A 72,089-nucleotide genomic window follows, 5' to 3' on the forward strand; every position below is an offset into this window, starting at 1 on the left:
AGTCATAAGCTTGACTCTGTTAGAGGATTGTAATGTTACCTGAATGTTAGCTGGATATAAATGTTTTTGTGATACTGACTATATCTCATCAGTGCTGTGGCTCCTGTATAGTCCGCAGTCTGTTGATGGCTGGTAACAACTTCCAGCATCTCCTTACTATTGTTAAGTACATACTGGGAATTGTAGGTTCATGCAATACAAATGTATATGGATCTGACCTGTCATTACAAGTGATCACTGTACTAAGTTTGGCGATCCATTCATGTACTGATAGAGGTTCTTTCACTGCATTCATGTACCGACAGTATTTCTGGAACTGTATTCATGTACTGATAGTGTTTATTTTGCTGCATTCATGTATTGATGGTTCTGGCATTGCATTCATGTACTGACAGTGGTTCTGGTGCTGCTTTTATGTACTGATGGTGTTTCTGGCACTACATGTATGTAGTGATGGTGTTTCTGGTGCTGGGTTATGTACTCATGGTGATTCTGACATTGCATTCATGTACTAACTGCGGTTCTGCAGCTGCATTCATGTACATATGGTAGTTCTGGTGCTGCATTCTTGTACTGCTGATGTTTCTGGTGCTGCATTCATGTACTGAAGGTGGTTCTGAGGTTGTATTCATGGACAGATGGTGGTTCTGTCGCTTAATTCATGTTCTGATGGTGGTTCTGGTGCTGCATTAATGTAATGATGGTGGTTTTGATGCTGCATTCATGTAATGATGGTGGTTCTTGTGTTGTACTTATGTGCTTATAATGGTTCCGATCTTGCACACATGTTGCAACTCATAATGTGTTTCACGGCTATGTTAAAACTTAAAAAGTGTCACAACTTAGAGATTTGAGATTATGAGGAGGATTTGGCGAGTTTGTGCTCTACAAAACTCAGTTTAAGCTAGCACACATTCAGACTGATTTTATTGGAGTAGAAACTCTCCAAATCCTTCTCAAATGCTCAAAATTTGGTCTGGTGATGTATTAATGCACTGATGTTGATTCTGGTGATGTATTCATATAAATACCCGTTTTTAAAAAATTTGCAGCCCTTGGGATTGGTTCAGTATGGCAATGTGGCCTATGGACCAAAAAATATTGTGCATTCCAGCTCTAGCGCCATCTTATCCCTCTTTGGCCATTATGTTCAATGATATCTGCATTCTTAGGAATGGCCCACGACAACCAATCCACTTTCCAGGAAACTGTTCAGCTATGCAGTGGGAGAAGAGGGTTGTATTGACAATCCAATACAATGTCCAAAGACATACTGATAGGGAATTTAGATTGTGATCCCCATCGGGGACAGTGATGATAATATGTGCAATATATATCTTAGCGCTATATAAAAATAAAGATTATTATTATATTATTATTATTATTATTATTATTATTATTAATGGGCAGCACTTTGAACACATTTTATAAGTGGTCATAAACTTGTAAATAACTCATGAAAGTATAAAGTTACGTTGAAACCAAGCACATCCTTGTTTTTCTTGTAAAATTCTCAATAAGATTGATGTGTCACATGACCCTCTTCCCATTGAAAAAATAAAGTTGGATCCAAATGGCCAACTTCAAAATGGCCGCCATGGTTACCACCCATCTTGAAAAGTTTCCCCCTCCCATATACTAATGTGCCACAAACAGCAAGTTGATATCACCAACCATTCCCATTTTATTTAGGTGTATCCATATAAATGGCCCACCCTGTATTTAGACCTTCATATAGGGGACTGTGACCCTATAGATATCATACTGGTACTGTAGGTTGTAGAGCTGGCATCCCAGCACTTGGCCACAGGAAGAGGGCACCGAAGCCCCCTCATTTACATAAATAAAATTGTTATTCTATACAACAAATTTTATTACAATTTGCAGTACCACTAGGATTGCTACATCCCTTATAAGAAGGTCTAAAAAGTTAAATTTCCGTTTTGGGGGTGACAGCCTCCCTTTAACATCTGGAAGGTAACAATTTTTTCACTGCCTACAAAACACAACTATGTTATATTGATCCAAAATTAAATACAATTTAGCTCAATTCAATAATATGCTTAGAGTGTAACTAATTTTATTTCATGACTTTTAACAATTAAAGGACTTTTCCGAAACTTTATTTTTTTACTATGAGCCTAAGAACTAACAGGCAGGTAGTTGTTAACTATCTGCCAAATCTACCCTGCACTGGCTCGGAGCGGGGACGAACCACTCCTGCTGGCAATTCTGCTGCTTCACGTCAACAGAGCAGCTCTTACTCTTCCTCTTGCTGGCTGTTCTTTAAATGAGGCGTGACTGCCAACATCATGCTGATTGACAGCTGGCTTTAGGCAGTGGGAAGCTGGCCGTCAATCAGCATGACATTGGCAGTCATGCCCCATCAACAGAGCTGCGCGAAAGCAGCTGCTCTGTCAACGCTATGTCAGCTGAAGCCGCATAATTGGCGGCAGAGATCGGCAGCAGGCAGAACAGACTATCTGTCTGTTAATTCTTAAGCCCATAGTAAGAAAAATAAATTAGTCCTGGATAACCCCTTTCATAGGAAAAAATGATTACAATGTGATATCTAAATACAATAAAGTATTATAATAAATTATATCACAATTTGGAAATCCTCTTTAGATTATTCCTGTTCCACAGTATCATGTTTCCTGACAGATGAATGTCTCCAATATTGCACAAACAAGCTGAACAACAAAGGCAGTGCAGATACAAAAGCTGGTAATCATATAAGAATGCCCTTTGGACAAGCAAACTGCTATAACATCATATTTTATATCCTGGTGTAAATTAGAGATAGGAGGAAATTACACTTTTCTGACAGATATGGTGCACTCTCTTGTGATATACGGCATTATGTTTAATTTCCAAACTAATAAGCCTACCATCTATCGCTGATTGACAGAATAATAAATAAAAGGTACGCTGTTGACACAGGACATGATGTGGCATAGTTTACATAAAGATATCACCATGGTTTTAATCGTGTTCCTCTTCTAAACAATGGCAATATATTAGGATATTTTCACTTTTTAATTTTATTGAAGATAATTCAAAATTACAGATTAACTCATGCATACACCATATGACCTCTTTGCCGGAAGTCACACGGCATAGAAGCTTTCATACAAGTGGGAGGAGGTGGCGCTGGGCAATAGAGCTGGAGAGAAAGAGGCTTCATATCTACAGCCTTATTTTCACATTAGCCCCTTAAGGACCAGGGGTATTTCCGATTTTGCGTTTCCATTTTTTGCTTCCCTTCTTCAAACAGCCATAACTTTTTTGTTTTTCCATCAATATGGCCATGTGAGGGCATGATTTTTGCATGACGAGTTGTACATTTAAATGGTACCATTGATTTTACCATATCGTGTACTGAAAAATGGGAAAAAAATTCCAAGTGCGGTGAAATTGCAAAAAGTGCAATTCCAGAATAGGTTTTTTTTGGATTTTATTTGTACCATGTTCACTAAATGCTAAAACTGACCTGCCACTGTGATTCTCCAGGTCGTTACAAGTTCACTGACACCAAACATGTTTGGGTTCTTTTTTAAGTGGAGAAAAAAATCCAAAGTTTGTAAAAAAAAAAAAAAATGTTGCCATTTTCTGAGACTCGTAGCGTCTCCGGGTCTGGGGTTGGGTGAGGGCTTATTTTTTGCACTCAGAGCTGATGTTTTTATTGATACCATTTTGGTGTAGATGCGATCTTTTGATCTTCTGTTATTGCATTGCAATGTGGCAGTGACCAAAAAAACATAATTCTGGCGTTTTGATTTTTTTATCGCCACGCCACCTACCAATCGGACTAATTATTTTTATATATTAATGGATCCACCGATTCTGAATGCGGCGATATCAAATATTTGTATATTTGATTTTTTTATTGTTTTATTTTGAACAGGGCGAATAGGGGGTGATTTGAACTTTTGATTTGAATATTTTTTTTTTTTTTTTTAACTTTTAAAAACTGTTTTTGTACTTTTTACTTGCTTCAATAGTCTCCATGGGAGTCTAGAAGCTGTAAGATCGCTTGTGCTACATAGAGCAGGGCTGCAGCCCTGCTCTATGTAGCAGAAATGCTCACTTGCTATGAGCGCCGACTGCTTGGCGGTGCTCATAGCTATCCAGCTATGACAACCACTGGAGGTCTCCTGCAGATCCCAGGTTGTCAAGCCAACCCATTAGCGACCCGTGGTAATGTGACACGGGCGCTGATGGGTGGGGTTAATGACATGCTTCCTGCGCGTGCATGTTAAATGCTGCTGTCAGAATTTGACAGCAGCATTTAATATGTTAACAGCTGTGGGTAGATCACGATTCCACCCGTGGCTGTTAGGGGCACATGTCAGCTGATCAGATCAGCTGTCATGTGCCGGAAAAGGTGCGGGCTCATCGCCGGAGCTCGCACTAAATAGGGGAAGGCATCCAATGTTGGATATATCCGTCACTTGACGTTAATAGGTTAATTAAAATTCTGATTTCACAGTAACAGAATAATAGACTAGTCACATAAAGGTATTGCTGGACTTGTTTTTCAAAGATTTTCATGCACATATAATAGTTTAAGATGTGAAATCATGCTGACAGACTCTCTTTATTTTAGACATTTTTGACATAGCACCAGAACTATCATGTTGCTAAAGAATCACTCTCATAAAGTTTTTATTTTCCCTAAGTCTATATATATATGTGTGTATGTAGTAGTGTAATGTGTTTGTTAAACTATTGTTAGCCCCCCCGCGTGAGCACAAAAAGTAATACAGCGGGGGTCTCATGGCCTCATAAACCCTATTTTTTAATATATGGCTTTGTAATGTGAGGTCATATAAAGGTCAGGCCGGTCAGCTGTGGATGAGGGATACTGGTTTTATCCAGTTTTGGCTGGTTGGTTGGCGCCCTTTTTTGGCCGTTTTTTATTGGTTATTTGAATCTTGGGCGCCTGAATTTTGTCTATATAAACCCTGTTCTTTGGGGTTTTCATCATTCTGTTGGAGAAAGAAGAAAAGAAGAAGATCTACCTTGAAGATGGAAAGCCTCCTTCAGCAGATCCTGACAAGAGCCGGAGCCGAGGGTGGAGTGGATTGGCTTCAGCGCTGCCTGGCTATAGAACCTTTGTCGGCGGCAGCTGAGTCTATCCCTCCTCCGGCAGAATCATCCCCCCAGCCGCCGGGTCAAGCTCCTCTCCAGCCGCCGTGTCAAGCTTCTCTTGAGCCGCCGTGTCAAGCTCTTCTCCAGCCGTCGGGTCAAGCTTCCTCGATAGCGCCAGCGTCCCCAGCTTCCGGGCGGCTCAGAAGACAGAGGGTTCCTTATTCCCCCTCAGCGTCGCCGCTTGCATCTAGCCGCTCCAGACAGGAAGTGAGGGGAAAGTCTCGGCGCCGCCCTCCTCGGAAGTCTCGCAGCCCAGCGCGAGACTTCCACAGCCTGCCTGAAGCTAGAGCGTCTTCTTCATCAGCTGTTCCGGCCGGGAAGCCCGCACACCACCGTGGCCGTAAAAGCGCTGCGGTGCCAGCGGCTCCTGCAGCGGTGACAGCTTCGGCATCCGCTGGTCATACCAGCGTTCCAGAAGACCTGGTGTCGTCCCAGTCGGATGAAGAGGAATCGCCGGTCACAGCAGCTTCCAATGTGAGCTTGCCTAACTTGGAGGGCTTGAGCTCCAGCTGCTCCCGAGATCCCAGGACCGGACACCAGCCATCGAGGGGTGAGACTTTTAATATATCTACGTCTGTCCCTCAGTCACATCTTTCTATTTTAATAAGGAAAGTGTTAGCGGATACTTTAAAGGAAATTATTCCTTCTACTACACGCTCAGCAGATTTGCCTAGCGCTGCGGTTTCTAGCGCAGTAACCGCTAACACTATTCCTATTAATACATTTAAAGAAGCTCTGACATGCGAGTTATCACCTTTGGGATTCCACTTGAGCTCTGCTGTAAAAGAGCTCATTTGGAATAATCAGTATGTAGATATTTTTTCTTTATTACCTAAAAAAGATCAGCATGTCAGAACAGATAAAAAAGATGACAAAATTGAGTCTGAGGAATTTAAACGCACGAATGTTAAATCATTTAACAATTGGGTTCAAGCATTTTCCATTTTTGCTGCAGTTTTGGGGGAGAAATCTCCCCATCTCTGCAGTAAATTATTTCAGCACGTAGATATTATACTGGAAGCTTATCGTAACTTTGGCGGGTTCGCCTGGCTGAGTTATGATGAGGCTTTCAGGCACAAACTATCAGTTCACCCTGAGCTCCATTGGGGAGTGAAGGATATTGGTTTGTGGATCAATTTAATGCTTCCACAAAGACACGTTACTTCTAGGCAGACTTCTGCTACCACTGTAAAGCGTGGCGTTTGTTTCGCCTTCAATGATTCCTTTTGCAAATGGAATAGTAATTGCAGATTCCGCCACGAATGTTCGTTTTGTGGCAACTCACACCCCGTGGCCAAATGTTTCAAGAAACAAGCATCTCAGCAGCCCTCTGCCAGGGAACACACTACAAAAAGCACAGACACCAGTGATACTAGCAAACATGTCCCCTTGGTTAAGCATGTTCCCAGATCAGGAGACCAGTAAGTTGTTGTTTTTTGGTTTTTCTGAAGGATTTTTTGTACCACAGTTTAAAGGGGAGGGCTGCCTGTTGGTGTCTAATTTACCTTCTTTAAAGGCCAACCCGGGAGTAGCTAGGGAAAAAATTTTGAGTGAAATTCAATTAGGCAGGGTCGCAGGCCCTTTTAACACACCTCCGTTTTCTAATTTTCGTACATCTCCTTTGGGTATAGTTCCGAAAAAAGAGGAGGGTTCATTTAGACTAATCCACCACTTATCTTACCCTTTGGGTTCATCTTTGAACGATGAGGTTGATAAGTCGTTAATTTCAGTTTCTTATTCTTCGTTTGATTCTGCATTGGAGATCCTCCGTAAATTTGGATGCAACGCTTTAATGGCTAAATCAGACATTAAATCAGCGTTCAGGCTTCTTCCCGTCCATCCCTCAGGTTTTAATTCTTTAGGTTTTTATTTTGATGATTGTTTCTTTTATGATAAGTGTTTACCTATGGGTTTTTCTTTGTCCTGTTTTTATTTTGAGAGTTTTTCCTCTTTTCTTCATTGGGTCGTTCAAACGTCTTGTAAAGAAGCGGGTGTCCTCCATTATTTGGACGACTTTTTGTTCGTTGGTCCCTTTGGCTCCTCTATCTGTGAGGATGCCCTTTCCAAATTTATTCATATGTGTGATTACTTCGGCATCCCTATCGCCCACGAAAAGACTGTTGGTCCTTCTCGATCCATCGAGTTTTTGGGAATTACTCTGGATTCCAAAAAAATGGAATCTCATCTTCCGGCGGATAAAATTTTGAAACTTTGCACTGCTTTAACTAATTTTTTATCTAAAGAGAAGGTTACTCTCAAAGAAATTCAATCCTTACTAGGATTGTTGAATTTTGCAGTTCGGGTGATTCCTATTGGTCGGGCGTTTTGTAGGAGCTTATATGATGCCACCAAGGGTGTATCTTCACCCCATTCTCATATTAGGATTCGTTCTGCTCTGAAGGAAGATGCAAGAATATGGCTTTCCTTTTTATCGGAGCATAATGGTCGATCCTTGTGGCAGTCATCGTTTGTAGCTGCGGACTCTTTCCCGTTTCTTTTTTCTGTTGACAAACATCTCGGTGGTTGCATCCTTTTTTCCTCCCATTGGTCTTGTTTTTGTTGGCCAGAGATTTGGGTGTCGGATCGGTTTGTTTCTAATGTTACAATCTTAGAAATTTTTTCTATTTTTTCCGGAATTTTTACATGGGGGTCTCTAATGCAGAATTCTAGAATTTTGTTGCTTTCCTCCAACCAGGCGGTGGTGTTTGCCATTAATACGTTATCTTCCAAAAACACTCTAGTAGCCAAAATTTTGAGACAATTAGTTTTTCTATGCCTTAAAAATAATATTTGGTTGAAGGCTAAGCTTGGACAGAGTAAGCTTATAGCTTTAACGGACTCTTTGCTTAATCGTCAGTGGTTGAATTTTTTTCTACAGGTTCCGTATGCGGATTCAGAAGCAACCCTCTTATCCCCTTCAATCTGGGAAGTGATCACCCTTTAATACCGCAATTTATTAAGAATTCTTTGTCCGAAAGATCTTGGGCTGATTATTCAGCCGCATGGCGTAATTAGAGTAATTTTTGTGAGCTAAATTATTTTGACCCTTTAGTTTCAAACCCTACGGCAGCACTCAATTTTGCTTCTGAAATGGCCCAGAGGGGTCTGTCGTACTCCGCAATTGCAAAAAGCCTTGCGGGAGTTTCCTTTTTCTTGAAACTTTCAGGTAAAATTCCTTTAACCAACTTTTTTCCGGTGAAGCAGTTTTTAAAGGGCCTCAAAAAATCTAATTTTATGCCCGATACTAGAAGACCTATATCTCTGTCACTACTCAGAGATTTATGCTCTAGTCTATGTCATGTTTGTTTGAATTCTGAGGAGGCGCTTTTATTTAGCGCCATTTTTTCTTTATCATTTTTTGGGGCACTGAGGATTGGTGAAGTAGTCTCCGCCAAAAAATCTAATCCTTCTGGTCTCTTGTTATCAGATATCCAAATTCATGAAGCCTTTTTAATCCTTTTTATTAGGAAATCTAAGACAGATCAGTTAGGAAGAGGCTCTAAGTTGAGAATTAATGCTATCTCCGATCCTTCCATTTGCCCTGTGAACAAGATGACTATTTGGTTTCGAACTAGACCTTTTAAACAGGGCCCACTGTTTATTCATAAGGATTTATCACCGGTCACGGTATTCCAATTTAATTTTATTTTGAAGAAATGTTTGTCCTTTTTGAACTTGAAACACTTGAACATTACTTCCCACTCCTTTAGGATAGGAGCAGCTACTGAGGCCTCTAGGGCCGGGCTTTCTGAGGCCGGGATAAAAGAATTGGGGAGATGGAACTCTAAAAGATTCAAACTGTATATCAGACATGATCTTTATGATTATTAATTATCAATTTTCTTTTAGGTCCGTTAGTTATCTGGATAGTCGGACACTCTTTTGTCTTCTGGGCCCAGAAGAGGGCTAGTCAGCGAGTTTACACAGAGAACTTATCTTTTGATATGTCAGTTATTCAGGTTTGGTGGCTCGCTGTTCGAGGTCTGAGTTGGTTTTCCCTGGTTATTCAAGTTAAAAAATGGCTAGAAGAATACCCTTCTCCTGATCTAATTGTTTTTCATGCTTCTGGGAATGATCTCGGAAAAATTAGGACCATGGACTTGCTAGCTACTATGAGATCTGATATGATTGGTTTTCGGTCTATTCTACCTAATTCATCTTTTGTTTTTTCCGAGATCGTTCCCAGACTATTATGGCATAATAACCGTTTTTCTTTCTTGGAGAAAATACGCAAAAGAGTGAACAAAGCGATGGAGAAATTTTTTCCTTTGGTTTCAGGTTTTTCTTTCAGGCATTCCGACCTTGAAGGTTTCTTACCCGGTCTTTATAGAAGAGATCTAATTCATCTTTCTGATATTGGATTGGACATTTTCAACCTTGACCTGCAGTCGATTATTGAGAGATGGCTGTGTGGTGTTGGGGGGACCAGGTCTCTTTGAGACCTGGCCTGTTGGGAAAATCACCCATGTATGGGTGGATTGGTTTTATGGAGAAGTATGGTAATTTGGTTTTAAGAGATGAGTATATTTATTGGTATTTATTTAACTTATGTAACCCTAATAAACTACACGGCCATTTTTTATCCACATTAAAAGTGTTTGGTGTCTTTTTGTGTGAATGGGTTTTATGATGCCATGTTAGCCCCCCCGCGTGAGCACAAAAAGTAATACAGCGGGGGTCTCATGGCCTCATAAACCCTATTTTTTAATATATGGCTTTGTAATGTGAGGTCATATAAAGGTCAGGCCGGTCAGCTGTGGATGAGGGATACTGGTTTTATCCAGTTTTGGCTGGTTGGTTGGCGCCCTTTTTTGGCCGTTTTTTATTGGTTATTTGAATCTTGGGCGCCTGAATTTTGTCTATATAAACCCTGTTCTTTGGGGTTTTCATCATTCTGTTGGAGAAAGAAGAAAAGAAGAAGCCCACCCCCCCTTCCCTTTTATTAATGGAGCGCCCCCACACCGCCGCAGGGCCGAGGGGTACCCGGAGCCGGGCCTCTAGGTCTCAGTCCTGGGGTTGTCACGGTGGCTAGACCCGGTCCGTGGCCCTGTCTGTCAGTGGGGGACGTCCGGTGCAATAAGTGGTGTTGTAACGGTGCAGGTCGCGGTAAATAATGAGGACACCAGTTTGCAGTCTCTTTACCTCTTTACTGAAGATGTTGGAGACCTCAGTCCAGAGCGCTGTTAACTGGGTTTTCAGAGACCGGCCGGTCCAACGACACATCAGGAGTTCTCCTCACAGGTGGGAATCAGTATCTACCTTCTAGCGCTGGGTGTTGTAGTTCTTCCCTGCTGAGCTCCCGGGATAGTCCTCACAACTGTTTCTTTCTGTCTCTACTGTTCTTTCTCCGTCCTCCAGGTGATATGGTAGGACGCACCCGTATGACGGGGTAGGCCTGGAGTTCTTCCGGGACTCTAGAGTCGCCCCTCTCCCACAGCTGCCTCCGTTGTCTGCTTAGGTGTTAAGTGAGACAGCCAACCTGTAATCAGCTGTCCTGCCGTGGTTTGCAATGTACTTAAAGTCTCTTACTTGCTCGGCGTTCCGGCCACCGATTGTTTGCGCCTCAGAAGGATGTTGCCTCGGTCTAACAGCAAGACCCCTTCTGGTATTTCTCCTTCTTCTGTATTCCCGTTGTTTACTGGTTAGTTCTGCTCTGAGGAGTCTGCCAGGATCCCCATCCCTGACAGGTCCTCTCACTAGCTCTTCCCAGCTACTTCTCCCTGTCTTCCTGTCCAACCCCCAGTTTTACCAGAGTTGTGAGGAGTGGCCTACTAGATAGGACCACCCCCCCTGGTGGCCGGAGTGTGAAGTGTGGTGTGAGTGTACCTGATCAGAGAAACTCCTTAGTGCAATCAGACGTACCATAGCTCCCCATAGTGGCGGAGTCACAGTACTGCAACAACCAGGACTCTGGGGTGCTGCACTCCCCCCCGGTTAAATCCAGTACTCCGGGACTGGGAAAACAAGAACAATAATACATGTTAAACAGGAAACACACAAATTTTTGAAATAACATAACAATTGAACAAAACAATGCTTCCCTTTACGGGAGGTGAGGATTCTTGAACGTTGCGAAAATTAGGTCATGCACAGTTTATGACTCTCAGTTCAGTGGTTGAAACAGCGGGGACCCCGGGTAAACAAAGGGGCCCCCCTTTTGAAAGTTTTTGAGCAATTCACCGTCCATTACTCTATTGTCCATTTAAAAACCTGTAACAAAAAGATATATATACAACATTTTCAATTAAATAGCAGCCCTTATTAATACCTCCAAAGTTTGTAGCGGAGGGGAGTTTGATTTTGAGTGCTGCGTGTGGACCTTCGCAGCGCAGGGGTTGCTATTGGCCTAACAGGGCCCGCTATGCTTGCTACCGCTGGTGTAGTGCGCTGTCTTCTAACTACACTTCTAGTGAGTCTGGGTAGCACTGGCAGGTTAGGGCTCTCAGAGCTGCAATTATCAACAGTGGGTACAGCAGATTCACTGATAGTAGAGGGAGGATTTGCCGGTTCAATGGTTGGCATGGCATCTTCAGGCAAGGCTTGTTGAGGTAGTGGAGCCAGATGATCTGGTACCACCATTGTTTCTGGCGGGTCCGGCTGTTCAAACATTACAACAGGTACCGCAACGGCTTGGTTTATCAGCGTCCAGGACTGGGGAAAGTCACCAAGGACAGTATGGAACATTTTCTCCTTTTCCACCGGCGGGGAGATCTCTGGGGCCGTGCCCCTCTCTTTCAATTTATCGGGGCAGACCTTAAGGTGATCCCTGGATACCGCTGTCGAGGTCTCCCCTTTGTCCTTGCTGATGAGACAGACCTTAGTGTTGTCGAAGTCGGATGGCAAGATGGTATACGGTTCCGCTTCCCATTGGTCATCGAGCTTGTGTAACCTCCTCTTCCGTTTAAGCACTTGCTCACCAGGTGACAGGGGAATCGCAGGAGCGCGTTGGTTGTAGTCCCTTTCTTGCTTCTGCCTAGCCTGGGCGAGACTTCTCTCCACACACTCTTGCACTTCGCGGTACCTTCGCTGCCTCTCTTCATCCCAATCCGCATCCGGCGAGGTATCTTCAGGTACTAGGACCCCCATGTCCAGATCAACGGGTAACCGACTAGACCTTCCTCGCATCAGGTACGCTGGAGTACAGTTGGTGGAACTTACTGGGATGTGGTTGTACATATCCACCAAGTCAGGCAACTTTGTCGGCCACAGATTCCGTTCTTCCACAGGCAAGGTCTTCAATAAATCGATTACTACCTGGTTCATCTTCTCGCACATCCCGTTGGTTTGAGGGTGGTACGGTGTAGTTCTGATCTTCTTACACCCGTACAACTGGCAGAATTCTTGGAATACTTCTGCTTCAAAGGCAGGCCCCTGGTCGGTCAGTACCTTCTCTGGGTAGCCATGGGGTCTACAAAAGTGCTGCTGGAAGGCCCTGGCAGCAGTCCTGGCCGTTAGATCTTTAACAGGTACAACCACCAGAAACCTGGAGTAGTGGTCCACGATGGTAAGGGCGTAGATATAGCCCGACCGGCTAGGTGTCAGCTTCACATGATCCAGCGCGACCAGTTCAAGCGGCCGTTTGGTGATGATAGGCCGCAGGGGGGCCCGTTGGCTGTCACGGTCCTTTCTGCGCAGACTACATGGACCACACTCCCGACACCACTTCTCAATGGTTCTCTTCATGCCAATCCAATAGAACCTCCCTCGGAGTAGCTTCTCTAGCTTCTTCCATCCGAAGTGTCCGGCTCCATCATGGTAGGCTCCCAGAACCATGGGCGCATCTCGCCTTGGCACCACTATCTGCCACACCAATTCATGAGTACGTGGGTCGATGCTCCTCCTGCACAGCTTGCCATCATGGATAAACAGCTTGCTTCTCCCCTTCCACAGCTGTTGGGTTTCTTGTGGATCATCTGGGCCAGGGTGCAATCCAGCCTGCGTCAAGAGCTCCTTCACCTGACGGACCGCGGGGTCACTATCCTGGGTTTCTGCCCATCCGTGGTGGGGCAGGGGATTCAGCGTGGCATCCGGTTGGTTCTTGTGCCTGTTCTTCACATGGTGAGAGCTCTGAGTGGCTTTGGGGCGATGGAAGGCAGGCAGCTCTACCTCTTCAAGTGCCTCCGGGTCTTCTCCCACTTCTGGTAAATTGGGCATTCGGGACAGAGCATCGGCATTGGCATTCTGGTGCCCTGCCCGATATTTGATGGTGAAATCATAGTTGGACAGCCGGGCCATCCACCGCTGTTCCAAGGCCCCGAGTTTGGCAGTATCCAGATGCGTTAGCGGATTGTTGTCCGTGAAGACGGTGAATTTCGCGGAGGCCAGGTAGTGCTTAAACCTCTCCGTCACTGCCCAGACAAGGGCAAGGAATTCCAGTTTGAAGGAACTGTAGTTGTCAGGGTTCCTTTCCGTGGGACGGAGTTTCCTGCTGGCGTAAGCGATCACTCTTTCCTTGCCGTTCTGGACTTGAGACAGCACGGCTCCTAGTCCCACATTACTGGCATCTGTGTACAGCACAAACGGTTGGTCGTATTCGGGGTAAGCCAGTACCTCTTCTCCCGTCAGCGCCGACTTCAAGCAGGTGAAGGATTCCTCCAGCTCCTCGTTCCAATCGAAGGGGGTTTTCCTCCCCTTGGTCTTCTTTGGTTGGCCCACCAGCAGATTTTGCAAGGGTGCGGCCTTCTTAGTGAAATCCTTAATGAATCTCCGGTAGTAACCTACCAACCCGAGGAACTGCCGGACTTCGTGGAGGTCACTAGGCTTTGGCCAGTCCTGGATCACTGTGACCTTGTCGGGGTCTGGGGCCACTCCTTCAGCGCTCACCACATGGCCCAGGTACTGCACTTTAGGTTTCAGCAGATGACACTTGGACGGTTTCACTTTTAGGCCGAATTTGGACAAGGCTTCAAACACCTCGGCCAGGTGCTTCAGATGGTCTTCGTAGGTTTTAGAGAAGACTATGACGTCATCCAGATATAGCAGCACGGTTTCAAAGTTCAGGTGTCCCAGGCAGCTCTCCATCATCCTCTGGAACGTTCCGGGAGCATTGCACAATCCGAAGGGCATGTAGTTGAACTCACAGAGGCCCATTGGCGTCGTGAAGGCCGTCTTTTCCTTGTCCGCCTCCGCCACAGGAACCTGCCAGTACCCACTGGTGAGATCTAAGGTAGAGAAATAGTTAGCAGATTTTAAAGCAGCCAGAGACTCCTCTATCCTGGGCAGTGGGTATGCGTCCTTATGTGTAATGCGATTCAACTGTCTGTAATCAACACACATCCTCATTGTACCATCTTTCTTTTTAACAAGGACTAACGGAGCCGCCCAGGGGCTACAGCTGTCTCTCACCACCCCAGCCTCCTTCATTTCCCGCAACATGTCCTTGGCACACTGGTAATGAGCTGGGGGTACAGGGCGATATCTCTCTTTTATGGGTCGATGATCTCCCGTGGGGATGTGATGTTGGATCCCTTTCACCTGCCCAAAATCTGAGGGGTGTTTGCTGAATACCTGCTCGTACTCGTGCACCACCCTGTAAGCCCCCTGTATTTGATGAGATGGGGTAGAGTCAGTGCCCACATGCAATTCCCGACACCAATCTTTCGAGTGCTCAGCAGAACCTTTGTTCTCCGCCGCGTTTGACGGGACCAAGGGTTCAGGTGTCTGTATTACACTATTATTGACAGTGAACAGTTTGGCGAGCGTAGTATACTTGGTTAGGTGGACCTCTTCCTCCCCACAATTGAGGACACGTACAGGCACTCTCCCCTGTCGGACGTCTACCACCCCCCGGGCTGTCAGAACAGTAGGCCTATTGTCTGAATATACAGGTTCTACCAAGGCCTGGTAGTCCTTACCCCTGAGGCCTATGGCTGCTCGACACCATATTAACATTTCACTCTTGGGAGGTATCGCGATGGGGTTTGAATCACTTACAGTGACACGACCAATCTCACCACCAGTCAGCTCTACCTGCTGTCTCTGCATCAGAGCTCTGATTTCCTTCTGCAGGGCACGTTGCTCACTGTGGCCAGCGTTTTCTGCCACCTGTTGCAACAAAACAATCACTTCTGCAAGACAATTTTCTATAACATTAGTACCAAGAGTCATCATGGGATTACATTCTCGACGATCAATATCTACAATCACAATCCCTTGGGCTTTCAATTCCACCCGCCCCACTTTGATGGTGACCTCCTTATACCCCACTTGTGGCAATGGCTGACCATTACTGGCGATTATGGTGAAATCATCATCAGGGCCACGAGTAATATCAGCGTCCTCCCAATACCGTTTGTAGAGCACGTAAGGTATAGTCGTCACCTGAGAACCGGTGTCCAGCAAAGCATTCAAGGGGATTCCATCAATCACTACAGGGAGAACTGGTCGTCCTCCAATATACTTGGTTCTCCAATGCTGCGGGCCTGACCGTCCTACTCCTGGGGGTTGGCCCTTTGCCCCAGGGGTTGCTCGTTTAAAGGACAGTACCTTGCAAGATGGCCCACCTGGTGACAGCGGCGGCAGATGGGTCGTCCATCCTGGTGGAAGCGATCGTCGGGCCGGCTCCTGGTCGGCGGAGTCCTCCTCTGTCGCATCCAAGGGACATCCTCCGGGCTGGAAGCCAACTGGATCTTCTCTTTGGGGGCCTCCTGTAGGGACTGCACCGTCCGGGCCAGGGCAGCAACGCTCTTGGTTAGTTCTTGCATCTGGAGACGAAGTCCTGCAGGGGAGTCGTCCTCGAAGCTCTGGGCGTCGGCCTCCGCGGCAACTGGGGTATCCGATGCCACCTCCTGGTGGTAGGTGAGAGCGGGGCGCCTGGGTGGTACTGCGCGGCTGGGCTGTCGCTCCTGCAATGCCTGGATAGCTTTATCTTTAAACTGCGCAAAAGTCAAGTCTGGATTTTGCATGGCCAGGAAGTGCAATTGGCCCCGCTGGTGACTGCACAGGAGCCCCTCAATGAACCGCTCCTTCAGGATTTTATCTTCATCCTGCATGCTGCCGGGGTCACTCTGCTTAATGGCCCGCATCGCTTCCTGGAGATTAAGGGCATAGTCCCGCAAGCTATCCTGTGACTTTTGTTTGCATCCATAGAAAGTCAGTTTAATCTCTGTAGCAGTGCGAGTATCAAAGGTGGCTTTAAGCTTGGCAAAAATCTGTTGTGCAGTTCCTTTATCCTCAGCGGGCCAGGATTTCAATTCTCTCAGAGCCGCCCCAAAGAGTTGGCCGGTTATCATATGGACCTTCTATGGCTCGGTTAGGGGATAGAACTCGAGCAGGCTGCAGAGCCCTTCTTTAAAGTCAGTGAACGTATGCGCCTCCCCAGAGTATCGTGGGAGCCAGGCCGCTCCGGGCAGGTAGGGCATGGAGAAGGGCATTATGGCTTTTGCATTAGCGGCAGTGTCCGACTGGCTGATGGGGGCAGCGGGTTCTGCGGCAGTCAGTGGTGGTATTAGGGCCGCGGCTTCGCCCGCTGCGGGGACCGGAGCTGCCCCTGCGTCCGCGGCTGCGACCGCCACCTCCTCTCCTCCCGACTCGGACATGGCCGTCCCTTCCTCCCACTAACCTGCTGGAGGTTGGAGTTCCTCTTCCGGGATTGGCGCCTCACCGCGCTTTCCGTTCCGCGCTTCTTTTGGCTGATCCCGCCCACGTAGTTAAGGCTCCTCCCTCCGCGCGCGGCAATGGCGAATTTTGGCGGCAAATGGCACAGCACAGTCTTTTCAATAAAGTACAGTCCAAGCACAATAACTCACAGTTCCAAGGCACACATGACCTGATTCTTCAGGCTTAAGTAAATCCTGTTCGTGACGCCAAATTTGGAGCGCCCCCACACCGCCACAGGGCCGAGGGGTACCCGGAGCCGGGCCTCTAGGTCTCAGTCCTGGGGTTGTCACGGTGGCTAGACCCGGTCCGTGGCCCTGTCTGTCAGTGGGGGACGTCCGGTGCAATAAGTGGTGTTGTAACGGTGCAGGTCGCGGTAAATAATGAGGACACCAGTTTGCAGTCTCTTTACCTCTTTACTGAAGATGTTGGAGACCTCAGTCCAGAGCGCTGTTAACTGGGTTTTCAGAGACCGGCCGGTCCAACGACACATCAGGAGTTCTCCTCACAGGTGGGAATCAGTATCTACCTTCTAGCGCTGGGTGTTGTAGTTCTTCCCTGCTGAGCTCCCGGGATAGTCCTCACAACTGTTTCTTTCTGTCTCTACTGTTCTTTCTCCGTCCTCCAGGTGATATGGTAGGACGCACCCGTATGACGGGGTAGGCCTGGAGTTCTTCCGGGACTCTAGAGTCGCCCCTCTCCCACAGCTGCCTCCGTTGTCTGCTTAGGTGTTAAGTGAGACAGCCAACCTGTAATCAGCTGTCCTGCCGTGGTTTGCAATGTACTTAAAGTCTCTTACTTGCTCGGCGTTCCGGCCACCGATTGTTTGCGCCTCAGAAGGATGTTGCCTCGGTCTAACAGCAAGACCCCTTCTGGTATTTCTCCTTCTTCTGTATTCCCGTTGTTTACTGGTTAGTTCTGCTCTGAGGAGTCTGCCAGGATCCCCATCTGTTGTGAATTTGGATTCTGGGCTCCCCCGGTGGCTACTGGTGGAATTGAACTTGTGACATCTTCCCTGTTCACCTGTTCTGATTAGATCTGGGTGTCGCTATATAACCTGGCTTCTCTGTTAGATGCTTGCCGGTCAACAATGTTATCAGAAGCCTCTCTGTGCTTGTTCCTGCTCCCAGACATCTACTAGATAAGTTGGACATTCGTCCATGTTTTGTTTTTGTATTTTGGTTCCAGTTCACAGCTGCAGTTTCGTTACTGTGTCTGGAAAGCTCTTGTTGATCAGGAATTGCCACTCTGGTATTATGAGTTAATGCCAGAGTCCTAAAGTAATTTCTGGATGTGTTTTGTTAGGGTTTTCTACTGACCATGAAAGTATGCTTTCTGTCTTCTGCTATCTAGAAAGCGGACCTCAAATTTGCTAAAACTATTTTCCTGCTGCGTTTGTTGTTTCATCTCATATCACCGCCAATATATGTGGGGGGCTTCTGTCTCCTTTTGGGCATTTCTCTAGAGGTGAGTCAGGTCTTATATTTCCCTCTGCTAGCATTATTTAGTTCTCCGGCCGGCGCTGGGCATATAGGGATAAAAAGTAGGACATGCTACCTGGCTACTTCTAGATGATGCGGTAGGTTTAGTTCATGGTCAGTACAGTTACATCTTCCAAGAGCTTGTTCCTATAGAGGCTTATGCTAGTTCTCTGGCCATGGAGATCATGACAGTTTGACCGGCCCACTAAAGGGTTAAAATCCTTGGCTGAGAAAGGAGAGAAATAAGAAGTCTGCTGAGAGTTTTTTTTTTTTTTTTTTTTTTTTCCTCTGTGCTCTTAATTGGATCACTTGCCAGTCTGTCTATGCTGCAGTCTTTCTTTTTTTTCTCTCTCCTTATAATCTTTGAATGGCTTTGTGTTCACCTGTTAATAATGGATCTTCAGAGTGTAACTGCAGGTTTGAATAATCTCACCACGAAAGTACAAAATTTGCAAGATTTTATTATTCATGCTCCGGTATCTGAGCCGAGAATTCCTTTGCCGGAATTCTTCTCAGGGAATAGATCTAGCTTTCAGAATTTTAGAAATAATTGTAAGCTATTTTTGTCCCTGAAATCTCGTTCTGCTGGAGACTCTGCACAGCAGGTTGGGATTGTGATTTCCTTGCTCCGCGGCGACCCTCAAGACTGGGCTTTTGCATTGGCACCAGGGGATCCTGCGTTGCGCAATGTGGATGCGTTTTTTTTGGCCTTGGGCTTGCTGTATGAGGAACCTCATTTGGAACTTCAGGCAGAAAAAACTTTGATGTCCCTATCGCAGGGGCAAGATGAAGCTGAAATTTACTGCCAAAGATTCCGTAAATGGTCTGTGCTTACTCAGTGGAATGAGTGTGCCTTGGCGGCTACTTTCAGAGAGGGTCTCTCTGATGCCATTAAGGATGTTATGGTGGGGTTCCCTGTGCCTGCGGGTCTGAATGAGTCCATGACAATGGCCATTCAGATCGATAGGCGTCTGCGGGAGCGCAAACCTGTGCACCATCTGGCGGTGTCCACTGAGAAGACGCCAGAAAGCATGCAGTGTGATAGAATTCTGTCCAGAAGCGAGCGGCAGAATTTTAGACGGAAAAATGGGTTGTGTTTCTATTGTGGGGATTCTACTCATGTTATATCAGCGTGCTCTAAGCGTACTAAAAAGCTTGATAAATCCGTTTCCATTGGCACTTTACAGTCTAAATTTATTTTGTCTGTGACCCTGATTTGCTCTTTGTCATCTATTACTACTGACGCCTATATCGACTCTGGCGCCGCTTTGAGTCTTATGGATTGGTCCTTTGCCAATCGTTGTGGGTATGATTTAGAGCCTTTGGAAACTCTTATTCCTCTGAAGGGGATTGACTCCACCCCATTGGCTAATAATAAACCACAATACTGGACACAAGTAACTATGCGTATTAATCCGGATCACCAGGAGATTATTCGTTTTCTGGTGCTGTATAATCTACATGATGATTTGGTGCTAGGATTGCCATGGCTGCAGTCTCACAACCCAGTCCTTGACTGGAGAGCTATGTCTGTGTTGAGCTGGGGATGTAAGGGGACTCATGGGGACGTACCTTTGGTGTCCATTTCATCATCTATTCCCTCTGAAATCCCTGAGTTCCTGTCTGATTATCGTGACGTCTTTGAAGAACCCAAGCTGGGTTCACTACCTCCGCACCGTGAGTGCGATTGTGCTATAGATTTAATTCCGGGTAGTAAATACCCAAAGGGTCGTTTATTTAATCTGTCTGTGCCTGAACATACTGCTATGCGAGAATATATAAAGGAGTCCTTGGAAAAGGGACATATTCGTCCATCGTCATCTCCCTTAGGAGCCGGTTTTTTCTTTGTGTCAAAAAAAGACGGCTCTTTGAGACCATGTATTGATTATCGGCTTTTGAATAAAATCACGGTTAAATATCAATACCCATTGCCGTTGCTGACTGATTTGTTTGCTCGCATAAAGGGGGCCAAGTGGTTCTCTAAGATTGATCTCCGTGGGGCGTATAATTTGGTGCGGATCAGGCAGGGGGATGAGTGGAAAACCGCATTTAATACGCCCGAGGGCCACTTTGAGTATTTGGTGATGCCTTTTGGTCTTTCTAATGCCCCTTCAGTCTTCCAGTCCTTTATGCATGATATTTTCCGCGATTTTTTGGATAAATTTATGATAGTGTATCTGGATGATATTCTGATTTTTTCGGATGACTGGGACTCTCATGTCCGGCAAGTTAAGAGGGTTTTTCAGGTTTTGCGGTCTAATTCTCTGTGTGTCAAGGGTTCTAAGTGCGTTTTTGGGGTTCAGAGAATTTCCTTTTTGGGATATATTTTTTCTCCCTCTTCCATTGAGATGGATCCTGTCAAGGTTCAAGCTATTTGTGATTGGACGCAGCCCTCTTCTCTTAAAAGTCTTCAGAAATTTTTGGGCTTTGCCAACTTTTATCGTCGATTTATTTCTGGTTTTTCGGATGTCGTTAAGCCATTGACTGATTTGACTAGACAGGGTGCTGATGTTGCTAATTGGTCCCCTGATGCTGTGGAGGCCTTTCAGGAGCTTAAGCGCCGTTTTTCTTCTGCCCCTGTGTTGCGTCAGCCTGATGTGACTCTTCCTTTTCAGGTTGAGGTCGACGCTTCTGAGATCGGAGCTGGGGCAGTGTTGTCGCAGAAAAGTTCTGACTGCGCCGTGATGAGGCCTTGTGCCTTCTTTTCCCGTAAATTTTCGCCCGCTGAGCGGAATTTTGATGTTGGGAATCGGGAGCTTTTGGCCATGAAGTGGGCGTTTGAGGAGTGGCGCCATTGGCTCGAGGGGGCCAGACATCAGGTGGTGGTATTGACTGACCACAAAAATTTGATTTATCTTGAGACCGCCAGGCGCCTGAATCCTAGACAGGCGCGCTGGTCATTATTTTTTTCTCGGTTTAATTTTGTGGTATCGTACCTACCAGGTTCTAAGAATGTTAAGGCGGATGCCCTTTCTAGGAGTTTTGAGCCTGATTCACCTGGCAACTCTGACCCCACAGGTATTCTTAAGGAGGGAGTTATCTTGTCAGCTGTTTCTCCAGACCTGCGGCGGGCCTTGCAGGAGTTTCAGGCGGATAGACCGGATCGTTGTCCGCCTGATAGGCTGTTTGTTCCTGATGATTGGACCAGTAAAGTCATCTCTGAGGTGCATTCTTCTGCGTTGGCAGGTCATCCTGGAATTTTTGGTACCAGGGATTTGGTGGCAAGATCCTTCTGGTGGCCTTCCCTGTCACGAGATGTGCGAGGCTTTGTGCAGTCTTGTGACGTTTGTGCTCGGGCCAAGCCTTGTTGTTCTCGGGCTAGTGGATTATTGTTGCCCTTGCCTATTCCTAAGAGGCCTTGGACACACATCTCGATGGATTTTATTTCAGATCTGCCTGTTTCTCAGAAGATGTCTGTCATCTGGGTGGTGTGTGACCGTTTTTCTAAGATGGTTCATTTGGTTCCCCTGCCCAAATTGCCTTCTTCTTCCGAGTTGGTGCCCCTGTTTTTTCAAAATGTTGTTCGTTTGCATGGTATTCCTGAGAATATCGTTTCTGACAGAGGAACCCAATTTGTGTCTAGATTTTGGCGGGCATTTTGTGCTAGGATGGGCATAGATTTGTCTTTTTCGTCTGCTTTTCACCCTCAGACTAATGGCCAGACCGAGCGGACTAATCAGACCCTGGAGACATATCTGAGGTGTTTTGTGTCTGCTGACCAGGATGATTGGGTTGCTTTTTTGCCATTGGCGGAGTTCGCCCTCAATAATCGGGCCAGCTCTGCCACCTTGGTTTCCCCGTTTTTCTGTAATTCGGGGTTCCATCCTCGATTTTCCTCCGGTCAGATGGAATCCTCGGATTGTCCTGGAGTGGATGCGGTGGTGGAGAGATTGCATCATATCTGGGGGCAGGTGATGGACAATTTAAAGTTGTCCCAGGAGAAGACTCAGCTTTTTGCCAACCGTCACCGTCGTGTTGGTCCTCGGCTTTGTGTTGGAGATTTGGTGTGGTTGTCTTCTCGTTTTGTCCCTATGAGGGTCTCATCTCCTAAGTTTAAGCCTCGGTTCATCGGTCCGTATAAAATATTGGAGATTCTTAACCCTGTTTCCTTCCGTTTGGACCTCCCTGCATCCTTTTCTATTCATAACGTTTTTCATCGGTCGTTATTGCGCAGGTATGAGGCACCGGTTGTGCCTTCCGTTGAGCCTCCTGCTCCGGTGTTGGTTGAGGGTGAGTTGGAGTACGTTGTGGAAAAAATCCTAGACTCCCGTGTTTCCAGACGGAGACTCCAGTATCTGGTCAAGTGGAAGGGATACGGCCAGGAGGATAATTCTTGGGTCACTGCATCTGATGTTCATGCCTCTGATCTGGTTCGTGCCTTTCATAGGGCCCATCCTGATCGCCCTGGTGGTTCTGGTGAGGGTTCGGTGCCCCCTCCTTGAGGGGGGGGTACTGTTGTGAATTTGGATTCTGGGCTCCCCCGGTGGCTACTGGTGGAATTGAACTTGTGACATCTTCCCTGTTCACCTGTTCTGATTAGATCTGGGTGTCGCTATATAACCTGGCTTCTCTGTTAGATGCTTGCCGGTCAACAATGTTATCAGAAGCCTCTCTGTGCTTGTTCCTGCTCCCAGACATCTACTAGATAAGTTGGACATTCGTCCATGTTTTGTTTTTGTATTTTGGTTCCAGTTCACAGCTGCAGTTTCGTTACTGTGTCTGGAAAGCTCTTGTTGATCAGGAATTGCCACTCTGGTATTATGAGTTAATGCCAGAGTCCTAAAGTAATTTCTGGATGTGTTTTGTTAGGGTTTTCTACTGACCATGAAAGTATGCTTTCTGTCTTCTGCTATCTAGAAAGCGGACCTCAAATTTGCTAAAACTATTTTCCTGCTGCGTTTGTTGTTTCATCTCATATCACCGCCAATATATGTGGGGGGCTTCTGTCTCCTTTTGGGCATTTCTCTAGAGGTGAGTCAGGTCTTATATTTCCCTCTGCTAGCATTATTTAGTTCTCCGGCCGGCGCTGGGCATATAGGGATAAAAAGTAGGACATGCTACCTGGCTACTTCTAGATGATGCGGTAGGTTTAGTTCATGGTCAGTACAGTTACATCTTCCAAGAGCTTGTTCCTATAGAGGCTTATGCTAGTTCTCTGGCCATGGAGATCATGACACCCATCCCTGACAGGTCCTCTCACTAGCTCTTCCCAGCTACTTCTCCCTGTCTTCCTGTCCAACCCCCAGTTTTACCAGAGTTGTGAGGAGTGGCCTACTAGATAGGACCACCCCCCCTGGTGGCCGGAGTGTGAAGTGTGGTGTGAGTGTACCTGATCAGAGAAACTCCTTAGTGCAATCAGACGTACCATAGCTCCCCATAGTGGCGGAGTCACAGTACTGCAACAACCAGGACTCTGGGGTGCTGCACTCCCCCCCGGTTAAATCCAGTACTCCGGGACTGGGAAAACAAGAACAATAATACATGTTAAACAGGAAACACACAAATTTTTGAAATAACATAACAATTGAACAAAACAATGCTTCCCTTTACGGGAGGTGAGGATTCTTGAACGTTGCGAAAATTAGGTCATGCACAGTTTATGACTCTCAGTTCAGTGGTTGAAACAGCGGGGACCCCGGGTAAACAAAGGGGCCCCCCTTTTGAAAGTTTTTGAGCAATTCACCGTCCATTACTCTATTGTCCATTTAAAAACCTGTAACAAAAAGATATATATACAACATTTTCAATTAAATAGCAGCCCTTATTAATACCTCCAAAGTTTGTAGCGGAGGGGAGTTTGATTTTGAGTGCTGCGTGTGGACCTTCGCAGCGCAGGGGTTGCTATTGGCCTAACAGGGCCCGCTATGCTTGCTACCGCTGGTGTAGTGCGCTGTCTTCTAACTACACTTCTAGTGAGTCTGGGTAGCACTGGCAGGTTAGGGCTCTCAGAGCTGCAATTATCAACAGTGGGTACAGCAGATTCACTGATAGTAGAGGGAGGATTTGCCGGTTCAATGGTTGGCATGGCATCTTCAGGCAAGGCTTGTTGAGGTAGTCAAGCCAGATGATCTGGTACCACCATTGTTTCTGGCGGGTCCGGCTGTTCAAACATTACAACAGGTACCGCAACGGCTTGGTTTATCAGCGTCCAGGACTGGGGAAAGTCACCAAGGACAGTATGGAACATTTTCTCCTTTTCCACCGGCGGGGAGATCTCTGGGGCCGTGCCCCTCTCTTTCAATTTATCGGGGCAGACCTTAAGGTGATCCCTGGATACCGCTGTCGAGGTCTCCCCTTTGTCCTTGCTGATGAGACAGACCTTAGTGTTGTCGAAGTCGGATGGCAAGATGGTATACGGTTCCGCTTCCCATTGGTCATCGAGCTTGTGTAACCTCCTCTTCCGTTTAAGCACTTGCTCACCAGGTGACAGGGGAATCGCAGGAGCGCGTTGGTTGTAGTCCCTTTCTTGCTTCTGCCTAGCCTGGGCGAGACTTCTCTCCACACACTCTTGCACTTCGCGGTACCTTCGCTGCCTCTCTTCATCCCAATCCGCATCCGGCGAGGTATCTTCAGGTACTAGGACCCCCATGTCCAGATCAACGGGTAACCGACTAGACCTTCCTCGCATCAGGTACGCTGGAGTACAGTTGGTGGAACTTACTGGGATGTGGTTGTACATATCCACCAAGTCAGGCAACTTTGTCGGCCACAGATTCCGTTCTTCCACAGGCAAGGTCTTCAATAAATCGATTACTACCTGGTTCATCTTCTCGCACATCCCGTTGGTTTGAGGGTGGTACGGTGTAGTTCTGATCTTCTTACACCCGTACAACTGGCAGAATTCTTGGAATACTTCTGCTTCAAAGGCAGGCCCCTGGTCGGTCAGTACCTTCTCTGGGTAGCCATGGGGTCTACAAAAGTGCTGCTGGAAGGCCCTGGCGGCAGTCCTGGCCGTTAGATCTTTAACAGGTACAACCACCAGAAACCTGGAGTAGTGGTCCACGATGGTAAGGGCGTAGATATAGCCCGACCGGCTAGGTGTCAGCTTCACATGATCCAGCGCGACCAGTTCAAGCGGCCGTTTGGTGATGATAGGCCGCAGGGGGGCCCGTTGGCTGTCACGGTCCTTTCTGCGCAGACTACATGGACCACACTCCCGACACCACTTCTCAATGGTTCTCTTCATGCCAATCCAATAGAACCTCCCTCGGAGTAGCTTCTCTAGCTTCTTCCATCCGAAGTGTCCGGCTCCATCATGGTAGGCTCCCAGAACCATGGGCGCATCTCGCCTTGGCACCACTATCTGCCACACCAATTCATGAGTACGTGGGTCGATGCTCCTCCTGCACAGCTTGCCATCATGGATAAACAGCTTGCTTCTCCCCTTCCACAGCTGTTGGGTTTCTTGTGGATCATCTGGGCCAGGGTGCAATCCAGCCTGCGTCAAGAGCTCCTTCACCTGACGGACCGCGGGGTCACTATCCTGGGTTTCTGCCCATCCGTGGTGGGGCAGGGGATTCAGCGTGGCATCCGGTTGGTTCTTGTGCCTGTTCTTCACATGGTGAGAGCTCTGAGTGGCTTTGGGGCGATGGAAGGCAGGCAGCTCTACCTCTTCAAGTGCCTCCGGGTCTTCTCCCACTTCTGGTAAATTGGGCATTCGGGACAGAGCATCGGCATTGGCATTCTGGTGCCCTGCCCGATATTTGATGGTGAAATCATAGTTGGACAGCCGGGCCATCCACCGCTGTTCCAAGGCCCCGAGTTTGGCAGTATCCAGATGCGTTAGCGGATTGTTGTCCGTGAAGACGGTGAATTTCGCGGAGGCCAGGTAGTGCTTAAACCTCTCCGTCACTGCCCAGACAAGGGCAAGGAATTCCAGTTTGAAGGAACTGTAGTTGTCAGGGTTCCTTTCCGTGGGACGGAGTTTCCTGCTGGCGTAAGCGATCACTCTTTCCTTGCCGTTCTGGACTTGAGACAGCACGGCTCCTAGTCCCACATTACTGGCATCTGTGTACAGCACAAACGGTTGGTCGTATTCGGGGTAAGCCAGTACCTCTTCTCCCGTCAGCGCCGACTTCAAGCAGGTGAAGGATTCCTCCAGCTCCTCGTTCCAATCGAAGGGGGTTTTCCTCCCCTTGGTCTTCTTTGGTTGGCCCACCAGCAGATTTTGCAAGGGTGCGGCCTTCTTAGTGAAATCCTTAATGAATCTCCGGTAGTAACCTACCAACCCGAGGAACTGCCGGACTTCGTGGAGGTCACTAGGCTTTGGCCAGTCCTGGATCACTGTGACCTTGTCGGGGTCTGGGGCCACTCCTTCAGCGCTCACCACATGGCCCAGGTACTGCACTTTAGGTTTCAGCAGATGACACTTGGACGGTTTCACTTTTAGGCCGAATTTGGACAAGGCTTCAAACACCTCGGCCAGGTGCTTCAGATGGTCTTCGTAGGTTTTAGAGAAAACTATGACGTCATCCAGATATAGCAGCACGGTTTCAAAGTTCAGGTGTCCCAGGCAGCTCTCCATCATCCTCTGGAACGTTCCGGGAGCATTGCACAATCCGAAGGGCATGTAGTTGAACTCACAGAGGCCCATTGGCGTCGTGAAGGCCGTCTTTTCCTTGTCCGCCTCCGCCACAGGAACCTGCCAGTACCCACTGGTGAGATCTAAGGTAGAGAAATAGTTAGCAGATTTTAAAGCAGCCAGAGACTCCTCTATCCTGGGCAGTGGGTATGCGTCCTTATGTGTAATGCGATTCAACTGTCTGTAATCAACACACATCCTCATTGTACCATCTTTCTTTTTAACAAGGACTAACGGAGCCGCCCAGGGGCTACAGCTGTCTCTCACCACCCCAGCCTCCTTCATTTCCCGCAACATGTCCTTGGCACACTGGTAATGAGCTGGGGGTACAGGGCGATATCTCTCTTTTATGGGTCGATGATCTCCCGTGGGGATGTGATGTTGGATCCCTTTCACCTGCCCAAAATCTGAGGGGTGTTTGCTGAATACCTGCTCGTACTCGTGCACCACCCTGTAAGCCCCCTGTATTTGATGAGATGGGGTAGAGTCAGTGCCCACATGCAATTCCCGACACCAATCTTTCGAGTGCTCAGCAGAACCTTTGTTCTCCGCCGCGTTTGACGGGACCAAGGGTTCAGGTGTCTGTATTACACTATTATTGACAGTGAACAGTTTGGCGAGCGTAGTATACTTGGTTAGGTGGACCTCTTCCTCCCCACAATTGAGGACACGTACAGGCACTCTCCCCTGTCGGACGTCTACCACCCCCCGGGCTGTCAGAACAGTAGGCCTATTGTCTGAATATACAGGTTCTACCAAGGCCTGGTAGTCCTTACCCCTGAGGCCTATGGCTGCTCGACACCATATTAACATTTCACTCTTGGGAGGTATCGCGATGGGGTTTGAATCACTTACAGTGACACGACCAATCTCACCACCAGTCAGCTCTACCTGCTGTCTCTGCATCAGAGCTCTGATTTCCTTCTGCAGGGCACGTTGCTCACTGTGGCCAGCGTTTTCTGCCACCTGTTGCAACAAAACAATCACTTCTGCAAGACAATTTTCTATAACATTAGTACCAAGAGTCATCATGGGATTACATTCTCGACGATCAATATCTACAATCACAATCCCTTGGGCTTTCAATTCCACCCGCCCCACTTTGATGGTGACCTCCTTATACCCCACTTGTGGCAATGGCTGACCATTACTGGCGATTATGGTGAAATCATCATCAGGGCCACGAGTAATATCAGCGTCCTCCCAATACCGTTTGTAGAGCACGTAAGGTATAGTCGTCACCTGAGAACCGGTGTCCAGCAAAGCATTCAAGGGGATTCCATCAATCACTACAGGGAGAACTGGTCGTCCTCCAATATACTTGGTTCTCCAATGCTGCGGGCCTGACCGTCCTACTCCTGGGGGTTGGCCCTTTGCCCCAGGGGTTGCTCGTTTAAAGGACAGTACCTTGCAAGATGGCCCACCTGGTGACAGCGGCGGCAGATGGGTCGTCCATCCTGGTGGAAGCGATCGTCGGGCCGGCTCCTGGTCGGCGGAGTCCTCCTCTGTCGCATCCAAGGGACATCCTCCGGGCTGGAAGCCAACTGGATCTTCTCTTTGGGGGCCTCCTGTAGGGACTGCACCGTCCGGGCCAGGGCAGCAACGCTCTTGGTTAGTTCTTGCATCTGGAGACGAAGTCCTGCAGGGGAGTCGTCCTCGAAGCTCTGGGCGTCGGCCTCCGCGGCAACTGGGGTATCCGATGCCACCTCCTGGTGGTAGGTGAGAGCGGGGCGCCTGGGTGGTACTGCGCGGCTGGGCTGTCGCTCCTGCAATGCCTGGATAGCTTTATCTTTAAACTGCGCAAAAGTCAAGTCTGGATTTTGCATGGCCAGGAAGTGCAATTGGCCCCGCTGGTGACTGCACAGGAGCCCCTCAATGAACCGCTCCTTCAGGATTTTATCTTCATCCTGCATGCTGCCGGGGTCACTCTGCTTAATGGCCCGCATCGCTTCCTGGAGATTAAGGGCATAGTCCCGCAAGCTATCCTGTGACTTTTGTTTGCATCCATAGAAAGTCAGTTTAATCTCTGTAGCAGTGCGAGTATCAAAGGTGGCTTTAAGCTTGGCAAAAATCTGTTGTGCAGTTCCTTTATCCTCAGCGGGCCAGGATTTAAATTCTCTCAGAGCCGCCCCAAAGAGTTGGCCGGTTATCATATGGACCTTCTGGGGCTCGGTTAGGGGATAGAACTCGAGCAGGCTGCAGAGCCCTTCTTTAAAGTCAGTGAACGTATGCGCCTCCCCAGAGTATCGTGGGAGCCAGGCCGCTCCGGGCAGGTAGGGCATGGAGAAGGGCATTATGGCTTTTGCATTAGCGGCAGTGTCCGACTGGCTGATGGGGGCAGCGGGTTCTGCGGCAGTCAGTGGTGGTATTAGGGCCGCGGCTTCGCCCGCTGCGGGGACCGGAGCTGCCCCTGCGTCCGCGGCTGCGACCGCCACCTCCTCTCCTCCCGACTCGGACATGGCCGTCCCTTCCTCCCACTAACCTGCTGGAGGTTGGAGTTCCTCTTCCGGGATTGGCGCCTCACCGCGCTTTCCGTTCCGCGCTTCTTTTGGCTGATCCCGCCCACGTAGTTAAGGCTCCTCCCTCCGCGCGCGGCAATGGCGAATTTTGGCGGCAAATGGCACAGCACAGTCTTTTCAATAAAGTACAGTCCAAGCACAATAACTCACAGTTCCAAGGCACACATGACCTGATTCTTCAGGCTTAAGTAAATCCTGTTCGTGACGCCAAATTTGGAGCGCCCCCACACCGCCGCAGGGCCGAGGGGTACCCGGAGCCGGGCCTCTAGGTCTCAGTCCTGGGGTTGTCACGGTGGCTAGACCCGGTCCGTGGCCCTGTCTGTCAGTGGGGGACGTCCGGTGCAATAAGTGGTGTTGTAACGGTGCAGGTCGCGGTAAATAATGAGGACACCAGTTTGCAGTCTCTTTACCTCTTTACTGAAGATGTTGGAGACCTCAGTCCAGAGCGCTGTTAACTGGGTTTTCAGAGACCGGCCGGTCCAACGACACATCAGGAGTTCTCCTCACAGGTGGGAATCAGTATCTACCTTCTAGCGCTGGGTGTTGTAGTTCTTCCCTGCTGAGCTCCCGGGATAGTCCTCACAACTGTTTCTTTCTGTCTCTACTGTTCTTTCTCCGTCCTCCAGGTGATATGGTAGGACGCACCCGTATGACGGGGTAGGCCTGGAGTTCTTCCGGGACTCTAGAGTCGCCCCTCTCCCACAGCTGCCTCCGTTGTCTGCTTAGGTGTTAAGTGAGACAGCCAACCTGTAATCAGCTGTCCTGCCGTGGTTTGCAATGTACTTAAAGTCTCTTACTTGCTCGGCGTTCCGGCCACCGATTGTTTGCGCCTCAGAAGGATGTTGCCTCGGTCTAACAGCAAGACCCCTTCTGGTATTTCTCCTTCTTCTGTATTCCCGTTGTTTACTGGTTAGTTCTGCTCTGAGGAGTCTGCCAGGATCCCCATCCCTGACAGGTCCTCTCACTAGCTCTTCCCAGCTACTTCTCCCTGTCTTCCTGTCCAACCCCCAGTTTTACCAGAGTTGTGAGGAGTGGCCTACTAGATAGGACCACCCCCCCTGGTGGCCGGAGTGTGAAGTGTGGTGTGAGTGTACCTGATCAGAGAAACTCCTTAGTGCAATCAGACGTACCATAGCTCCCCATAGTGGCGGAGTCACAGTACTGCAACAACCAGGACTCTGGGGTGCTGCACTAAATGCTTGTATTTATTGTCGTGTAGTTTTATTGTGGGAAAATCACCCATGTATGGGTGGATTGGTTTTTATGGAGAAGTATGGTAATTTGGTTTTAAGAGATGAGTATATTTATTGGTATTTATTTAACTTATGTAACCCTAATAAACTACACGGCCATTTTTTATCCACATTAAAAGTGTTTGGTGTCTTTTTGTGTGAATGGGTTTTATGATGCCATGCAGTATTCTCCACTATCCAGCACTAATGGAAATTCTTCTTTAAGGCTGGGGTCAGACTAGTGTATGGCATCGGATGCCATATGCTAATAACCCTCGCCTCCTGCTCTGCTGCGAAAAGTGAAACTCATATTTTAGCCACTTCACTGTTTTTGAAGCTTGAAGTGGCAAAAAGAAACTCAAAAGAAGCAAACACGTGCACGGCAAGTCGTTTTGACATTGCGGTGCTTATGTTCATACTTTTTAGCTTTTTTTTAAGCCTTTTTCCAGGTGGAATCCGTCTGACAAAGATGTGTGCACATATCTGAATCACTGAGGTGGCCATAGACTACACAGACACAGGCTGGTTTAAGCAGGCACACAAAAGTGGTCTGCTGTGTTTCTGTGCTCATCTAAATAAACGGACATGTTCAGAGAACAAACACAAATGAAGATCATTTAATCTCTATTACTGCAGTTTAAGACCCTGTTGGCAATTCTTCTTAATCCTGTTTCAGATGGAACCTGGGACACACTGCATAAAGGCAAGGTGAACAAGAAATGGGGAGGTCATATAACTTGGATCAAAAGGAGAGACACTATGTCATTCAGCTAAAGCCAGGTTTACACCTGCATTTGCAGAATCTGCTTCTCTGTTCCGTTTTATGAACTCTTCCGAAAAAAGAAAACATCAGCAAGACTTTGCAAGTCATCCATATTGGAGATCTGAACAATGGTATTTAGTGATGAGCGAAAGTGCTCAGATAAGATGTTATCTGAGCATGCTCGGGTGCTAACCGAGTGTCTCGGTGTGCTCGAAAACTATGTTCGAGTCCCCGCAGCTGCATGTCTCGCAGCTGTTCAATAGACGCAACACATGGGGGATTGCCTGTTTGATAGGAAATCACTTCAGTTAACAGAAGTGATGGCAGTTTGTGCTGGATAAAGAAGAAAAGCGAAGATGAATTACTTCAACTACAGATGTCACTGGTGAGTCAGTGTGTTACCTGTACACTGACACTATATACAGAGCACTTGCGTATAATGTCACTGGTGATCACTGTAATACCTGTACACTGACACTATGTACAGAACTCCTGTGCGTAATGTCACTGGTGATCACTGTAATATCTTTACACTATACACTATATACAGAGCTCCTGTGTATAATGTCACTGGTGATCACTGTTTTACCTGTGCACTGACATTATATACATAGCACCTGTGTATAATGTCATTGGTGATTTCTGCATTATCTGTACAATGACACTATATACAGAGCACTTATGTATAATGTCACTGGTGATCACTGTAATACCTGTACGCTATATACAGAGCTCTTGTGTATAATGTCACTGGTGATCACTGTAATACCTTTACACTATACACTATTGTGAGGCAGCGACAGGTGTTATATGCAAGGGTCGCTGTGTGTCTCCCAGGATGACAGCACAAAGCACCATGGCGTACAAGAAACCACCAAGAAAATAAAACCAAAGAATTATTTATTAAATAAAAATTGCATACAGGTAATACAAGCCAAATAATTTGGCACCGAAAGAGGGGAATGAGTACAGAGACATGCTGGCACAGCAGACAGACCAAAACTAGGACCAATACAATCGCCAGAGGGGAGTAAAACCTCAATTATATGAATGCATGTGAAACCATCACAACAATAGTGGGTACAAGGAAAGGGCTAATGATAAATAACATGTAATGTGTCCCATACAAGAGGCCCCCAAAATTACAAGTACCTCGAAGGTTTGTTATTGCTCACCCATAATAGCTGGCATTGACCATGGGTCCTCCTGCCGAACCCCTTGACGCGCGTTTTGCGTAGATGCTTCTTCAAGAAGGGGAATGTCCTGTGCCATACCCCAAGGGTTTAAATAGGGCAGCCCCTAAATGCCGGTACATGTGGTGCACGCGTCCCGGAAGTTACGCACCGGAAATATTCTCCTTTCCCTGTGACCGTCAGGGCAATGTGCGCATGCGGGTGAAAAGCTCGCCCAGTGACGTCAGTGGGCATGCGCTCATGGCCTAATATGATAGCCGCAAGCAAAGATGAGCGGTGCACAAATCAAGGTGCGCGTGCGCACTACGGTGGCCATCTTTGCGAAGACCAAAGCCGCGGCCATGTAATAATGGGCAAAGAGGGAACGATACTGTGTGCAACTCAAGCTATCAAGGTAAAAAGTATTAGTATAGATATATGTGCAAATGGGGAAATCCCAATGTGTTGACAGGATTGAAATAACGATGGAAGGACATGTGAAGCCGGTACGGATAAAATTGGTAATAAATGCTAAACAAAAAGTGCACAGAGTGCCTAAAGTGCAGCAATATAAAGTGACAGTGCAGAAAAAGGAAATATATTGAGCCTTAACAGTATACTAATACATCATAGTGTGTGGTACCATCTACACATTAATAGAAGCAAAAATGTGAAATCCATCTTGATCATCCCAGCATCGTCAGATTGCAGTCTTCATTAGTCATGTCATGTAACAAAAAAAGGGAAGCAACATCTCCAAGAGGCATGCGCAAATCCATAAAGCATGTACCAACATGTAAAAACTTAAAACTGAGAAACAACACAAAAATTAAAAAATAAAAATAGGATGAAGAGACTCAAACAGATCTATAATAACTGGGAGAAACAGAGAGCCTCCCGTACAGCAGACAAGGACAGGGGGGGAACCGGTCAGAGAATAATGCCACCCCTGACACCACCGTGAATCCTATCAATACCCCTCACCTTCAAGCTGCTGGGGTCAGAACCGTGGAAAAGCCTGAAATGTCTTGGAAATGTTTTTAGGGATGATATATCCTCAACATCCTCAACGTCTCTGGCGGCCAATATGTCCCGCACATGCTCCCGCATCCTAACTTTCAACTCCCTTGATGTGAGGCCCGCATAAATAAGGGAACATGGGCAGATGGCGTAGTAGATTATATTAGTGAAATTACACAAAATGTAATCTCGAGTCTTATACTCCCTGCTTCCATCTGAAGATTAAAAGGTATGACATCTCAGGACGTTGGGGCATGCGACACAAGAACCACAGGGGAAGCAGCCAACCCTAGGACCCCCAGAGTTGAAAATGGTCTGAGGTTTCATGGCATAGTGGTTTTTAACAAGATAGTCACTCAAATTTTTCCCCCTGAGTTGTGTCATGTAAGGACGTGGGGGCAAGAGTGCTGCCAGGGTGCCATCAGTGTGTAGAACGGACCAGTGGTTGGACAGGATCCCATGGATCTGTTCCCAACGGCAGTTGGAAGTGGAGATAAACCTGATCTCATTTGATCCCTCTCGACGCTGACTCTTGGACAAGAGAAGATCTTCTCTTCTCGTGAGTCTGGCTTGTCTATATCCCCTCTTAATGCACCGACGGATATATCCCCTTTCCCTGAAACAGTCCGCAAGGATAGCTGACTGTTGCTCGAAGCAGGCCACCGTCGAGCATACCCGCCTATTCCTCAACAATTGACCAACTGGGAAGGCTTGGATAATAGAATTATGTGCTGAAGAGGCATGCAAATAAGGAGTTAACCGCCGTGTCCTTGCGGTATAAGTCTGTTTCAATGTGTCCATCCTCCGCAACACATAAAGTTATATCAAGAAAGTAAATTTGGTATGAATGGTGTTTAAACGTAAATTGGTTACCATTGACATCGAGTCTTTATATACTTCCATCAGACATAATGATGGCCTTCAGGCTGTCCGCTTCTTCCTTGAGACTGCCAACTGGGATGGCCACTTTTCAGATTTTACTTTGACTTACTGGAATTTGTTCTAACACATAATTTTTTTGTGTTTAGGAATAGGTTTTATTTACAGACCCAGAGTACTGTCATGGGTGCAGCGTGTGCTCCGTCATATGCAAACCTGTTCCTCAGTTTTTGGGAGCGGCAGGTTTTCCAGGGTGACGGATCACATGCCGTCGACCCAGTGATGGGCTGGTTACGCTACATCGATGATGTTTTGATGATCTGGCGGGGTGACAAAGCCAGCCTATCCCAATTTATGCAATCATTGAATACCAATTCGTTTTATTTGAAATTTACGTTTAAATGCCTTTCACGCCAAATTGACTTTCTCGATGTAACTTTGTGTGTTGCGCAGGATGGAAACATTGAAACAGACTTATACCGCAAGGACACAGCGGTTAACTCCTTATTGCATGCCTCTTCAGCACATAATTATTCTACTATTCAAGCCATCCCAGTTTGTCAATTCTTGAGGAATAGGCGGGTATGCTTGACGGCGGCCCACTTCTAGCGACAGTCAGCTATCCTTGCGGACCGTTTCAGGGAAAGGTGATATAGCCGTCGGTGCATATATAGACAGGCCAGACTCATGAGAATAGAAGATCTTCTTGTGCCCAAGAGTCAGCGTCGAGAGGGATCAAATGAGATCAGGTTTATCTCCACTTCCAACTGCCATTGGGAACAGATCCATGGGATCCTGTCCAACCACTGGTTCATTCTACACACCGATAGCGCCCTGGCGGCACACTTGCCCCCACTTCCTTACATGACACAACTCAATTTTTGTGTTGTTTCTCAGTTTTTAGTTTTCACATGTTGGTACATGCTTTATGGATTGGCGCATGCCTCTCGGAGATGTCGCTTCCCTTTTCTTGTTATATGACATGACTAATGAAGACTGCAATCTGACGATGCTGAGATGATCAAGATGGATTTCCCATTTTTGTTTCTATTAATGTATAGATGGTACCACACACTATGATGTATTTGTATACTGTTACGGTGCAATATATTTCCTTTTTCTGCACTATGTCACTTTATATTGCTGCACTTTAGGCACTATGTTCACTTTTTGTTTAGCATTTATTACCAATTTTATCCGTACCGGCTTCACATGTCCATCCATCGTTATTTCAATCCTGTCCATACATTGGGATTTCCCCATTTGCACACACATATATATGAATATAAACTTTTTACCTTGATAGCTAGAGTTGCATACAGTATCATTCCCTCTTCTTGGCCCATTAATACATGGCAGCTGCCTTGGTATTCGCAAAGATGCCAGCTATTATGGGTGAGCAATAACAAACCTTCGGGGTACTTGTGATTTTGGGGGCCTCTTGTATGGGACACATTACATGTTATTTATCATTAGCTCTTTCCTTGTACCCACTATTGTTGTGATGGTTTCAGCGACAGGTGTTATATGCGAGGGTCACTTTGTCCCCCAGGATGCGCACAAAAGCATATTGAGGCCGCTGGAGTGCATTGCAGTCACATGCATAGCTGTGATTGCAGTGCAAAATAAAAGAAGTTTGGTCTTGGGCAAGCTATTTGCCCAAGGCAGATTTAAGAAAGCCTGGCATGGGCTTTTATTTTTGAAGCAGACTACAGGATGGTAGTGGTGCGGTCCGCTTCCTCCAGGACGGGTCTTACAAGTGGCCCATGGCCACAGATTTAATTTTAAAAACCATGTAGCAAAGGCTTGGGTGTGCCAGTCTTGGTTTGCAATTTTGCTGAGCAGGTGGCTCTGAAAAGCTCAGCCTGTGTGAGGTAACACAGAGCCAAAAGGCCTGGCACCCCTCAGCATAGCACAGTAGTGCAGTTGTGAGTCGCCCACCAGGGCAGGGTACTCGGTACCGGGTTCGGTCGGCTATTAAAGGGGATGTCACGGTGGCTACTACCCGGTCCGTGGCCCTGGGACTCACTGTAAAAGGGAACTGTCTTTAAAAGGGAAATGTGAATAAGTCTGTCTTGACGCCACCTGTAGTGTTCGGTCAATAGGGGGACTGATGCTGCTTTAAAGGGGTCTTTGTCATGATCTCCATGGCCAGAGAACTAGCATAAGCCTCTATAGGAACAAGCTCTTGGAAGATGTAACTATACTGACCATGAACTAAACCTACCGCATCATCTAGAAGTAGCCAGGTAGCATGTCCTACTTTTTATCCCTATATGCCCAGCGCCGGCCGGAGAACTAAATAATGCTAGCAGAGGGAAATATAAGACCTGACTCACCTCTAGAGAAATGCCCAAAAAAAGGAGACAGAAGCCCCCCACATATATTGGCGGTGATATGAGATGAAACAACAAACGCAGCAGGAAAATAGTTTTAGCAAATTTGAGGTCCGCTTTCTAGATAGCAGAAGACAGAAAGCATACTTTCATGGTCAGTAGAAAACCCTAACAAAACACATCCAGAAATTACTTTAGGACTCTGGCATTAACTCATAATACCAGAGTGGCAATTCCTGATCAACAAGAGCTTTCCAGACACAGTAACGAAACTGCAGCTGTGAACTGGAACCAAAATACAAAAACAAAACATGGACGAATGTCCAACTTATCTAGTAGATGTCTGGGAGCAGGAACAAGCACAGAGAGGCTTCTGATAACATTGTTGACCGGCAAGCATCTAACAGAGAAGCCAGGTTATATAGCGACACCCAGATCTAATCAGAACAGGTGAACAGGGAAGATGATGTCACAAGTTCAATTCCACCAGTAGCCACCGGGGGAGCCCAGAATCCAAATTCACAACAGTACCCCCCCCTCAAGGAGGGGGCACCGAACCCTCACCAGAACCACCAGGGCGATCAGGATGGGCCCTATGAAAGGCACGAACCAGATCAGAGGCATGAACATCAGATGCAGTGACCCAAGAATTATCCTCCTGGCCATATCCCTTCCACTTGACCAGATACTGGAGTCTCCGTCTGGAAACACGGGAGTCTAGGATTTTTTCCACAACATACTCCAACTCACCCTCAACCAACACCGGAGCAGGAGGCTCAACGGAAGGCACAACCGGTGCCTCATACCTGCGCAATAACGACCGATGAAAAACGTTATGAATAGAAAAGGATGCAGGGAGGTCCAAACGGAAGGAAACAGGGTTAAGAATCTCCAATATTTTATACGGACCGATGAACCGAGGCTTAAACTTAGGAGATGAGACCCTCATAGGGACAAAACGAGAAGACAACCACACCAAATCTCCAACACAAAGCCGAGGACCAACACGACGGTGACGGTTGGCAAAAAGCTGAGTCTTCTCCTGGGACAACTTTAAATTGTCCATCACCTGCCCCCAGATATGATGCAATCTCTCCACCACCGCATCCACTCCAGGACAATCCGAGGATTCCATCTGACCGGAGGAAAATCGAGGATGGAACCCCGAATTACAGAAAAACGGGGAAACCAAGGTGGCAGAGCTGGCCCGATTATTGAGGGCGAACTCCGCCAATGGCAAAAAAGCAACCCAATCATCCTGGTCAGCAGACACAAAACACCTCAGATATGTCTCCAGGGTCTGATTGGTCCGCTCGGTCTGGCCATTAGTCTGAGGGTGAAAAGCAGACGAAAAAGACAAATCTATGCCCATCCTAGCACAAAATGCCCGCCAAAATCTAGACACAAATTGGGTTCCTCTGTCAGAAACGATATTCTCAGGAATACCATGCAAACGAACAACATTTTGAAAAAACAGGGGCACCAACTCGGAAGAAGAAGGCAATTTGGGCAGGGGAACCAAATGAACCATCTTAGAAAAACGGTCACACACCACCCAGATGACAGACATCTTCTGAGAAACAGGCAGATCTGAAATAAAATCCATCGAGATGTGTGTCCAAGGCCTCTTAGGAATAGGCAAGGGCAACAATAATCCACTAGCCCGAGAACAACAAGGCTTGGCCCGAGCACAAACGTCACAAGACTGCACAAAGCCTCGCACATCTCGTGACAGGGAAGGCCACCAGAAGGATCTTGCCACCAAATCCCTGGTACCAAAAATTCCAGGATGACCTGCCAACGCAGAAGAATGCACCTCAGAGATGACTTTACTGGTCCAATCATCAGGAACAAACAGCCTATCAGGCGGACAACGATCCGGTCTATCCACCTGAAACTCCTGCAAGGCCCGCCGCAGGTCTGGAGAAACGGCTGACAAGATAACTCCCTCCTTAAGAATACCTGTGGGGTCAGAGTTGCCAGGTGAATCAGGCTCAAAACTCCTAGAAAGGGCATCCGCCTTAACATTCTTAGAACCTGGTAGGTACGATACCACAAAATTAAACCGAGAAAAAAATAATGACCAGCGCGCCTGTCTAGGATTCAGGCGCCTGGCGGTCTCAAGATAAATCAAATTTTTGTGGTCAGTCAATACCACCACCTGATGTCTGGCCCCCTCGAGCCAATGGCGCCACTCCTCAAACGCCCACTTCATGGCCAAAAGCTCCCGATTCCCAACATCATAATTCCGCTCAGCGGGCGAAAATTTACGGGAAAAGAAGGCACAAGGCCTCATCACGGCGCAGTCAGAACTTTTCTGCGACAACACTGCCCCAGCTCCGATCTCAGAAGCGTCGACCTCAACCTGAAAAGGAAGAGTCACATCAGGCTGACGCAACACAGGGGCAGAAGAAAAACAGCGCTTAAGCTCCTGAAAGGCCTCCACAGCATCAGGGGACCAATTAGCAACATCAGCACCCTGTCTAGTCAAATCGGTCAATGGCTTAACGACATCCGAAAAACCAGAAATAAATCGACGATAAAAGTTGGCAAAGCCCAAAAATTTCTGAAGACTTTTAAGAGAAGAGGGCTGCGTCCAATCACAAATAGCTTGAACCTTGACAGGATCCATCTCAATGGAAGAGGGAGAAAAAATATATCCCAAAAAGGAAATTCTCTGAACCCCAAAAACGCACTTAGAACCCTTGACACACAGAGAATTAGACCGCAAAACCTGAAAAACCCTCTTAACTTGCCGGACATGAGAGTCCCAGTCATCCGAAAAAATCAGAATATCATCCAGATACACTATCATAAATTTATCCAAAAAATCGCGGAAAATATCATGCATAAAGGACTGGAAGACTGAAGGGGCATTAGAAAGACCAAAAGGCATCACCAAATACTCAAAGTGGCCCTCGGGCGTATTAAATGCGGTTTTCCACTCATCCCCCTGCCTGATCCGCACCAAATTATACGCCCCACGGAGATCAATCTTAGAGAACCACTTGGCCCCCTTTATGCGAGCAAACAAATCAGTCAGCAACGGCAATGGGTATTGATATTTAACCGTGATTTTATTCAAAAGCCGATAATCAATACATGGTCTCAAAGAGCCGTCTTTTTTTGACACAAAGAAAAAACCGGCTCCTAAGGGAGATGACGATGGACGAATATGTCCCTTTTCCAAGGACTCCTTTATATATTCTCGCATAGCAGTATGTTCAGGCACAGACAGATTAAATAAACGACCCTTTGGGTATTTACTACCCGGAATTAAATCTATAGCACAATCGCACTCACGGTGCGGAGGTAGTGAACCAAGCTTGGGTTCTTCAAAGACGTCACGATAGTCAGACAGGAACTCAGGGATTTCAGAGGGGATAGATGATGAAATGGACACCAAAGGTACGTCCCCATGAGTCCCCTTACATCCCCAGCTCAACACAGACATAGCTCTCCAGTCAAGGACTGGGTTGTGAGACTGCAGCCATGGCAATCCCAGCACCAAATCCTCATGTAGATTATACAGCACTAGAAAACGAATAGTCTCCTGGTGATCCGGATTAATACACATAGTCACTTGTGTCCAGTATTGTGGTTTATTATTAGCCAATGGGGTGGAGTCAATCCCCTTCAGAGGAATAAGAGTTTCCAAAGGCTCTAAATCATACCCACAACGATTGGCAAAGGACCAATCCATAAGACTCAAAGCGGCGCCAGAGTCGATATAGGCGTCAGTAGTAATAGATGACAAAGAGCAAATCAGGGTCACAGACAAAATAAATTTAGACTGTAAAGTGCCAATGGAAACAGATTTATCAAGCTTTTTAGTACGTTTAGAGCATGCTGATATAACATGAGTAGAATCCCCACAATAGAAACACAACCCATTTTTCCGTCTAAAATTCTGCCGCTCGCTTCTGGACAGAATTCTATCACACTGCATGCTTTCTGGCGTCTTCTCAGTGGACACCGCCAGATGGTGCACTGGTTTACGCTCCCGCAGACGCCTATCGATCTGAATGGCCATTGTCATGGACTCATTCAGACCCGCAGGCACAGGGAACCCCACCATAACATCCTTAATGGCATCAGAGAGACCCTCTCTGAAAGTAGCCGCCAAGGCACACTCATTCCACTGAGTAAGCACAGACCATTTACGGAATCTTTGGCAGTAAATTTCAGCTTCATCTTGCCCCTGCGATAGGGACATCAAAGTTTTTTCTGCCTGAAGTTCCAAATGAGGTTCCTCATACAGCAAGCCCAAGGCCAAAAAAAACGCATCCACATTGCGCAACGCAGGATCCCCTGGTGCCAATGCAAAAGCCCAGTCTTGAGGGTCGCCGCGGAGCAAGGAAATCACAATCCCAACCTGCTGTGCAGGGTCTCCAGCAGAACGAGATTTCAGGGACAAAAATAGCTTACAATTATTTCTAAAATTCTGAAAGCTAGATCTATTCCCTGAGAAGAATTCCGGCAAAGGAATTCTCGGCTCAGATACCGGAGCATGAATAATAAAATCTTGCAAATTTTGTACTTTCGTGGTGAGATTATTCAAACCTGCAGTTACACTCTGAAGATCCATTATTAACAGGTGAACACAAAGCCATTCAAAGATTATAAGGAGAGAGAAAAAAAAGAAAGACTGCAGCATAGACAGACTGGCAAGTGATCCAATTAAGAGCACAGAAAAAAAAAAAAAAACTCTCAGCAGACTTCTTATTTCTCTCCTTTCTCAGCCAAGGATTTTAACCCTTTAGTGGGCCGGTCAAACTGTCATGATCTCCATGGCCAGAGAACTAGCATAAGCCTCTATAGGAACAAGCTCTTGGAAGATGTAACTATACTGACCATGAACTAAACCTACCGCATCATCTAGAAGTAGCCAGGTAGCATGTCCTACTTTTTATCCCTATATGCCCAGCGCCGGCCGGAGAACTAAATAATGCTAGCAGAGGGAAATATAAGACCTGACTCACCTCTAGAGAAATGCCCAAAAAAAGGAGACAGAAGCCCCCCACATATATTGGCGGTGATATGAGATGAAACAACAAACGCAGCAGGAAAATAGTTTTAGCAAATTTGAGGTCCGCTTTCTAGATAGCAGAAGACAGAAAGCATACTTTCATGGTCAGTAGAAAACCCTAACAAAACACATCCAGAAATTACTTTAGGACTCTGGCATTAACTCATAATACCAGAGTGGCAATTCCTGATCAACAAGAGCTTTCCAGACACAGTAACGAAACTGCAGCTGTGAACTGGAACCAAAATACAAAAACAAAACATGGACGAATGTCCAACTTATCTAGTAGATGTCTGGGAGCAGGAACAAGCACAGAGAGGCTTCTGATAACATTGTTGACCGGCAAGCATCTAACAGAGAAGCCAGGTTATATAGCGACACCCAGATCTAATCAGAACAGGTGAACAGGGAAGATGATGTCACAAGTTCAATTCCACCAGTAGCCACCGGGGGAGCCCAGAATCCAAATTCACAACAGGTCTTCTGGAGGATGTTATTGCAGCAATGATGGTGACCCTTCCCACAGGTGAAGCGGGGTCCCCAGGGGTCCCGGAGTGTATGGTGAAGATGGTGTTTCCCGGTCAATGAGTAAAGGACACAAGTTGTAGAGTCTTTACCTGGTTTACTGTAGTTGGCAGGCCACAGTCCAGGGTGCCGGCAACAGGTACATTAGGAGTCCAGGCAGCCCGGAAACAAGTGGAATCCCCTTGGCAAGTCAGGTTGGGAGCTTTCCACTGCACGCTTGCTATAGTCCTTCGCTGTCTGTAATGCCCTAACAAGGTCCTGGTTCCTTCCCCTGTCCTGGGACAGGTACCTGTATGGTAGGCAGCTTGAGCCGTTCCTTCTGGGGTCTCTGCACGGTGACTCCAGGCTCCAGGGTGCTGCTGTACCACAGGCTTAATTTAGGCAATACACGTGTAGCTCTGTGCCCTCCGATTCTGCTAGGTGTCCTACAGTTCCACTCTAGCCTCGGGCTCCCGGTACCCAGTTTCTGCTCTTTGGCTCCTCTGAGGTGCACTTGTAGCTTCCTTGAACCCTGAAATCTCTCCTCTGTTCCTTTCCTGTCTGCTCTCCAGACTGTCTGATCCAGACTAAACTTGTCTCTCTTAACGTCTGTTCTCTCTGGTCTCCTGGGACCAACCGACTCAGTCCACTGTCTCTCTCAGACTGGCTGACTCCTCCTCCAAACCAGGATCTTTATCCAGGGAAGCTGCCCTAAAACAGGATTTTGAGCTCCCCCTCCTGGCCTGGATTCAGAAGGTGTTTTGTGTGTGATTTACCTGCCAAAGAGATCCCTCTTGTTTCCAGGAATAGCACTACCTTCGCCGAGAGGAACGCAGCACTACTGTGGTACCAGAACTCTTGGGGTGCCACAGTTGCCCACGGCAACCGGTCTCAAATACGAACTGTCTTGATTCCCGGCTGCGCTCTGGAGGATACCATTTGTTTTCTGTTTGTGAGTATGTTGGACATTAAAGAGACTTTGATTTCGAACTCTCCTGTGGTCACTACCTGTCTGTCACACTGCAACAACCCTGCTGCACTACACTATATACAGAGCTCCTGTGTATAATGTCACTGGCGATCCCTGTATTACCTGTACACTGAAACTATATATAGAGCTCCTGTGTATAATGTCACTGGTGATCACTGTATTACCTGTACACTATATACAGAGCTCCTGTGTATTGTAACAACTCTGCTGGCATCACGGCATGGCCTCCCATCTCTCACACTATCTTACCCAATGCTCCAGGCCATGATGTGGTTTCTGTTTCATGCCAGCTGCATATTCTGTGTCTCTGCTCTCTGCATGCTTCCTGGCTGTGTGCATAGGGGGCCGGCGCCTAAACTCTCTGGATCTTATAGGAATCAGGTGCATCTGTCTAATCTGTTCCTGACCAATTGCCAGGAGGCCTCCAGTATTTAGTGCAGTTCCACCCAGTGGACTGGGCCTGTGCATTGTGTTAGCTCAGTTTGTGTTTAGCTGCTGAGTTTGCCAGGCCTTGCTCTGAGTTACTCCCTCTCTGGAGGCTTTTCTCTGTGCTATTGCCTTGATCTTGTTGTCCGCCCTCCAGGAGGCAGAATATCCTGGTCCCTGTGTCTTTGTCCTTGTTTCTTGTCTTGTTCCATTTCCTTGTCTGAACTTAGTCTTATCTCGGTCTCCTTGTCTGTGGCTTCTTTCCCTGCTGTGTCTTTCCTCGTGTTCTCAGTCTGCTTACACTCCGCACTCTTGCGGCTCTGCCTGCTCTGTACCTTTGTGGCTTTACCTCTGCTCCGCACCCCTGCGGTTCTCCTCCTTTCTACTCTGCTTATCTTCTGCTGCTGCAGTTATCCCTTGCTGCAGCTCTTCTCCACATTCCTTGTGGCTCCATTCTGCTTTGCTGCAGAAATCTCTCGCTGCAGCTCCTCTCCGTATTCCTTGCGGTTCTGCTCTGCTTAGCTTTTGTTGCTACACTATCTCTTGCTGCTCTACCATTCCTGTCTGCAGCCTTGCGGTTCTCTTCCTGTGTGAACAGGTCCCAACCTGTTCCTCCACATTACATATCCGTACCTGCACCTCCAGTGTGAACAGGTTCCTACCTGTTCCTTCATAAACCACATCAACCAGTCCTGTGTTCCCTGCCGTGCCTTCCAATCCAGTGTTCCTGCCAGTCCTGCCGTTCCTGCCGCGCCTTCCAGTCCTGTGTTCCTGCCGTCCTAGCCAGTCCTGTGTTTCCTGCCATCCCTGCTAGTTCTGTGTTCCTGCCAGCCCTGTGTTCTCTGCCATGTCTCTGCCAGCCCTGTGTCTCAGCCGAGCCAGCCTACTCGTCTGAGTTTCAGCCGTGCTCTTCTGCCAGTCCTGCCTGATGCCCGCACCAATCCCAAGTGGGATCAGCAGCCACAGCCAGACACCACCCTGGAGTAGCACCTGGCAGCTGCCTGCTGCACAAGCCTGACCTCACCATCACAGGCTTCAGTGAAAACCCAGGCAGCTGTCATAGTCACGCCCCTTCCAGGGTAGTCTGGTTTGTGGCACAGTGGGGCCACAACCCCCCCGAGCTCACGCCTACCAGTCAGGGCGTGAGCGTGACATGTATAATGTTACTGGTGATCACTGTATTACCTGTACACTGACACTATATACAGAGCTCCTGTGTATAATGTCACTGGTGATCGCTGTATTACCTGTACACTGATACTATATACAGATCTTCTATGTACAATGTCACTGTACTACCTGTACCCTGACAATACACTGTATACTATGTACAGAGCTCCTGTGTATAGTGGCACTTATGATAATATTAGTATTGTGGTTTTATTAATTGCTTAGTGTCAGAGCCAATTTTGTACTTAATGACCAAGCCAGTTTTTACAATTTTGACCACTGTCACTTTATGAGGTTAGTGCTCTGGAAAACTTTAATGTATTCCACTGATTCTGAGAATGTTTTTTTGTGACATATTGTACTTCATGTTATTGGTAAAATTTCATTGATATGACTTGCGTTTATTTATGAAACAAATGTAAATTTGGCAAAAATTTTGAAAATTTTGAAAATGTTAAATTTAAATTTTTGTGCCCTTAAATCAGAGAGTCATGTCACACAAAATAGTTAATAAATAACATTCGCCATATGTCAACTTTACATCAGCACAATTTTGTAAACATAATTTTTTTGGTTAGGAAGTTATAAGGGTTAAAAGTTCACCAGCGATTTGTAATTTTTTCCAACAAAAATAACAAAACCATTTTTTTAGGGATCACATCACATTTGAAGTGAGTTTGGGGGGTCAATATGACAGAAAATACCTAAACGTGACACCATTCTAAAACTGCACCCCTCAAGGTGCTCAAAACCACACTCAAGAAGTTTGTTTACCCTTCAGGTGCTTCACGAGAACTAAAGGCCCCGTCTCACATAGCGAGATCGCTAGCGAGATCGCTGCTGAGTCACAAGTTTTGTGACGCAACAGCGACCTCCATAGCGATCTCGCTATGTGTGACACGTACCAGCGATCAGGCCCCTGCTGCGAGATCGCTGGTCGTGTCGGAATGGCCTGGACCTTTTTTTGGTCGTTGAGGCCCCGCTGACATCGCTGAATCGGTGTGTGTGACACCGATCCAGCGATGTCTTCACTGGTAACCAGGGTAAACATCGGGTTACTAAGCGCAGGGCCGCGCTTAGTAACCCGATGTTTACCCTGGTTACCAGCGTAAATGTAAAAAAAAACAAACAATACATACTCGCCTTCTGATGTCCGTCAGGTCCCTTGCCGTCTGCTTCCTGCTCTCACTGACTGCCGGCCGTACAGTGAGAAGTGAGAGCACAGCAGTGACGTCACCGCTGCGCTCTGCTCTCACTGTACGGCCGGATCTCAGTCAGAGCAGGAAGCAGACGGCAAGGGACCTGGACACCGAAAGGCGAGTATGTACTGTTTGTTTTTTTTGGTAACCAGGGTAAACATCGGGTTACTAAGCGCGGCCCTGCGCTTAGTAACCCGATGTTTACCCTGGTTACCCGGGTGCTGCAGGGGGACTTCGGCATCGTTGAAGACAGTTTCAACGATGCCGAAGTCGTTCCCCTGATCATTGGTCGCTGGAGAGAGCTGTCTGTGTGACAGCTCCCCAGCGACCACACAGCGACTTACCAACGATCACGGCCAGGTCGTATCGCTGGTCGTGATCGTTGGTAAATCGCTTAGTGAGACGGGGCCTTAAAGCAATGTGGAAGGAAAAAATGGACATTTTACTTTTTTAACAAAAAATTTACTTTATACCCAAACTTTCTGATTTTCACAAGAGTAACAGGAGAAAGTGGACCAGAAACTTTGTCGTGCAATTTCTCCTGAGTACATCAATACCCTGTATGTGGGGGAAATCCACTGTTTTGGCGCATGGCAGGGCTCAGAAAGGAGGGAGCACCGTTTGACTTTTTGAACGGAAAATTGGCTGGCGTTGATGGTAGACGCCATGTCACCAGGGCCGCCATCAGGGCAATACTGCACTGACTGGGGTATGGGGTCCGATGAACAGAGGGGGCCCGCATCGGGCACCAGCGGCAGGCTTCTGCCGAGACACATGTTCAGTTAAACTCTTTTGCCGTGCGGACCCGCACAGCAATAGTTAAATGCTGCTAGCCAATCGGAGGCTGGCAGCTGACATCAGCATGCACATCGCCGGCGTATGACGTCATTTCAAATGCCTGGCTTGGACGTCGGCGCTGGAACGCAGCCAGTTAAGGAGAAAGGTTTTTTTAAAAATTTTTTATTGAAAGCAGCCCGGGGCAGAATGGGAGACACAGGGGACAGGATGGAGACACAGGGGGCCGAATGGAGACACAGGGGGCAGAATGGAAACATAGAGGGCAGGATGGAGATACATGGCGCAGGATCATGGGGCAGGATAGAGACATGGGGCAGGATGGAGACACATGGTGCAGGATGGATATGATGGAGACAGATGGGGCAGAATCATGGGGCAGGATCATGGGACAGATGGGGTAGGAAGGGACATAACATGGGGGCAGAATGGATACTCATGAGAGCAGGATGGGAGAACATATGGCTGGAGCCAGGAATGAGACACATGGGAGCTGTTCTGCCTTCCTCCACGTATGATGCTATGTGGATTCCAGCATACAGATAAACCCTCATCCACTTCCCAGTAAACAGACTGTATGGATTCTTAAACCACAAAAGGAGGAAAAAGAAGAAAAAACCTTCACTATTCTAGAAAAAACACCAGAAAAACAGGCAAAGGTGCCCACCTGTCCAGGCCCTGAATCAAATGCACTATCATGGTGCAGCAGGCCCAAGTTAAAGATAGCAACTACACGGTGGTGCAGTAATACCAATGAGACAGCCAGCCTGCAATCAGGGATTGGCCATTTGGTACACCAGTGCAAACAAATAATCTGCAGCAGTGTTCACACAGAAAATGCAAAGCATCTGGATCACCGCCTACTAGTAATGCCCTTTGGCAGTCTGCCCAGTGCTAACTGTAATGCGTCCTGTGTGAACAGAGGCCACAGTCTACAAAGCCATTTGGGCCCAACTGCACCCATAAAAAATAAAAATAAATAAAGTACACAAAAACATCAAAATATGTAAGGTATTAGTTAATATTATGGCCACAATACGTAAGCTGGCAACCCACTTCAAGGGTCCTCACAATTGCCAGTCCTACTTTAAAGCAAAATCCACAAAAGGAGGAAAAACCTCCACTATTCTAGAAAAAAACACCAGAAAAACAGGCAAAAGTGCCCACCTGTCCAGGCCCTGAATCAAATTCACTATCAAGGTGCAGTGGGCCCAACTAGCCAGCTGACTAGAGGGGGATACCGCATTGCTGCAGGACACACGCGCGCACTGTCTCTGATCACAGGCCCAGCAGTGTTTAATCTTGGACACTCACAGTCCTCTGTACCACAGCGCTAATTTAAAGCAATTCTTTTGACCACTTTCCAATTCACTATATTGGACAAGACTACGCATACTCAGTGCAGTCTGTAACTGATGAAGGCCAAACTAGGCCGAAACAAATTTTTTTGATTTCTGACTGCATTAAAATACAAAAAGTCATCCAAAGTTGAGTGCCAAGTATTTTTCTTATTATGGCTGGGAGAGAGACGGACATCCATTTTCTAGTGTGCTGGTAAGCATACTGTTGACTGAGGCTGGCTTGTGTGCTCCTCCTAGACAGGCATCTCCAATAATGACCCACCCAAGGTCGAGTCTCTGTGCATATGGAGTGTTCTGGAAGCCGTTGGTATATTCTCTAGCCTTATGGACTCGCAGTATTTCTCTTCCCAGGAGAAAGGCTATTGGGGCTTCTGCATCCAACTCAGGTATCAAGTGGGCTATACGCTTCAGATGGGGGTGATGTGTCGCCACCTCTGGTGAAGGTATCTCAGACCTGTTGTCGGGAATCTGGTTACACTCCAGGATGGTCGGTAGCGATAGGCAGGTCAGGCCATCTATGGACTCCACCTTGTGTCCGGTTGCAATCCTCCCCGCCATCTCGACGGTACCTGAACAAGTCTTCAAGGGGTAGGGAGAACTGGGGCCTACAATACTGAAGTTGTCAAAGAAGATGGACTTGGCTAGAGACCTGTTACTTTGGTCATCCAGGATTGCATATACTTTATCTTGAGTCCCTGCAGCCTTCTGGGTAGACACGGACAAGGCAGATTTTTAAACAGGATCTTCCTCCTGTGAGTCCCTTACAGATCTCCGTACATTGAGAGGTGACCACAGGGGTGTCTTCGTCAGTGTTCTTCTGCTTCTCATCGTTCTCTTCTGCCTGCGACAACACTAGTGGAGGTGGTCCAGGGTGCAAGGCTGTATTGTGATCCGTGCTGCTGCATTCTGCACATTTCACGCTAGCTTCACAGTTCCTGGCGAGGTGAGACATGGCACAGCATTTGAAGCAGATGTTGTTTTCCTTGAGGAAACCTTTGCGATCTTCCAAAGACTTCTCCCTGAAAGCTCTGCATTTTAGTAGTGGATGTGGTTTCCTGTGTAGACACTGCTTACTGACATCTTGAGGTTTCTTCTCTTCTGAAGGGGGCTTACTTGTATTGTGAGGAGGGCTTGTGGAAACAATATTAGTTTTGTGGACTGCACGGGTGTCCTACTGGATTCGACACCGGGGGCAGTGAAACATGACAGAGTGAAGTCAAAACTAGGGTAATTTGTGATCCTAGCTTGTTGGGTGACAAATTCTATAAATACAGTGAAAGGAGGTAACGGTACGTTATGAGTTTGCTTATACCGTGCACCATATGTAATCCACTTTTCTTGTAGGTTGTAAGGAAGTTTTTGTACTATCGGATTGACACCCCTAGCAGTGTCTAAGAATGCCAGTCCGGGCAAGTGTCCTTCCTTCTGGGCAACCTGTAACTCTATCAATAAATCACTCAATTCTCTAAGCCAGGGGTCCTCAAACTACGGCCCACGGGCCACATGCGGCCCGCCGAGGACGTTTATCCGGCCCCTGGGCCCAGCCGACATTGAACTTCACTAAAGTTCAATGCCGGCGGGCCATGTAATCGCGGGCAGAACGACGAGGCGGCGAAGAAAGGCGATGCGCGGCCCTCCGTATGCAGCACAGACCACGTGATTGTCATCATGCCGCATGTGCCAGAAGATAGAGTCGAGAAGGGGGCCTCTTCAGAGCAGCGGGGGACATAGGTGAGTACTGCTATTTTTTTTATTTTTTTTTTAAAGCCGGGTACGGGCTATGCTGCCTATTGGGGACTATGCTGCCTATTGGGGACTGTGCTGCCTATTGGGGACCTGTGCTGCCTATTGGGGACTATGCTGCCTATTGGGACTATGTTGCCTATTGGGGACTATGCTGCCTATTGGGGACCTGTGCTGCCTATTGGGGACTATGCTGCCTATTGGGGACTATGCTGCCTATTGGAGACCTGTGCTGCCTATTGGAAACCTGTGCTGCCTATTGGGGACATGTGCTGCCTATTGGGGATTATGCTGCCTATTGGGGATTATGCTGCCTATTGGGAACTATGCTGCCTTTTGGGGACATTTACCTGCCTATTGGGGACTATGTTGCCTTTGGGGACCTATGCTGCCTATTGGGGACTTTTACCTGCATATTGGGGAATCTCACACCACACCACACCAGTCTGAGCCTGAGGTAAAAGAAGAGTTCCACCAGTATGGACACTGGTGAGGCTGAAAGGATATTGACTGGCAAGACTGCATTGATGGGAACTGATCAAACTTCAATGATTGGCTGTGCAGTCTGTATGTCTCTGTGTGGGCAAATTTATTGCTGGTATATTGTTTTTGTAGCGCTGTATATATATATATATATATATTGGTATTTTACTAATAGCAATTTGGAATCCCTAGGAAACCATGATATCAAGAAAGAGAACAATTGCTTCACTTGTTATGACTAGCAGTGACAAATATGGAAGCGGACATTGACCATCTCATTAGCCAAAAGCAGGCCCATAGTTCCCATTGAAATACCGGTAAGGCTGGTTTCACATTTCGGTTGTGTCCGCAGTGTTTATGTCGCATTTTTCCGCATGCTTCGTGTATTCCTATCTTTAACATTAGGGATGCAGGTGCCTGCGATTGGATGCATTTAGCCACATTTGACGACGCATGCGTCGTTTCGTTGTATGCGGCTTGGCGCGGTAAATGCTACATGTTGTAATTTCAGAGGCGTGAATTTGCCGCCTAGAAACATATGCGGTTGTTAGCGGAAGGAATGCGGCGAAAAAAACGCATTTCAGTCTATGAGAACGCATGCGTTCGCTAGCACATGCGTTTGTTTGCCTTTGTGAATGCATGCGTTTTACTACAGGAAAACCTGTCTAGACACTGATTAGCCACCCCCCTCATACAAACTGATAAAAGGAAGGAGTGGGCATTTGCAGGTCACTACTCAGCAGACTGGGAACAAGAGAAGAAGCTCTGAAGCGCCGTGGCAAATTTTAGGCCACGCCTCTGACCACACCCATTCATAACTAGCCACACCCATATCCACATCCCAACCACACCCATTTAGCACTGCTGATCACACTGTTTCATAAAGAATAATTATAAACAAAAAAATTTGGCCACACAGTGCTCCATACTGTATAATGGCCACACATGATGCTCAATACTGTATAATGGCCACACATGATGCTCCATACTGTATAATGGCCACACATGATGCTCCATACTGTATAATGGCCGCACATGATGCTCCATACTGTATAATGGCCGCACATGATGCTCCATACTGCATAATGACCACACATGATGCTCCATACTGTATAATGGCCGCACATGATGCTCCATACTGTATAATGACCACACATGATGCTCCATACTGTATAATGACCGCACATGATGCTCTATACTGTATAATGACCGCACATGATGCTCCATACTGTATAATGACCGCACATGATGCTCCATACTGTATAATGACCGCACATGATGCTCCATACTGTATAATGACCACACATGATGCTCCATACTGTATAATGGCCCCACATGATGCTCCATACTGTATAATGACTGCACATGATGCTCTATACTGTATATTGGCTGCACATGATGCTCCATACTGTATACTGGCTGCAAGGAAAAAAAAGAACTTGTTCCAGCTCTATATCTGTAAATTCAGGCTTGAAACTTTATTTTGCCAATTTAAAAGCAGTGGAAATATGCTCTCCAGAAGCACAGCGGGACAAAAGCAACGCGTTTCGATCACTAAAAAGATCTTTAGAGATCGAAACGCGTTGCTCTTGTCCCGCTGTGCTTCTGGAGAGCATATTTCCACTGCTTTTAAATTGGCAAAATAAAGTTTCAAGCCTGAATTTTACAGATATGGAGCTGGAACAAGTTCTTTTTTTTCCTTTCTCCTGTGACTACGTTGATCAGCGTGGAGTTCCTTGCACCTGTGGTGGTTACGCGGTGAGCTGGCTTTACTTACTATAGTTGTATACTGGCTGCACATGATGCTCCATACTGTATAATAGCCCCACATGATGCTCCATACTGTATAATGACCGCACATGATGCTCCATACTGTATATTGGATGAACATGATGCTCCATACTGTATATTGGCTGCACATGATGCCCCATACTGTATAATGACCGCACATGCTGCTCCATACTGTATATTGGCCACACATGATACTTCGTACCGTATAATGGCCACACATAGCTACTCCTACATACGCAGCTGCGCTCCATACACTTTGCACACACGGCTCCGCTCCGTACACATGGCTCCGCTCCATACACCTCATACACAGACGGCTCCGCTCCGTACACCTCGTACACACACAGCTCTGCTCAGTACACCTCGTACACACGCGGCTCCGCTCCGTACACCTCATACACATTTAGCTCTGCTCCATACACCTCGTACACATTTCGCTCCGCTCCATACACCTCGTACACATTCAGCTCCGCTCCATACACCTCATACACACACACTGCTCCGCTCCATACACCTCGTACACATTCAGCTCCGCTCCATACACCTCATACACACACGGCTCAGCTCCATACACCTCATACACAGACATGGCTCTGCTACATCCACACTGTACACCTCCTGACCCCACACAAGGCAGCTTACTTACCTCATCCAGCAGCACCATGTGGCAAGTTGGCAACCAGCACAGCTGAGTCCTGCAATCCACGGAGGTCCCGATCATGTAACCCCTGACTCCTCCCCTCCTGTGACCTCATCACAGGTCCTGTGCGCACAGAGCAGCCAATATGTGGTGTAAGGCTCTGCAGGTGCAGGGATGACTGGCTGATACATCGCATACGGAAGGGTAAGGGGCATGGCTTAACACAAGGGGGCATGTCGGCTGCTTCTCCTGCTGTCTGCGGGAAGCAGAGCATCCCGTGCAGGAGTTTGGGGCAAAGGCTCAAAACCGGGACAGTCCCGCAGAATGAGGGACAATTGGGAGCTATGATATATACAGGAGGGGTGGTACTGTGCAGTGTATATATACAGGAGGAGCGGTACTGTGCAGTGTATATATACAGGAAAGGAGGAGCGGTACTGTGCAGTGTATTTATACAGGAGGAGCGGTACTGTGCAGTGTATATATACAGGACAGGAGGAGTGGTACTGTGCAGTGTATATATAATAATAATAATAATAATAATAATTTTTATTTATATAGCACCAACATATTCCGCAGCGCTTTACAACTTATAGAGGGGACTTGTACAGACAATAGACATTACAGCATAACAGAAATCACAGTTCAAAATAGATACCAGGAGGAATGAGGGCCCTGCTTGCAAGCTTACAAACTATGAGGAAAAGGGGAGACACGAGAGGTGGATGGTAACAATTGCTTTAGTTATTTGGACCAGCCATAGTGTAAGGCTCGGGTGTTCATGTAAAGCTGCATGAACCAGTTAACTGCCTAAGTATGTAGCAGTACAGACACAGAGGGCTATTAACTGCATAAAGTGTATGAGAACACGATGCAAGGAACCTGATTATGTGTTTTGTTTTTTTTTTCTATTTTTAATAGGCCACACAGGGATAGTTAGGTTAATGCGTTGAGGCGGTAGGCCAGTCTGAACAAATGCGTTTTTAGGGCACGCTTAAAACTGTGGGGATTGGGGATTAATCGTATTAACCTAGGTAGTGCATTCCAAAGAATCGGCGCAGCACGTGTAAAGTCTATACAGGAGAGGAGGAGCGGTACTGTGCAGTGTATATACAGGAGGAGCGGTACTGTGCAGTGTATATATACAGGAGGAGCGGTGCTGTGCAGTGTATATATACAGGAGGAGTGGTACTGTGCAGTGTATATATACATCTAACCAAAAAGAACTCATAAGGAAGTCAAACGCCCAATATAAAATTTAAACAATTTAAACTAAATAATTAATCTAGATGAGTATAGTGTCATGTCGGACGCTGTTCAGACCAGGTCGTTCGACAGACAGCGGTAATTCCGCTTTTGACCACTATTTGCTCATTGGCGTCGGCTAGATTTTATCTAGCTGTTCCGGGGTTAATTTACCTGATCCTCGGATTGGAAGCTGGGCCATGCCCATTGCCTTTAAATAGTTCTCCTGATCATTGGGCGTCGCCGATTATAGCTTCTGTCTTGTGCGTTGTTATCTCGGTCTGGAGTGGAGAGCTGGTTGTTGGAGATTTGTTGCTGGTGGTGTATTTTCCATAGTCTTATTTCCTCCTTCCTATATTTGTATTTATTTTGCCCTGCACATTTATAGTGTATTCCTGAGTGACTGCGGCGTGGTGTATATTTTCCTTTATCCTTGTCTGTGCCAACTGTGGGTATTGGTGTATTACCTCTTCATTGGGTGGTGGGCGGAGGTTTCAGCCTAGGGTTGAAACAGGTGACAGGGTGAGGTTCGAGGCCTGGACATGCACACCATCAGTGTAAACTCCAGGTAGAGGGTCAGTCAGGATTTCCCTAGTCTGAGGGAAATTGCAGGGGCCCGGGTTATTAGCTCTCGCTCACCTAGTCTCCCCGTGACATTATAATCGGCCTAACAACAAGAAAGAAAAAATAAATAAAAGGGGGGGTTTCTTTATTTTCTTTTGTCATGGATCCCATGACTTCCATAACCCGCCAGTTGGAGGCGCTGTCCCTACAGGTCACAGAGTTGAGGGGGGCAGTTTAGCAACAGGGACTAGCAGTATCTAATGTGCAAGCTGGAGCGACAGGAAGAGTTGCTGAGCCTAAATTCCCTTTACCCGAAAAATTTGCTGGGGAACGCAGTAAATTTGTTTCTTTTCGTGAAGCTTGCAAACTATATTTCCGTATGCGCCCGATCTCCTCGGGTAATGAGGCTCAGCGTGTGGGCCTGGTGTTGTCATTGTTAAGCGGGGATCCCCAAGCATGGGCGTTTTCTTTGCCGTCTGATTCTGCTGCATTTGACTCTGTGGAGAGTTTTTTTTCCTCTCTTGGAAAAATCTACGATGAACCTGACAGAATGGCTCTAGCAGAATCTAAGATATGCACTATTCGCCAGGGGGAGCGAGTTGCACAGGATTACTGTTCTGAATTTCGTCGCTGGGCGATCGATACACAATGGAATGATCCAGCATTGCGGAGTCAGTTTATTCATGGGGTTTCTGGAAGGGTTAAAAAAGCCCTTCTGATGTACGAGATTCCTGCTTCTCTAAATTCCGCTATGAGTCTGGTTGTCCGCATTGATCGCCGTTTGCGTCAGGGGGAGCATGAGACACCACCTATGGGAGAGGGTTTAGGTTCACATGAGGTTGCTGCAGGTGAGCCCACGGAGCCTATGCAAATCGCAGGGGTGTCACATGTGATGCGTCGAGCCCCTGAGCTCAGGAAGCAGGGAGCCTGTTTTTACTGTGGTAAAACTGGTCATTTTATTAACATCTGTCCTCTGCTGTCTAAGAAAAACACAACGGCGGAAAACTTCTAAGCTCAGAGGGTGTGGAGGAGACCAATCTGAGCTTATGTATATCCTCCATGGTGGTTTCTCAATGCATGCTCCCTGCTAAGGTTTTTATCGCTGGCAGTGAGCTGCCAATTACTGTTTTTGTGGATAGTGGTTCTGCCACAAATCTCATTGATGAGGAGTTTGCGCGCACAGCAGGTTTTAGGATTGAAAAACTGTCTCATCCTATCCGAGTGGTCACGATCAATGCTGCTCCTCTCTCTCAGGGGGAGATTACTGAATTTGTGGCTGAGGTGAAACTCCACATTGGGGTTCTACATTCCGAGCGGGTTACATATAAGGTACTCAGGAATCTTCCTGCTCAGGTGGTTTTGGGTTTTCCTTGGTTGTCCATGCACAACCCGGTAATTGACTGGAAAACTCAGGACATAATTCAGTGGAGCGAGTACTGCCAGGAGAATTGCCTGGCCACATGTGTGGCTGCGGTGACTTCAAGCGTTCCGGAGTCACTTCTGGATTTTGTGGATGTGTTCTCTGAAAAGGGTTGTTCAGAGTTGCCGCCACATCGTCCCTATGACAGTTCTATCAGGTTTAAACCAGGGGCCAAGTTGCCTAAAGCAAGGATGTTTAACATCTCCGGTCCGGAGATACAAGCATTAAAAGATTATATTGCTGAAAGCTTGAGCAAAGGGCACATCAGGCCGTCATCCTCGCCGGTGGCAGCAGGGTTCTTCTTCGTGAAGAAGAAAGATGGCGGATTACGCCCGTGTTTGGATTTCAGGGAGTTGAACCAGATTACGGTTCGTGATCCATACCCGATGCCACTGATACCAGATTTGTTCAACCAGGTGGCGGGTTCTAAGTGGTTTACCAAGCTTGACCTCAGGGGGGCGTACAACCTCATAAAAGTCCGTCAAGGTGATGAGTGGAAGACGGCTTTTAATACCCCTGAGGGTCATTTTGAAAATGTGGTGATGCCTTTTGGGTTGACTAACGCACCTGCAGTGTTCCAACATTTCATCAATGATGTGTTATCGCATGTTTTGGGGAAATTCGTTATCGTGTACCTAGATGACATCCTCATATATTCTTGCGACCGTGATTTGGAGCGCCCCCACACCGCCGCAGGGCCGAGGGGTACCCGGAGCCGGGCCTCTAGGTCTCAGTCCTGGGGTTGTCACGGTGGCTAGACCCGGTCCGTGGCCCTGTCTGTCAGTGGGGGACGTCCGGTGCAATAAGTGATGTTGTAGCGGTGCAGTTGTGGGGTGCAGGTCGCGGTAAATAACGAGGACACCAGGTTGCAGTCTCTTTACCTCTTTACTGAAGCTCTCTGGGTCCTCAGTCCGGAATACGGCTCACCAGGCTGCGCAAGTCCGGCCGGTCCAATGGCACTTCCAGAGCTCTCCTTGCAGGTGGAAATCGGTGCCTTCCTTCTAGCGCTATGTGTTGCAGTCCTTCCCTGCTGTGCTTACGGAAAGTACCCCACAACTGTTGTGTCTGTTTCTCGTGTTCCCTCACAACAACTTAATTCGCAATGATCTTTCTCGTCCCTCCAGATACTATGGTAGGAACGCACCCGTATGACGGGGAGGCTCGGAGATCTTCCGGGACTCTATCTGCGCCCCTCTCCTGTTGGTACCCCCCTTTGCCTTCCTGGGTGATGCGTGAGACAGTCCGCCTCAAGCTAACTGCCCTGCCGTAGGTCTGAGGTATGGCTTGAAACTCTTTACCTCCTCGGCGTTCCGGCCACCGGTAGTGCGCCTCAGTAAGGTGCTGCCTCTTTCAGCACAACCCTCACTGGTATCTCCTTTCGCTTGATTTCGTTTCTCACTCAGCACAATCTATCTCGCTTCTTAGTCCTTCCTTGGGCACCGCCGCTATGCTGAGCAGGCACGGTCCCTTTACGTTCTTTCCATGCCAAGCCTCTGCCAGGATCCCACCCCTGGCAGAGACCCTACAGTCTCTCCCTTCACAACACCCTCTGCCACCAGGTGTTGCTCCGTTCAATCCCGTCAGCGTTCTCTCTAACTTCCTGCCTGACCCCCAGTTTACCCACTATGGTGGGGAGTGGCCTAATGAATAGCACCCTTAGCTCCCCCCGGAGGCCCAGCTGTGAAATGTCTTGGTGACTGTGATACCTGCTCAGAGAACTCCTTCCGTGCCATCGAACGCAGCATGGCCCCCCTTAGTGGCTGAACCATGCTACTGCAACGACCAGGACTCTGGGGCGCTGCACTCCCCCCTGGTTAAACACAGTACTCCGGGACTGGGAAGAAAAACAACAATACAGGTTAGCAAAAAGACATACAATTTTGTTGAGTGCAAATAACAATAAGTATACTTAAGTAGGCTTCCCTTTATGGGAGGTGAGGACACTTGTAACGTTACAAACATAATTAACCTTATAATTTACAGAGTATAAATAACTTCTGTTACCCAACCGGGTATTCTATTTAGTGCAATTTTTGAAATAATAACTTAACATTGCCTTTAAGAAACTCACACTCTTAGTCTATCAAAGGCCTTCCTATAATCACATTATAAGGCATTTCAACTTTACATTCTCCTTCTTGTGAACCTGCAGGACCGCCTGTCCCTACGGCACCAGACCTACTGCCTCTCCTTTCTTCTACAGGACCGCCCTGTTCAGCCAGGGCCTACTGCCTTTCGCTACTATACACAGTATAGACATAACATTCCTTTCGGTTGAAGAACTCTGAGCCAGCTCTACTCGGCCCCTTTAAGGACTCACTCTCTAACCCCTACGGGTTCACTCTCTGTCCTTAGCAACAAAGTAACTTTTCAATGGGGACGCAGGGTTTACCTTCTATCCTCACCCTCATTATTACTTCTCTTACTTTCAACTATGCAGACCTCCACTTCTACCCCTACGGGCTCTCTGCATCCTTCCTGTCTTCAAAACATTATTCAAATTTCACATTTTAACAAATTCAACACATATAACTCGGCATGTAAAACAGTTACATTTTCTTTTCAAGGCATCATTACCACATTACTATTCTGTAACAGTATCGCTTTCAAGTACAATTCTTCACATCCCCTTTAAGAGGGGACCAGGTCTCTCTGAGGTAGCTCGTCTTCTCAGCCTACCAGTCTCATGCAAAGTTCCGGTCCGGTATCTTCACAAAGTGTCTTTAACTAGGACCAGTAGGAACGGTTTCTTCGCAAAGTGTCTTTTGACTAAAACCAGTAGGGAGCACCTTTAAGAAAGTGCAAACTATTTACAAGGGAAAGTTTGAATCATGCGCAGTTCATGATTTCTGCAGTTCTCTTTTTTTTTTAAAACTGTATAAACTTCAGGAAAACAACAGTGACCCCGGGTCAACAAAGGGGTCACCTTTAACCCTAGACGGGTTTAGCAGCAAACAGGAACAGTTAAAGGAATGAACAGTTAACTATTTACATTTTCATGGTATCGAGGTTTATTCTCCTTCCGGTGGCTTTGGTTCCTGGACCCCGGTCACTGTGAAGGAAGGGTTACTGTTGCGGGGGAAATCGGTCGCGGGAGCGGGATCGAGTGCGGGGGCAGGGGCGCCTTTCGTACCTGCGCCTAGTGTGGTCCCACCGTGGTCGATCCGGTCCGCCGACAAGGGCGCTGGAGTCGGCTGCAGCCCGGACCGTGGCTCCTCCAATGGGATTCTCGGATTCGGTTCCGCTTGCTGTGGTTCCTCCTCTTCCAACTCCGAGGTCGGGATTGGTGGAGGTAATTCCGCTATCAGCTTCACAGGCTCCCGGTCCGTCGCTGGTGAAGGATGGTAGGCCGGGATTGCTTCTTCCTTGCTCAGGCACTTGCTGCTCGTCATCGCCGCCTGATAGTCGCCGGCAGTGCATGCACCTAACTCCGCCATTTCTCCGAGGTCGGGCTTCTCCGTCGCCAGCTTCCCGCCGTTGCATCTCAGGGGGTTGTCTTCTGTTTTGGGGCAGGTCATCTCTTTGCAGCCAGAAGTGCAGGGGGCGGTAGCCATTTCTCGCGCCACACTGGGAGTCTCCGCCCATAACACACCCTCCTTCTCCTGGGGTGTAGCAATGGCGGCGCCTTTTGGCGGGAACTTCTGGCGGCCAATGGCGCAGCACAATCTTGCAATAAAGTACAGTAAATCACAGTCTCTAGGCACACATGACCTGATTCTTCAGGCTTAAGTAGATCCTGTTCGTGACGCCAAGTTGGAGCGCCCCCACACCGCCGCAGGGCCGAGGGGTACCCGGAGCCGGGCCTCTAGGTCTCAGTCCTGGGGTTGTCACGGTGGCTAGACCCGGTCCGTGGCCCTGTCTGTCAGTGGGGGACGTCCGGTGCAATAAGTGATGTTGTAGCGGTGCAGTTGTGGGGTGCAGGTCGCGGTAAATAACGAGGACACCAGGTTGCAGTCTCTTTACCTCTTTACTGAAGCTCTCTGGGTCCTCAGTCCGGAATACGGCTCACCAGGCTGCGCAAGTCCGGCCGGTCCAATGGCACTTCCAGAGCTCTCCTTGCAGGTGGAAATCGGTGCCTTCCTTCTAGCGCTATGTGTTGCAGTCCTTCCCTGCTGTGCTTACGGAAAGTACCCCACAACTGTTGTGTCTGTTTCTCGTGTTCCCTCACAACAACTTAATTCGCAATGATCTTTCTCGTCCCTCCAGATACTATGGTAGGAACGCACCCGTATGACGGGGAGGCTCGGAGATCTTCCGGGACTCTATCTGCGCCCCTCTCCTGTTGGTACCCCCCTTTGCCTTCCTGGGTGATGCGTGAGACAGTCCGCCTCAAGCTAACTGCCCTGCCGTAGGTCTGAGGTATGGCTTGAAACTCTTTACCTCCTCGGCGTTCCGGCCACCGGTAGTGCGCCTCAGTAAGGTGCTGCCTCTTTCAGCACAACCCTCACTGGTATCTCCTTTCGCTTGATTTCGTTTCTCACTCAGCACAATCTATCTCGCTTCTTAGTCCTTCCTTGGGCACCGCCGCTATGCTGAGCAAGCACGGTCCCTTTACGTTCTTTCCATGCCAAGCCTCTGCCAGGATCCCACCCCTGGCAGAGACCCTACAGTCTCTCCCTTCACAACACCCTCTGCCACCAGGTGTTGCTCCGTTCAATCCCGTCAGCGTTCTCTCTAACTTCCTGCCTGACCCCCAGTTTACCCACTATGGTGGGGAGTGGCCTAATGAATAGCACCCTTAGCTCCCCCCGGAGGCCCAGCTGTGAAATGTCTTGGTGACTGTGATACCTGCTCAGAGAACTCCTTCCGTGCCATCGAACGCAGCATGGCCCCCCTTAGTGGCTGAACCATGCTACTGCAACGACCAGGACTCTGGGGCGCTGCAGATGCTCATTTAAATCATGTCAGGCAGGTGTTACAGCTTCTCAGAGAGAATAAGCTGTATGCTAAACTTGAGAAATGTGTATTTTCTGTTCAAGAGTTGCCTTTCTTGGGTTATATTGTGTCTGCTTCTGGTTTTAAAATGGACGCCGCTAAGGTGCAAGCGGTGCTGCATTGGGAACGTCCTGATAACCTGAAAGCACTTCAGCGGTTCCTTGGGTTTTCTAACTACTATAGGAAATTTATCAAGGATTTTTCCATCATTGCTAAACAGCTAACTGACATGACTAAAAAGGGTACCAATTTCTCCGTTTGGCCTGAGGCTGCTGTGCGCGCATTTGAATTTCTTAAGAACAGTTTTGTTTCAGCCCCCATTCGTGTGCAGCCAGATGTATCAAAACCCTTTGTTGTGGAAGTCGATGCGTCTGAGGTTGGTGTGGGGGCGGTACTATCTCAAGGCTCATCTTTGAGTGGTTTGCGTCCGTGCGCCTATTTCTCCAAGAAACTGTCGTCCGCCGAACGTAACTACGATATCGGCAACAGGGAGTTGTTGGCAATCAAGTTGGCCTTTGAGGAATGGCGACACTTCTTGGAGGGGTCGGTACATCAGGTTACTGTTATTACCGATCATAAGAATCTGCTGTATTTGGAGTCAACCAAGCGTCTGTCCCCCAGGCAGGCTCGCTGGGCATTGTTTTTCACGCGGTTCAATTTTGTTGTCACTTACAGACCGGGGTCTAAAAACACTAAGGCGGATGCTCTGTCCAGGTGTTTTCCGGGGGGTGAACCTCGGGAAGATCCAGTACCCATCCTCCAAAAGGGTGTTGTTGTAAGGAGTTAAAAGCACAAGAAGAGTCTGGGGGCGGTTACCTTCTTGGCTCTGTGCCCGGAACCATTGAGCTGTGCTGCGGGTTCCCTAGGGGGAGACTGATAGACTGGGACAGAAAGGAAGCAGCCACAGGGCGGGAAAGGGACACGCGCAGGAGACAGAGCAGCGTGCAGAGCAGGGTGCAGCTGCGCTTCAGAAGAGAGAGAGAGAGCTCCCGGTCTGAGGACAAATAGAGAGAGACTGCCCAGAAAGACTGTATCTCGTGAGTACATAAAGCGGACTCTGCTGTGACTGGAGAGGGGCACTTTGAGACCCGTTTTAGAGACTATGACGCCCTGGTCCCCGCGGTAACAGTACAGAGCCCCTGACTCCTGGTACAGAGACTTAACATTGTGGAGCCCCTGTTTTCCTGGTACAGAGACTTAACATTGCGGAGCCCCTGTTTTCCTGGTATAGAGACAACAGTGCGGAGCCCTGACTTCCAGGTTGTGCTGTAAAAGTTAAAGACTCAGAGCCTGTGCATACCACATTAACTCCCGAAACCCCAGGCAGCAGGCTCTCAGAGACTACTCTGCCCACGGACAACAGAGGGACGTCAAGTGCCACTGTTTCTCGGCGCCTACGTTGGAGAAGACGACCCTCCAAGCAAGTCAACTCCAGACTGATAAGTGTTCTTTTCTCAAGAAATCCTGCTTAATTCGGTTATATTGTTTAACTCCCGTATTTTTTTGCATTGTTTTATTGTTAGTTATTTTGCATTGCTTCCTCCCTGCGAGGAGAACCATATCCCTGTTATTAAACCCCTCAACTGTTGGTCTGTCTGTTCCGTGGTGACATACTCAGTACCTGCATGCTATTACATTTGGCGTAGTCGGCAGGATGTCACACAGTAGCGCGGACAGGGCAGACCAAGCAGCTGGGGAAGCTCCCAGGTCTAGCATTTCCCTGGGAGCCATGTTGAATAATTTGCCAAGGTTCACTGGGAACAATGTAATGTTGTGGAGTTGGACAGAGCGTATCCGGGGAATGATGCGTATGCACCCCATGACACCAGCCCTGGAGGCAGAAATTGCATTGATGGCCCTGGAGGGGGAGGCGCGGGATTCTGTCATGCATAGGTCCCCCCGGGAGAGAGATACCCAGGACAAAGTGCTGTGCATACTTGAAGAAACGCATGGGGACCCCACTGACGTAGGGGAACTTCGCATGCGACTGTTTCACCGGGTACAACGGGAGGGGGAGACCGTGACCCAATTCATGAACGCCCTACAAGAGCTTCACACTGCTATCAGACGAAAGGACGGTGTAGGAGTAGGGTCAGTTGATGTGGTGCTCAGAGATCAGCTAGTGACAGGACTGCGTGACGCAATGATGAAACAGGCACTGCGAGAGCGCATGCGAGTAAAGCCAGACATGACTTTCTCTGAGGTTGGCAGTGAGGCGCGTGTGCGAGAACAAGAACAGGGAGTGACGGGGCTGGTAGGAAGGGTGCAGAGCGGGGAGGTAACCACCACCACAGACAATATTCCCCAGTGGGTGGAGGACCTGAGAATGGAGATTAGACAGGTCCGTGAAGAAATGGCGGCCACCAGAAGAACTCTGGCAGAGGGGCCTGGCCCTCTGGTGCGAGACAGAGAAGCTGCTCCCCGAAGGGAGGGTGAAACTACCAGGAGGAGAAGCCCTCTTACATGCTACACTTGTGGAGAGTCCGGCCACATTGCTCGATGGTGTCCCCGGCGGAGCCGACCATCCCCACATCCTCCTTTAAACTAGGTGGCTCTGGGCTTGAGGGGCGCCGCTCAGAGCGTGAAGAACAGAGGAGGAGGAGTAAAAGTCCCCATAGCCTTGTTTCCATGTGCCCTCTGGTCTGGGCAGAAATCAATGGAAGAGCAGTGCGATGCTTGATGGACACCGGCTCACAAGTGACCACCATGCCTGAGAGATATTTCTGCCATCACTTCACAGAGGCGCTACGGCCCGAATGGGGCCCTGTGATCAAACTTATGGCGGCCAATCACTTGCCCATCCCGGTCGCAGGGGTGGTATGGATGAACATAGAAGTCTGCGGAAAAGACCTCGGGAGGAGAGGAGTGGTACTGGTGGATGGAGAGGTAGCTAAAGACCATACCGTGACCCTGGGCATGAATGTGTTAAAAGACCTCGGAAGCCTCATTTTCAACGAGTCCCCGGAACAGTTCCTACAACAATGGAGCGATCAAACCCCCCAGAGAAGTGTCTTCCAACAACTGATACGGACCGCCCAGGTCCGGGAAGCATCCGGCGACGGGAAGGAACTCGGCAAAGTCGTCGTCCCCGCCTCCGTCAATCGAGTGTTGCCCCCTGGGCAGACAGTGCTTCCCCTGCCTGTACGAGCTGGCATCCCGCTGGAGGGGGTCGAAGTCCAAATTGAGCCCAGCAGAGCCGACCAGCTGCCATCAGGAATATTGGTCACACGGTCCCTGGCTACCATGCGGGATGGAACTGTCCTTGTGCGCTGTATCAATTTGGGGGAGACAGATACAACGTTGCCCCCTAGAAGCGAAGTCGCTCAAGTCCTGGGCCTTCCAGACGAGTTGGTCCCCACTGAGGCGGTACAGCTGACAGCAAGGCCAGAAGACCCGTGGCTGGTGACCGTCAAGGCGGAGGCAGCCCCGGACCCCAGATTATTGCAAGAAGGGCGCCAGATACTGGAACGCATGAGGGCGGAGCTCTCGGAACTTACTCCGCAGCAGGTACCTCAGGTAGAAGCTGTATTGGGGAAATTTCAGGATGCGTTCGCCAAAGATGAAGATGACTTTGGACGTACCACGGCCATCACCCACGAGATACCCACCGGGGATGCGGCACCAATCCGGGAACGGTACCGCCAAATACCCCCACAGATGTACCAGGAGGTGAAGGGAGTGCTGTCACACATGCTGAAGAAGGGAGTTATACGTGAGAGTCAGAGCCCGTGGGCTGCCCCTATCGTCTTGGTGAGAAAGAAAGACGGGTCCCTGCGGTTCTGTGTGGACTATCGGCGGCTCAACGCTTGCACAGTGCAGGACTCGTACCCACTGCCCAGGATAGAGGAGTCCCTGACGGCACTAGGGAATGCCAGATATTTCTCCACGTTAGACTTGGCCAGCGGCTACTGGCAGGTGCCCATGTCTGAGCAAGACCGCGCCAAGACGGCTTTCATCCTTCCGATGGGACTGTATGAGTTTGACCGGATGCCCTTCGGCCTAGCAAACGCCCCAGGAACATTTCAGCGACTCATGGAGAGATGTCTGGGAGACCTGAACTTTGAAGCCACTTTGATCTACTTGGATGATATCATCGTCTTTGCCCCCACCTTTGAGGAGCATCTGCAGAGGCTAGAGCAAGTTCTGAGTCGGCTACAGAAGTATGGCTTGAAAGTGAAACCCCAGAAATGCCACCTCTTCCGTACCGAGATTGAATACTTGGGACATGTTGTCTCCGCTGAGGGGGTGAGGCCTTCCCAGGAGAAGATCGCTGCGGTACAAGAGTGGCCAACTCCAAAAACGGTGAAAGATGTGCGTGCGTTCCTGGGACTCACGGGATATTTCAGACGCTTTGTAAAAGACTTTACCCGCCTTGCTAATCCACTCCAGGAGTTGTTGAGGGGAGTGCCCTCTTGCGCCAAAAACAGGAACATACAGTGGGGGAAGCATCAGGAGGAGGCATTCTTGGCTTTGAAGAAGGCATTGACGGAGGCCCCCGTGCTGGCCTACGCTGACTTCACACAACCGTTCATCTTGCACACTGATGGGAGCCTGCAGGGCCTCGGGGCTGTACTGTCGCAGATGCAGGACAGGAAAGAGCGCATCATCGCATACGCCAGTCGGTCTCTGCATGACTCAGAAAGGAATCCAGAAAACTACAGTTCATTTAAGTTGGAGCTGTTGGCGCTGGTGTTGGCAATGACTGAGAAGTTCGCGGAATATCTGGCTGGCTCAGAAGTTCATGTACGCACCGATAACAATCCGTTGGCCCATCTCGAGAATGCCAAGTTAGGCGCCCTAGAACAACGTTGGGTAGCCCGAATGGCCAAGTTCCAATACAGAATTTCGTATAAAAGAGGAGAATGTACATGCGGATGCCCTCTCCCGAGTAAACTATCGCAAACCAGCACCCAGCCAGGATGAAGAACTGGAAGATGTAGAGGTTCCAGGTTTTGGAGAGACTGCCAGGACGGTGGCAGCGGCGTGGGAAATTGAACAGGAAGAGGCCTGTGTGAACTTGCTGGAGCAGCCTCGCGATGAGTGGGTCCGAGTACAGCAGGAGGATCCAGAGCTAGCTCAGTTGAGAAGGTGGGTCGTGTCCGAACAAATGCCCAATCGACAAGAGAGGAGGTCCATGTCACCTGAAGTACTGAAGATGCTACGCCAGTGGGAGAGGCTCGAGTTGCGGGATGGTATCCTGTACCGGAAGGTATTCCTGCAAACAGAACTCAGTCTTGTATGGCAGACAGTGATTCCCTCGTCCATGATAGACCAGGTGGCTAAGGAAGCACATGAGAAAGGAGCACACTTTGGGCCAGAAAAGACTATCCAGTGGTTACAGCGCCTATTTTATCACCCCCACTTAAGGAACACTGTGGATAAAGTATGTCGGCAATGCAGAAGTTGTGAGCTGGTCAAACCACCAGAACAACGAGCTCCCACAGAGACGGTGAGGTCTTCTGGCCCCATGGACCTACTGGCAATAGATTACTTGACAATTGGACCAGCACACCAAGGTTATGAGCATTGTTTAGTGATGATAGACCACTTTACTAAATTTGCCGTAGTGACGCCCACGCGGGACCAGACTGCCGAATCTGCGGCTCACGCAATCTGCAAACACTTCATCCAGGTGTACGGGTGTCCCAAGCGTATTCATTCTGATCAAGGGGCCTGCTTCCTCGGAAGAGTGATGGAGGAGCTGCACCAGCTGTACAAAATCGATAAGTCCCGGACCACCCCTTATCATCCACAGGGGAATGGGGCTTGTGAAAGATTTAACCGCACTCTGATTCAAATGCTGAGGACCCTGGAGGAGGACCAGAAGGCGAAGTGGACTGAGTCCGTCCCTGAATTGGTGTGGGCGTATAACAATCGTAAACACAGCACCACTGGATTCACCCCCTACTCTCTGTTCTTTGGCCGACCCGGGAAGGGACTGGCAGAGCTGGCGCTGGAACCCGAGGAGGACTACCCACGGACGGGGGTGTACTCCTGGGTTCAAGAACATCGTCGTCGGCTGCGGACAATTCAACGTCTAGTGCAGGACCGGCTGCAAGAATTGGAGCATCCCCTGGTAGCTCCTCAAAAAGGGACAGCCCTGTGGCCTGGAGACCGAGTCTTAGTGAGGGAAAAGCGCCCACACAACAAACTAGAGTACCTGTGGGAGAAAAGGCCGTACCGAGTGAAGCGGCGGCTCGGCAACGGGGGCCCCGTTTATGAGGTCCAGCCCGAAACGGAAGAAGGGACTCCCACCCGCACGCTGCACAGGAATATGTTGCGCCCATGTTTGTCTCGAGATCCTGAATCAGTCCAATTGACTCCAGCACCCCCACCGGCGGCGCCAGTGATCAATGTAGATGTGGAAGACGAGGAAGACTCCGAATCTCTTCCAGTAAACCCAGGGACAGGGCTGGTGCCAGATTCTACCAACGTATCGGAGGAAGCCTCGACTCCTCCCACAGCAGCTGACACCACCACCCCTGCTGGTTTGAGACGCTCTGAACGTTCAATGGCTGGTGTACCCCCTGTTCGCTACAATCAGGACGAGTTCATCTGGCAGCAGATTGTGCAAGGACTGGAAGATTGCCAACAGGAACTCCTGAAGATCTCGCCCGTGGAATGGCGAGCAGAAAGAGGGGGGAATGTAAGGAGTTAAAAGCACAAGAAGAGTCTGGGGGCGGTTACCTTCTTGGCTGTGTGCCCGGAACCATTGAGCTGTGCTGCGGGTTCCCTAGGGGGAGACTGATAGACTGGGACAGAAAGGAAGCAGCCACAGGGCGGGAAAGGGACGCGCGCAGGAGACAGAGTAGCGTGAAGAGCAGGGTGCAGCTGCGCTTCAGAAGAGAGAGAGAGAGAGCTCCCGGTCTGAGGACAAATAGAGAGAGACTGCCCAGAAAGACTGTATCTCGTGAGTACATAAAGCGGACTCTGCTGTGACTGGAGAGGGGCACTTTGAGACCCGTTTTAGAGACTATGACACCCTGGTCCCCGCGGTAACAGTACAGAGCCCCTGACTCCTGGTACAGAGACTTAACATTGCGGAGCCCCTGTTTTCCTGGTACAGAGACTTAACATTGCGGAGCCCCTGTTTTCCTGGTATAGAGACAACAGTGCGGAGCCCTGACTTCCAGGTTGTGCTGTAAAAGTTAAAGACTCAGAGCCTGTGCATACCACATTAACTCCCGAAACCCCAGGCAGCAGGCTCTCAGAGACTACTCTGCCCACGGACAACAGAGGGACGTCAAGTGCCACTGTTTCTCGGCGCCTACGTTGGAGAAGACGACCCTCCAAGCAAGTCAACTCCAGACTGATAAGTGTTCTTTTCTCAAGAAATCCTGCTTAATTCGGTTATATTGTTTAACTCCCGTATTTTTTGCATTGTTTTATTGTTAGTTATTTTGCATTGCTTCCTCCCTGCGAGGAGAACCATATCCCTGTTATTAAACCCCTCAACTGTTGGTCTGTCTGTTCCGTGGTGAGGTACCATCTGAGCTTCCCATCAACAAATCTTTTGTACCGCTTCATCTCCGCTTAAAGGTTTTGGCGGAGCATCATGATGCTGTCCTGGCTGGCCACCATGGGGTTAGAGGTACCTTGGAGTTGGTGTCACGTCGGTTTTGGTGGCCGAAGATCCGACAGGACGTGGTCTCATACGTGTCAGCTTGTACCACGTGCGCTAGGGCTAAGACGCCCCGCTCCCGTCCTGTTGGCACACTACTTCCTCTTGAAGTACCTAGTAAGCCATGGACGGAAATCTCCATGGATTTCATCACTGATTTGCCCTCATCAGCTGGGAACACGGTCATCTTGGTGTTTGTTGATCGGTTTTCTAAAATGTCGCACTTTGTGTCTTTGCCTTCATTGCCTAACGCTAAGACTCTGGCTCAGGTATTTGTGCAGGAGGGGGTCAGACTTCATGGGGTTCCGTCTGACATCGTGTCTGATAGGGGGTCTCAGTTTGTGGCAAAATTTTGGAAAGCATTTTGCTCACGGCTGGGGATCAAGTTGTCTCATTCTTCGGCGTTCCATCCTCAGTCAAATGGTCAGACTGAGCGTATGAACCAAAATTTGGAACAGTACCTACGCTGCTTTGTCTCTGATAACCAGGAGGAGTGGTCTACCTTTCTTCCTTTGGCTGAGTTTGCCATCAATAATCACCGCCAGGAGTCGTCTGGGGAGTCTCTGTTTTTTTGTGTTTACGGGCTACATCCTTAATTTTGTACCTTGAGTCAGAGGGGCTCTTCTGGCGTTCCGGAGGAGGATCAGTTAGGAGCACAATTATCATCAGTCTGGAGGAGAGTTAAACAGCGCCTGTTGAGTGTGGGTGCTAGGTACAAACGTGTGGCTGACAGTAGGCGTGTGCCAGGTCCGGACCTGAGTGTGGATGACTGGGTGTGGTTATCCACAAAAAACATAAGACTCAAAATACCGTCCCTTAAATTGGGTCCACGGTTTATTGGTCCATTTAGGGTCACCGCCGTCATTAACCCAGTAGCGTACCGATTGGAGCTCCCTACGGTGTATAAGATACACAACGTGTTCCACAGGTCTCTTCTAAAGAAGGTGGTGGGTTCTGAGGACGCGGTGCCTATGCCACCTCCAGTCTTGGTGGATGGTAATTTGGAGTTTTAAGTCTCCAAGGTGGTTGACTCTCGTGTAGTGCATCGCACGTTACAGTACTTGGTACACTGGCGTGGTTATGGGCCTGAGGAGAGGTCTTGGGTACCAGCCTCGGATATTCATGCGGATCGGCTGGTCAGGTTTTTTCATCGTCGCCATCCAGACAATCCGGGTCCTATAAGCAGTGAGGGCCCTGGGGTCCCTCGTAGAAGGCGGGGTACTGTCATGTCGGACGCTGTTCAGACCAGGTCGTTCGACAAACAGCGGTAATTCTGCTTTTGACCACTATTTGCTCATTGGCGTGGGCTAGATTTTATCTAGCTGTTCCGGGGTTAATTTACCTGATCCTCGGATTGGAAGCTGGGCCATGCCCATTGCCTTTAAATAGTTCTCCTGATCATTGGGCGTCGCCGATTATAGCTTCTGTCTTGTGCGTTGTTATCTCAGTCTGGAGTGGAGAGCTGGTTGTTGGAGATTCGTTGCTGGTGGTGTATTTTCCTTAGTCTTATTTACTCCTTCCTATATTTGTATTTTTTTTGCCCTGCACATTTATAGTGTATTCCTGAGTGACTGCGGCGTGGTGTATATTTTCCTTTATCTTTGTCTGTGCCAACTGTGGGTATTGGTGTATTACCTCTTCACTGGGTGGTGGGCGGAGGTTTCAGCCTAGGGTTGAAACAGGTGACAGGGTGAGGTTCGAGGCCTGGACATGCACACCATCAGTGTAAACTCCAGGTAGAGGGTCAGTCAGGATTTCCCTAGTCTGAGGGAAATTGCAGGGGCCCGGGTTATTAGCTCTCGCTCACCTAGTCTCCCCGTGACATATAGTGACTCAATAAAGATACAAAAATAGGTGTGGATCAGATACTCATTCAAGCATATATGCCCAATATAGGATTATCCTGCCTATGTTTGCCAAAGTGCTTAGTGCTATCTAGGTCTGCCAAAGTGCCTAGTGCCCCTATAGATATAATCTGTTAAGGTACCTTCACACGAAGCGACGCTGCAGCGATAGCGACAACGATGTCGATCGCTGCAGCGTCGCTGTTTGGTCGCTGGAGAGCTGTCACACAGACCGCTCTCCAGCGATCAACTATGCCGAGGTCCCCTGGTAACCAGGGTAAACATCGGGTAACTAAGCGCAGGGCCGCGCTTAGTAACCCGATGTTTACCCTGGTTACCAGCGTAAAATCTAAAAAAAACAAACAGCACATACTTACATTCACGTCCCCCTGCGTCCACTTCCTGACTGACTGAGCGCCGTACAGTGAGAGCAGAGCGGTGACGTCACCGCTGTGCTGCTTTCACTTTCACTTTGCGGCGCTGAGTCAGAGGAGGAAGCAGACTGCAGGGGACGCAATGTGAGTATGTGCTGTTTGTTTTTTTTACATTTTACGCTAGTAACCAGGGTAAACATCGGGTAACTAAGCGCGGCCCTGCGCTTAGTAACCCGATGTTTACCCTGGTTACCAGTGTAAAATATCGCTGGTATCGTTGCTTTTGCTTTCAAACACAACGATACACAGCGATCGGACGACCAAATAAAGTTCTGGACTTTATTCAGCGACCAGCGACATCACAGCAGGATCCTGATCGCTGCTGCGTGTCAAACGAAACGATATTGCTAGCGAGGACGCTGCAACGTCACGGATTGCTAGCGATATCGTTATAATGTCGTTTCGTGTGAAGGTACCTTTAGCCTACAAAGTGTCTAGTGCATGCGTGCTTAGTAGCCTCACAGCAATACAAAGTGCTTCAGTGCAAATATAATAGGGAGCAAGTATAGGCATAAATACATGACATGACTAATAAGGAATTATTTATGGTAAGCACTTTTGCCTGTATATTTACATTTAAGTATAATGGTTATAATTTAGTAGCATTTTTTATGCACTTTATTGATCTTATTTGTGTTAAGGCCCCGTCTCACTAAGCGATTTACCAACGATCACGACCAGCGATATGACCTGGCCGTGATCGTTGGTAAGTCGCTGTGTGGTCGCTGGGGAGCTGTCACACAGACCGCTCTCCCCAGCGACCAACGATCAGGGGAACGACTTCGGCATCGTTGAAACTGTCTTCAACGATGCCGAAGTCCCCCTGCAGCACCCGGGTAACCAGGGTAAACATCGGGTTACTAAGCGCAGGGCCGCGCTTAGTAACCCGATGTTTACCCTGGTTACCAAAAAAAACAAACACTACATACTCGCCTTTCGGTGTCCGTCAGGTCCCTTGCCGTCTGCTTCCTGCTCTGACTGAGCCGCCGTACAGTGAGAGCAGAGCGCAGCGGTGACGTCACTGCTGTGCTCTCACTTCTCACTGTACGGCCGGGAGTCAGTGAGAGCAGGAAGCAGACGGCAAGGGACCTGGACACCGAAAGGCGAGTATGTACTGTTTGTTTTTTTTGGTAACCAGGGTAAACATCGGGTTACTAAGCGC

Source organism: Ranitomeya variabilis, chromosome 1, assembly GCF_051348905.1.
Source record: "Ranitomeya variabilis isolate aRanVar5 chromosome 1, aRanVar5.hap1, whole genome shotgun sequence".
Classification (NCBI taxonomy): Eukaryota; Metazoa; Chordata; class Amphibia; order Anura; family Dendrobatidae; genus Ranitomeya; species Ranitomeya variabilis.